Source organism: Castor canadensis, chromosome 13 (assembly GCF_047511655.1).
Source record: "Castor canadensis chromosome 13, mCasCan1.hap1v2, whole genome shotgun sequence".
Taxonomy (NCBI): Eukaryota; Metazoa; Chordata; class Mammalia; order Rodentia; family Castoridae; genus Castor; species Castor canadensis.
The window spans coordinates 63,279,343-63,351,431 of record NC_133398.1 but is presented as its reverse complement, the minus strand read 5'-3'; the positions used below and the strand labels follow the sequence as shown (position 1 = coordinate 63,351,431).

Below are 72,089 nucleotides of genomic sequence, written 5' to 3'. Positions count from 1 at the left end.
ATTTTGTGGGAGAGAGAGAAACTAATTACAATGACCCAAAGAAGATTCTAATCCTGATATATTAGCCAGGGGAGCTTGGCAAGGAAAATAGAAGCAATTCTGTGTATTCCAAGTATAACGAGTTTTTTTTTTAACTATGAAGAGTTTTAATAAAAGAAATTAGCTTATCAATTATTGGAATGCACAGAGGAATAAAGGTTAGAGAATGCCAGAGGAAACCAACCCTAAAGTAAAAAACTTCTTAGCATCTCACTGGATATCTTCAGATATCTGGGAAATTTATATTAACTAGCTAGTGTTGGTAAGGAAAATAGGTGGCTTTCAGAAATTAGCTAGAAATCAGCTAAAATCTCATATCCTTGCATGGAGACTATGGGCCTCCTTTTCTAATGCCTTCTAATTGATGTACAAGGCTTTGGTGGCTAACTCTAACCTAGAACAATAGGGAAGGGGAATTCTGGGGAATGTAGATTGCAGTTTCTCCATTGCTATACAAAGTTGAGTTAAAAGGAGCTGGTAAGGCCATATTGCCAAGTGATTATTCAGACCATCCCCCATTGGGCCTCAGGAAAGTTAAACATCTTCACAAACTAAAGAAGTCATCAATTAGATCATAATTACCTGGGTCGAAAGTTAAAGTAGCATTCCTTTCTTTAGCCAGTTATAGAGCAGAAATAGGTAAAACTCATTCAAATAAATACTACATTGTCAGAATTAAGCAATTAATGTAGGCAGTAAGAAGCTTCTCTTTTTGGTACTTTATGTAGCTTGTGGCAGTCCTCAATCTTTCTATATTTCTGAATTGCACTAAAACATTAATTAAATGAATGCAGCAATCAATCCTGGCAGGTTTTCCCCTTGGAATAAAGTAAAACTTAATTTATTTCTACTTAATTACCTCATTTCAGCTTTGTCATGTTTATTAATGATGAATATCTGTTCCTTTTTAAATGGCATTGATCACCCATTTCCACCAATGCTGAGGAGATTTGACATGACAAATGTCCAGAGCTGGAAGTTAAGGGTTATTTTTCGACTTGATACAGTATAATCAATTTTTTAGGCAATCTATAGTGTATATGCACCAAACAAGCTAACAATACTGTACAAGAACATTTTTTCCGTTTTCCAGCATATTTTTCTGAGCCTTAAAGTTCAACTTCACTTTCACAAACTTGGAAAACTAATGCGATTACATTCACTGTGCGATGTTACCCTCCCCTTTCCCCCTGTAAGTCTTGCTTTCATACAATGAATGTCACCAAGACTAATTGATCCATTTTCAGTTTAGGAGAAATCACCCCAATTGTTGTTTCTAGCCATCTTTTTAACAATGTTAAATGGCTGGAAACAGGTGAGGTGAAAGACATTTACTACTTGCTGCGAGTGAGTGGTGTAAACAGTATTGATTTGCTATGAAGGGTTTACAGTAGAAAAACATTCAGCACATTACTCCAAGTGTAAATACCTATTTGATTTATTTTTGGCTTATTTCCAAACATTTCTAACATAATTTTACTCATGTTTGGCTTCCCCCCCCCCTTTACATGTTTTGCCATAAGCAACACCCAGATCTAGTCTACGATGTAGTTTAGATTTCATTTTTAAAGGCTAAGCTGATAACTAGAAAAAATGAAAAGGAAAGCCTAGTGGACACATGCCTAAATTTAGAATTAAATCATAAGAAGTTAGAAGACTCAGTTCTTCAAACCTAATGCCAAGAACTAAGGTCAAGGTAGACCTCCTCCTCAGATTCTAACCACTCCCCTCCACTCCATGTAAGACAAAAGTCTCCTCAAAATTATCTGAAAGTCCTCCGAGAAAGAGCACAGAGGTCATCTGGATGAAAAAGTTAATTGTCTTTGCTTGATAGAAGCTGTAAGTAGTCAAAAGAAAAAACTGTGGTGCGACTCACTCAGGATGTGAGTGTGAATAAAGACTGACCAAACAGAAAAGATGGTCAAGTTGGTAAACTGGGAAGGTATGATATGGAGGAAGAATAGTTTTTTTCTGTTTTATCAAATCATTGGTAACTAAGGTAGAATCCAGGTGCCATGTTCCCATTAGGTAAGGAAAAACAATTATAGGCACTAACATTTTAAAGAGAAAACCTTCATAACAGCATTAAATGAATTTAGGAAATTAAGACTACATTTCTAAATTTTCAAGTTATGTGAAGGGAAATTTATTTTGCATAACCCATAAAGGATGTAGAGTAAATATTTCATTTCAATATCCCTTATTAGAAATAACCTGTTTATTTATATATAACCTTTAGTTCAGTTTGAAATTCAACATAAATGACAATATTTTATTTTTACTTATAATTTGCTTTTTTTTTTCAAACATAGGATGCCTTGGAGATTTTCCCTGATAGCACATGCATCATTCTTCTAAATGATTAGATAGTGTTCAGAATGTCCTTGAAAAATTAATTTCAAGTTTCCTTTTCAATTAGTTCGAGGCTATTTTCAACATATTTTTGTCAATAAAAACAATGATTAACATTGCAGAACATAGTTTTTTGTTCTCATGTGAAAATATTTCTATGTGAGAGAGTCTTAGAAGTGGAACACATGAGCAATTGTTTTAGTAATTTTAATTTTGGGCAAAGGTACTGAATTCCCACAAATGGGTTTAAAATTTTGTGCTATATGGAAATATATCAGAGTGTTGTTGTCACCATTCTCACCAACACAGAGCTATCATTAACAAAAATGTTTGTCCATCTGAGAGAGAAAGAACATGGTTGTCATTTAAGTTTGTATTTCCCTCATTAGTAGTGAGATTTGATTTTTATGTACACTATTAGTCCCTGCATATCTTTTACTGAGATTTTTCTGGCTATGTACCCAGAATAATTTTTATCTGTTTTGATGGATGCATTTTTCTAAATAAAAATTATGTTCTGTAGATAATTTTGTTTAGCAAATAAATAATTCCATATTTATCTAGTGATTTGACATGCTACTTTTATCAAGTACTGTTTCTGACTTTTCATTTATAAATCATTCAGCTGTCTATATACTAATTACTGCAAATATTTAACTTTTTAATGTTAATTTTGTATCCAGATAAATGGATTCTCATTATTTTTTAGTTAATTCTCATAGATTTCCTGTGTAGAAATTCACAGGATAGTTTCTTTCTTTGTAATACTTATTCTTTAATTATTTTTCTTATATTGCATTGATGGAAGCTTTCAAGGCTATTGTAAATAGAGATAATAGTGACTACTTCATATTTTTTTCTCACCTTCTCTTTAAATAGTTCCAATATTTGCTCACTCAGAAGAATGTTGGTTAGTTTCTGGTAGATGACACTTAGGTCAAAGATTCTTCTTTTTATTCTTAGAGGAATGTTGTTTGCTTAGTATCTGAAACGCATGTTGGTTATTATTTGATGATTTTTAACATTTGTTGAAATAATCACCTTTTAAAAGGTTAATGTTGTAATTTATATGGAAAAAATCTTTCCAATCATAAAACATCTTTATAACTTTTTGAAAACTTGTGACTTTGTCATAACTTACTCTTTTATTACAGTATTCTTAACTTGCATATATTTATTTAGAATTTTGAATCTGTGCTCCTAATTGAGAGTAACTTATAGTTTGTATATGCATGTATGCCTGCAAATGCTTTTTAAATTTTTTATATTAGGGCTACACTAACATCACAGAATTATTAGTAAAAATACCAATTTTCATGTGTCTTGAAGTAATATTGTGCACATTGATTGGGAAAGGCCATCACTTTGTGTCTTATTAACAATATAAATTCCTTAGCATTTTCTGGATGATTCTAATTCAGTAAATCTGAGGAAAACAAAACACAAGAATACACATTTAAACAAAGTTTCTAAAGGTGTTTATTATTTGGTAATTTTGAAAAATGTTATTTTGGAAGTATTTAAACAATGTGAATGTATTTCTTGAAGCTTGGGTACTGTTGATCTATAATTTGGGCTAGATTTTGAATTTGAATTGCTAGTTTGAATAACTTTATTTATATCCACTCTCCCAAACTCCAGGAATATAATGGTTCTAAAAAAAAGATTTAAAGTCGCAACCTAGAAGGACACAATGAAAGGGAAATAAGAAGACATAGAAGCACATTTTTGTATCCATAAAGCAGGATAACTGCATTGATAACTGACTTAGTCCAAGGAAAATTAAGTCCTAAGGCAGAAATAGGAAAGCAGAGAACCTAATTATAGCCTAGAAACCTTCAGTAATAGGCAGGCTTTGGTTATGGGATTGGGAGAAAGAGAAAAATGCTATTAAGAAAGAAAGACCAATCAAAAGTCTGTGTAAAAAGTAATTAAATTCTCAGGTCTCTTCACTAATTTTGAGTAACCAAATAACTAGTCTTCCCATTCATGAAAAAGATGGGATTTTATTCCCCAGAACTAGAAAACAGAGATCTTTGCACAAGAAGACTCAGCAAAGTTGAGAATAGGAGTGTTATTTAAAAAAAAAAAAACAGGAGATTCATAAATATTTACAAAATGAATACTGAAAAAAAAAATAAAACTAATAAGCTATTTTGCCCACTTGATTCCCAGTGACTCTCCAGGATATCCAGTGGAAATACCAGTTTTGGAGATCTGACTGGATGAAAAGAAAGGACACAGAATATAAGCCTCAAAAATTACCTTCTTACAAAATGATACCACCAAGTCACTTCATAGTAAGGCCATAGTAAGTCAAAGACTTTTACATGCAAAAATGTTTTTAGTGCCCTACTGTTAAGTCTGAGTAGAAAGCCAGCAATCACCAATAGCAGTAAGTCTTCTAATGTGAAAAAAAAGCCCAAATAAGAAAAAAAATCAACTAAATGAGAAACTATGTGAGGAGAACAAAAGGTACAACAGAAATAAAATATATAAATCAAATAATCATTATTATATTTAAAATAATAGAAGATAACACAAACATTTTTAAAAAACTGGTTGTAATAAAAAGGTCTTATGAGAAATATGAAAAGGACTCTTGGAAATTAAAAATACAATAAAGAAATGAAAATCTCAGAGAGGGATTCCAAGGTGGTGGCTAGAGGGAGGAAGCAGAAAGTGAGCCTCCTATAGTGAAATCTTGGAGAGATGCTGGGGACACACTTTGCAGGCATAATCACTGAGAAGAGGCATAACTTTGACCCCTCCACACCTCCAACTGGCGCAGAGAATCTCCACTTCACGTTAAATGGAGAAACCAGGAGGGCCCCCGGGCTGCCAGTCGCCGGCGCCCAGACAGCTTGGGAATACATGGACCAGGTGAACTTTGTGGTACTGTGGTACTCCCACAGAGAAGCCTGGGACAGAGCAGCATAGTCCCCTGGACAGACTGACCTCCACCCGGGGAAAAAAGAAACTGAGTAATAAGCAATAAGAATGATAAAGACACCTGGGAAAGAGGGTGGAGCGCCCTGAGCACTGAAGATTGGGGGAAGGGAATCCTTCCCGGGACTGTAAATAAACAAGCCAGGCAGGCCAGAGAGCATCTGGTGGGAGCGGGGTGTGCACCCAGCAACCAGGAGCAGGGAAGCTTGTGAGAGTGGCAGAGGGAGAAAAACTCCACAGGAGAGGGGGGGAAGACCCACCTCCCACATGAACTGTAAATAAACATGCAGGCCTGAGAACATGGGTGCAGTGTGACCTTTCCCAGTGCTTGGAAAAGGGAAAGCTTGTAGCAGAGGCTCACACACAGGAGAAATCTGAGCAAACAAAGCCTGCAGGGCCAGGTGAGTGCTAAGCTCACCCCTGAGATCTGCATAAATAATGCCTCCAGCAACAGCAGGCTGACAGCAGCAGGCAGGCAAGCCACAGTTGCAGATACCATTCTCAGAACTGTCTCCAGACTCTTTTTCTTTCTTTGTCTCCCTACCTTTGATGAGAGAACAACTGATTTACACCTGCAAGCTGAAAAACTTACTAAACTGTGTTGCATTTGAACTTGGGACACTTGGTGAGGTTTTTTTTGTGCGTGTGTGTGTAGTTTTGTTCTACTTTATGCGTCCCCTTTGATGAGACAACAACAGAACAACATCTGAGGCACCATCTCCAGGATTGGAGACTGAGACGGACACCAAATTATTAAGACTGAAACTTCATTGCATTTGAAATTGGAGGTTTTTTGGTTTTTTTTTTTTTTTTTAATTTTCTATTTAGACACCCAAATTATTATTTTTTCTTTTTCTTTTATTATTCATATGTGCATACAAGGCTTGGTTCATTTCTCCCCCCTGCCCCCACCCCCTCCCTTACCACCCACTCCACCCCCTCACTCTCCCCCCACCCCCTCAATACCCAGAAGAAGCTATTTTGCCCTTATTTCTAATTTTGTTGTAGAGAGAGTATAAGCAATAACAGGAAGAAACAAGGGTTTTTGCTGCTTGAGATAAGGATAGCTATACAGGGCATTGACTCACATTGATTTCCTGTGCGTGGGTGTTACCTTCTAGGTTAATTTTTTTTGATCTAACTGGACACCCAAATTATTAAGACTGAAACTTCATTGCATTTGAACTTGGAGGTTTTTTGGTTTTTTGGTTTTTTTAAATTTTCTATTTTTTCATTTTATTTTAATACATTTTTATATATAGATTTTACATTCATTTACTTATTTTTTATTTTTTTTCTTATCTTTTTTTTATTTTTGATTTTCAATCCTCTCTCTGTCTCTTTAATGTCTGTTCAGCTTACTGTCCAATAAGTACACTAAAGTTCCCTGTTTATACCTTTGAAACCTTCTTGTCTGATACCTTGTTCTGTTTTCTCCCTCCAGTCTGTGTATTTGTTTTTCCCATTTCTTTAACTTCTTGCTTTCCATCTCTTCTCACCCTTCCATTCTAAATATTACCATTGTTATTATTACAAGCTAGAAAATACTTAATTGCACACAGTACAGGGATAGTAACAACACCAAAGACAATGACGGGAAGACAGAAAAAACAAGGAAACCAGTTTCCCCACAGCAATAAATTAGTACAGGAACCAGAGGGGAATGAAGAGAACAGAAACTCAGATCCAGACTCCAACAAAATGAAGATAAACTATGCCAAAGGACCCAATGAAGCCCACAAGAATAATTTAAAAGAAGACATACTACAGGTACTCAATGAGAATTTTATAGAGAAGATACTGGATAGGGTCAACCAAAATGTACAGGAGACACTCAAGAAATTCCAAGACAACAAAAATAAAGAATTTGAAAAAGCAAAAGAAGAAATAAAGGAAACCATAGAAGCACTGTATAAACACCAAAGTGAAAGAGAGAACATGATGAATAAACAGATAAATGAACTCAGGACAAAAGTAGACAATATTAAAGAGGAACCCACCCAGGATGTGGAAAACCTCAGAAAAAAGAATGAAACAGAACTGCAAAACAAAACGGAAGGCCTATCCAGCAGAATAGAACAAACAGAAGACAGAATCTCAGAACTTGAAGATGAAATGGTAATTAAAGGAAAAACCGAAGAACTATTAATTAAACAACACAAGACCTGTGAAAAGAAAATGGAAGAATTCACCGACTCCAATAAAAGACCAAACTTCAGAATCATGGGCATCGAAGAAGGAGAAGAGGTGCAAGAGAAAGGGATGCGTAATATATTTAACAAAATAATAATGGAAAATTTTCCAAATCTAGAGAAAGATATTCCCATACAGATGCAAGAGGCCTCCAGGACACCAAACAGACCAGATCAAAATAGAACTACCCCATAACATATCATCATTAAAACAACAAGTTCAGAAACTAGGGAAAGAATATTGAAGGCTGTAAGAGAAAAAAACAAGTAACATACAAAGGTAAACCCATCAATCACAGCAGACTTCTCAACAGAAACATTGAAAGCAAGAAGATCGTAGGGTGAGATCTTCCGGACATGGAATGAAAATAACTTCAACCTCAGAATACTCTACCCAGCAAAACTATCATTCAAAATAGATGGAGCAATAAAAGTCTTCCATGACAAGCAGAAACTAAAACAATATGTGACCACAAAGCCACCACTACAAAGGATTCTTCAAGGGATTCTGCACACAGAAAGTGAAACCCAACTTAACCATGAAAAGACAGGCAGCACCAAACCACAGGAAAAGAAAAAGCAAGACAGTAGAGAGTAACATCAAGTTAGGTACACACAATCAAACCTTCAAACAACTAAGACAACTAAATGACAGGAATCACCACATACCTATCAGTACTAACGCTTAATGTTCACGGACTTAACTCACCCATCAAAAGGCACGGCTTGACAAAATGGATTAAAAAGGAAGATCCAACAATTTGTTGCTTATAGGAGACCCATCTCACTGAGAGAAATAAGCATAGGCTAAGAATGAAAGGCTGGAAGAAGATTTACCAAGCCAATGGCCCCCGAAAACAGGCAGGAGTAGCAATACTTACCTCTGACAAAGTAGACTTCAAACCTACATTGATCAAACGAGATAAAGAAGGACATTCCATACTAATAAAAGGGGAAATAGACCAAAAAGAAATAATAATCATCAATCTGTACGCACCCAATGTCAACACACCCAATTTCATCTGACATACCCTGAAAGACCTAAAAGCATATATAAACACAAACACAGTGGTTGTGGGAGACTTTAACACCCTATTATCATCAATAGATAGGTCATCCAAACAAAAAATCAATAAAGAAATCCAAGATCTAAATATGCAATAGATCAAATGGACCTAGCTGATGACTACAGAACATTTCATCCAACTTCTACACAATATACATTCTTCTCAGCAGCCCATGGAACCTTCTCAAAAATAGATCATATCCTAGGGCACAAAGCAAGTCTCAGCAAATATAAGAAAATAGAAATTATACCGGGCATACTATCTGATCACAATGCAATAAAGGTAGAACTCAACAACAAAAGTAAAGACAAAAAATATGCAAACAGCTGGAAACTAAATAACTCATTACTGAATGAAGAATGGAGCATTGATGAAATAAAAGAGGAAATTAAAAAGTTCCTGGAAGTCAATGAAAATGAAAACACAACCTACCGGAACCTATGGGACACAGCTAAGGCAGTCCTAAGAGGAAAGTTTATAGCCATGAGTGCATATATTAAAAAGACTGAAAGATTCCAAATCAATGACCTAATGATACATCTCAAACTCCTAGAAAAACAAGAACAAGCAAATCCCAAAACAAATAGAAGGACAGAAATCATAAAAATAAGAGCTGAAATCAATGAAATAGAAACCAAAAAAACCATACAAAGAATTAATGAAACAAAAAGTTGGTTCTTTGAAAAAATAAACAAGATCGATAGAGCCCTGTCAAATCTGACTAAAATGAGGAGAGAAAAAACCCAAATTAGTAGAATCAGGAATGCAAAAGGGGAGATAACAACAAACACCATGGAAGTTCAGAAAATCATCAGAGACTACTTTGAGAACCTATATTCAAATAAATTTGAAAATCTTAAAGAAATATACAGATTTCTAGATACATATGACCATCCAAAACTGAACCAAGAGGAAATTAATCACCTGAATAGATCTATAACACAAAATGAAATTGAAGCAGCAATCAAGAGTCTCCCCAAAAAGAAAAGTCCAGGACTGATGGATTCTCTGCTGAATTCTATCAGACCTTTAAAGAAGAACTGATACCAACCCTCCTTAAACTGTTCCATGAAATAGAAAGGGAAGGAAAACTGCCAAACGCATTTTATGAAGCCAGTATTACACTTATCCCAAAACTAGGCAAAGACACCTCCAAAAAGAAGAACTATAGGCCAATCTCCTTAATGAACATTGATGCAAAAATCCTCAACAAAATAATGGCAAACCGAATTCAGCAACACATCAAAAATATTATTCACCACAACCAAGTAGGCTTCATCCCAGGGATGCAGGGTTGGTTCAACATACAAAAATCAATACACGTAATACACCACATTAACAGAAGCAAAGACAAAAACCACTTGATCATCTCAATAGATGCAGAAAAAGCCTTTGATAAGATCCAACATCATTCATGATAAAAGCTCTAAGAAAACTAGGAATAGAAGGAAAGTTCCTCAACATTATAAAAGCTATATATGACAAACCTACAGCCAGCATTATACTTAATGGAGAAAAACTGAAACCATTCCCCCTAAAATCAGGAACCAGACAAGGATGCCCACTATCTCCACTCCTATTCAACATAGTACTGGAATTCCTAGCCAGAGCTATTAGGCAAGAAGAAGGAATAAAAGGAATACAAATAGGTAAAGAAACTGTCCAAATATCCCTATTTGCAGATGACATGATCCTATACCTTAAAGACCCAAAAAACTCTACTCAGAAGCTTCTAGACATCATCAATAGCTATAGCAAGGTAGAAGGATATAAAATCAACATAGAAAAATCATTAGCATTTCTATATACTAACAATGAGCAAACTGAAAAAGAATGTATGAAAACAATTCCATTTACAATAGCCTCAAAAAAAAAATCAAATACCTAGGTGTAAACCTAACAAAAGATGTGAAAGACCTCTACAAGGAAAACTATACACTTCTGAAGAAAGAGATTGAGGAAGACTATAGAAAGTGGAGAGATGTCCCATGCTCATGGATTGATAGAATCAACATAGTAAAAATGTCGATACTCCCTAAAGTAATCTACATGTTTAATGCAATTCCCATCAAAATTCCAATGACATTCATTAAAGAGATTGAAAAATCTACCGTGAAATTTATGTGGAAACACAGGAAGCCACGAATAGCCAAGGCAATACTCAGTCAAAAGAACAATGGAGGAGGTATCACAATATCTGACTTCAAACTATATTACAAAGCAGTAACAATAAAAACAGCATGGTACTGGCACAAAAACAGACATGAAGATCAGTGGAACAGAATAGAGGACCCAGATTTGAAGCCACACAACACAACTATAACCAACTTGTGTTTGACAAAGGAGCTAAAAATATATGATGGAGAAATAGCAGCCTCTTCAACAAAAACTTCTGGGAAAACTGACTAGCAGTCTGCAAAAAACTGAAACTAGATCCATGTATATCACCCTATACCAAGATTAACTCAAAATGGATCAAGGATCTTAATATCAGACCCCAAAAACTAAAGTTGATACAGGAAAGAGTAGGAAATACTCTGGAGTTAGTAGGTATAGGTAAGAACTTTCTCAATGAAACCCCAGCAGCACAGCAACTAAGAGATAGCATAGATAAATGGGACCTCATAAAACTAAAAAGCTTCTGTTCATCAAAAGAAATGGTCTCTAAACTGAAGAGAACACTCACAGAGTGGGAGAAAATATTTGCCAGCTATACATCAGACAAAGGACTGATAACCAGAATATATAGGGAACTTAAAAAACTATATTCTCCCAAAACTAATGAGCCAATAAAGAAATGGGCAAGTGAACTAAACAGAACTTTCTCAAAAGAAGAAATTCAAATGGCCAAAAAACACATGAAAAAATGCTCACCATCTCTAGCAATAAAGGAAATGCAAATTAAAACCACACTGAGATTCCATCTCACCCCTGTTAGAATAGCCATCATGAGCAACACCACCAACAAGAGGTGTTGGCAAGGATGCGGGGAAAAAGGAACCCTCTTACACTGTTGGTGGGAATGTAGACTAGTACAACCACTCTGGAAAAAAATTTAGAGGCTACTTAAAAAGCTAAACATCGATCTACCATTTGATCCAGTAATACCACTCTTGGGGATATACCCAAAAGACTGTGACACAGGTTACTCCAGAGGCACCTGCACACCCATGTTTATTGCAGCACTATTCACAATAGCCAAGTTATGGAAACAGCCAAGATGCCCCACTACTGACGAATGGATTAAGAAAATGTGGTATCTATACACAATGGAATTTTATGCAGCCATGAAGAAGAATGAAATGTTCTCATTTGCTCGTAAATGGATGGAATTGGAGAACGTCATTCTGAATGAGGTTAGCCTGGCCCAAAAGACCAAAAATCGTATGTTCTCCCTCATATGTGGACATTAGATCAAGGGCAAACACAACAAGGGGATTGGACTTTGAGCACATGATAAAAGCTTTAGCACACAAGGGAGGGGAGAGGATAGGTAAGACACCTAAAAAATTAGCTAGCATTTGTTGCCCTTAACGCAGAGAAACTAAAGCAGATATCTTAAAAGCAACTGAGGCCAATAGGAAAAGGGGAACAGGTACTAGAGAAAAGGTTAGATCAAAAAGAATTAACATAGAAGGTAACACACACGCACAGGAAATTAATGTGAGTCAATGCCCTGTATAGCTATCCTCATCTCAACCAGGAAAAACCCTTGTTCCTTCCTATTATTGCTTATACTCTCTCTACAACAAAATTAGAAATAAGGGGAAAATAGTTTCTGCTGGGTATTGAGGGGGTGGGGGGGAGAGGGAGGGGGCAGAGTGGGTGGTAAGGGAGGGGGTGGGGGCAGGGGGGAGAAATGACCCAAGCCTTGTATACACATATGAATAAAAAAAAAATCTGAATGCAAAAAAAAAAAAAACCACGAAAATCTCAATAGAAGAATCAAAATTAAATTAAGAAAATCTCCTAGAACCCAGAATCTAAAAGCGAGAGAGCAACAGATGAAAAATTAGGAAAACTGTCTAGGGTATCCAATTTACATATTAAAAAATTATAGGAAAAAATAACAGAGAAGTAGAAATAATTCAAGAAAAGTGAATTAAGTACATGAGTAATTTGGAAACTAATTGAAATGGCAAGTAAAGATCTCTCACAAGGGATGAGTATATATTCATATCAAGTTTCAACATCATGAACTTTGATAGCATGAAGATAAACATAATGTTCTACAAGTTGAGAGAAAAGATGAAGGAGAAGGAGAAAGAAAAAGAGAAATAGGGAAAGAAAGAAAAGTGCAGAAGGAGGGGAGGAGGGAAGAAGAGGGGGGTGAGAGGAGTAAGAGGGCAGTGAGGAAGAGAGTAGAGAATTAGGTGGTCAGTAAATACTTGATGTAAATAGAGGAAATTAGGCAAACTGATACGAAATTACTGGTGGGATATATATGAGAAAAATTATTGTATTTATTGTTTCTAAACTGATAAAGTATTTCTGGAAAGAGATGAATTAACATATAATAAAAATCAGAGAAAAAGATGCTCTTCAAATTATTAATATCATGCTTGAAAATATTGTTCAAAGAACTACTTCAAGAATACATTGGTTGTATGGAGATATTTTTAGTCACTTCTACATTCTTGCCAAAAAATAGAAACATTCCAAATGCCCAGACATATGGGAAAAGCTAGGCATAATGCAGTGAAATATTAAAACAAGGTATATTTCAACAAGGAACAATAAAAATTAGCAATGTAACAAGAGAAATGTACTGAAAACTATAATAAATTCTTATAGAAACTGGAAAAGACAAATGGCAAATTCATGAATGGTGATATTTTGACATAATTTGTAAATAATTGATTTATAGTAATATTGTAGGTTTAGATAATTCACACTTATTTCTTCTTGATATATTACTCAACTAATTTTATTTTTGTTCAGTAATGCATACATTTTTCTCTTAAAAACTAAAGATTTTTTATTATAGAATAGTTTTGGGGAAATAACATAGAAAGCATAAAGTTAAAAGTATAAAGATATTACCATTACCATTATTTTAATGTGCTAGCTTTCAAACATTTTTCATTTTAATTCTTAATTTTTTGGTAGTACTAGGATTTGAACTTAAGGCCTTGCACTAGCTAGGCAGGTGCTCTATTATCTGAACCATGCCTGCACCCTTCTTGCTTTAGGATTTTTCGAATAGGTCTTACATTTATGCCCTGGTGGACCTGGATCACAATCCTCCTATTTACATTTTCCATGTAGCTGGGATGACATGGGTGTGCCACCAGCTTTTTAGTGGTTGAAATAGGGGTCTTGTGAAGTTTTCACTTGGGCTTGTCTTAAACCATGATCCTCCCGATCTCTGCTTCCCAAGAAGCTAAGATTACAGGTATGAGCCATTGTGTATGGCTTCAAACTGTCTTTAAAAACTGCTTCTTGTGGACTTTGAAGTACAATATTCTTGGTTTGAAGTTAATGTAACTTATTCTGGAACCTAGGATCTCCTAGCTAGGGCTGGTGAAGTTTCAGTGACAAATATCCACAATGTGTTAAACAGACAGTGAAACACCATAGCACAGGGCACAGTTCATGACCCGGACCTGGCTCAACATATGTGGGCTGCTGCTATTATTGTCATTTAAGGTTATAGCAGATATACAGTTTCACTTTGTGCCTTATTTATACTTACATGCTTTAACATGAGTATTTTCCCATATTATTATGAAGTTGAGCAAAGTTTAAAGTATCTTGACAGGAAAATATGGTATAATTGGAGAATGTTTAAGTCCACTTCTGAAACCTGGTTCAATATTAATTTTAATTAATTTTAATATGGAGTGGCTCTCTGAAGTGTTGAGAGCATCAACCTTAGGCTGGACAGCACAGACATAAAGACTTTGTAATTGAAAGCATCATAGATCTTCAGTAGTCCAACTTCACTCTCATTGAGAAATCCCTGCTATGGCGTTAGTGACAAATGATCACTTGGGCCAAGTTTGACTGCTTTCAGAGACAGGGACCTCAAAGAGGTCACTGTTTTTGCTGAAAGATCTGTGCCTTTTTCTGCCTTTCCAAAAGACCAGAGCTATGTGTGACTCCAATGTAAACCGACAATAAAAGAGACGAATTAGCATAACTGACTGTTTCAGTTATGAAGATTAAATAGCCTTTTATTGCAGATGTTTGCCAAGGAAAAAGCTCCCCAGTGAAAGACTCTAAGCAGTTAAGATAGATTTGATGAGGGTTTTAATTGCTGTTATGCAACTGGTAATGGAAAGGTTTTATTAAATGTCATGCAAGAGTCAATCAATAGTTTAGAAGGGAAAAGCTTCTCTTTAATACAGACCTCAGGCTTTTTCTAACAGTATTTTATCAGCAGGGGCAGTTTCATCAGCAACCACAAATATTTATCAAGAACTCAGTATGCATGTGGCAATATCATAAATGTGTTGGGGACTGTTGGGGATTAGCAAAAGTAAGCCCATGCTGTGGAGGATCTAATGATTTCAAGCAAATAGTAGCTGCAGTGGAAACCAAAATAAAGATAGATATATGCATCTATCCACACATGCATCTGCATTCAACTTAAAAACAATTCAATACACAACATCGGGGATCAGACCAAGAGACACATTAATATTGAAGATGCACAAAAACATTGTTTTATAAAATGATTTGTTTGGCTTTGTTTGATTTTCTTTTTAGTAGCACAATGGGAAAAAGTATTTACTTACAATGCAGAACAATTAGGTTCTAATCTACCACTGTTTTCCCGAACTGGGGCATTTCATTAACCTCCCTGGGTCTGGATGTTCATCTGTAAAATGGAGCTTTGAATAAAAGTCTAAGGAGTTTTGATAGCTCTAAGATTCATAGAAATCATGAAGGAGTAAGTAACCACAGTACATGCATATAGAAATTCATCTTAAAAAATTATTTTACACAATTTTTAAGGCTCTATTCATTGCATAAAGTACATGCATACTAACAGAGGAATTAGATTTCCACAAAATGCATGTATTTTAAAACTAGAGTAGGAGCTTGCTCAGCAAATTGTAATTGGTATTGTCCAGATCTCCAAACCTACAAAATTATCTAAAACAATTTTTATCAAATTCAGCCTACTGTCAAGCTTGTCACTCCCTATTGGGGTCATACTCCCCTAGTTGCTCAATGAGCTATGCTGATAAGTAAAGGCAGTTTGCTTTGTAAAAAAAAGAAAGGAAAAAAAAAAGAGCTGATCCTTCCTCAAATGGGTGTTAGCAGAGCATGTATCATTCTGTGATGTTCTGTAGTTTTGTGATCAATCAAGACTGAATCAGCAACTTGTTTTCTGAAAAGTACTGGCTGAGATTGGAGGAAATTATTAATTTAGACTTGAAGATCAGCATTAAGTCCCCAAACATCTTTTAGCTGTGTGACATTGGGAAAGTTGTCTACCTCTCTAAATCTGGTCAGTTTGAAAGACACGATTCTCAACATTATTGAAAATGAGATCATAAACAGATTGCTATATTGCAAGCATACGCTGATGCAGTCAGTATTTTTATGATTCTAGACAGGCACTTCAGACATGTTCCAGATTCAAAGGATCTTATTGACCTCCTACTCCGTGTTAGACATTGTACTAGGTTATTTCACTAGGAACCTCATTTTTAAACAAGGGTTCAATTGAATTTTGCATCCAGAATGAAGAGTGAATGTCACTGCATTTTTAACCCATTGTCTCTAGCCCCAAGATCACATGAGCACCTCAAGGCAACCTACCAGCAGCTATGTTTATGCAGGTGACAGGCAGTGTTAGAGACACTTCAGTGAAAAGAACATCAGGACCAACAAGAATCACACCAGATACATGAAAACCTACTGTGTGCTTCTGCACCAATCATTTTTTGGATTGAACTCAGGGCCACATGCTTGCTAAGAAAGCGCTTTACCACTTGAGCCACACCCCCAGCCTTTTTGCTTTTATTTCATTTTTCAAATAAGGTTTTAAGCTAATTTTTCCCAAGGCAGCTGCAAACTTCTATCCTATCTCTCTCTCCTGAATAGCTCAGATTACAGGCATGCACCACCACACATCCAGCTTGCACCAATCATTTAACAAATGTAGTTTCCTTCCCCCTTCAAAATGTAGGAAGTGACAATTTTTTTTCTGAAAGATGAAATGTAAATTAAAAGAATCATATTATTGATATGCCTACTATGTGTCAGGAAATTTATTAAAAACAAGGCCATTTATATGTAGTTCATTTTTCTCCCTCAGCAATTCTGAAAGGTAGTTTTCATTAACTCCTCTCTGGACAGTTAAGGAAATATGGATATGGTTATGAGGCTGGCACTAATGAGATTTAAATATAAATCTCTATTTATAACCACAAACCCAAAATTATTCCCAGGAATGTTTTCAGGTTCCCAGTGGAATAACTTTTCATTCATCTATGGAATCTCTATAATTTTGGGTCTATTTTTCAAATAGATAAGGAGCTATGTTGCACTTCTAAGGGCCTCAGGAAGGTTCACGTTTTGAGTGTACTACTGCTTGAAAGTGCATATTTAGAATTTGGCTTAAAGCTAGCTCCTTTTGTTAAAAAAAAAAAGTTCCCCAAGAACGGCCAAAAATCTGTTAGCAACTCAGAATGTGTGGTAGATTAGATAATTGCTCCTCAATTCCTCATGCATTCCCTGCATCAGAATCAGACATCCATGCTCTTTGCCATGTGACCTTGCAGTTCTACCTATTAAAAGTGAAGTTTCTTTCTTTGATCCTTCATGTCAATTTTGATGATGAAGTCAAAGTCAAGTGTACCTCTTCCAGGCTGAGATCATAAAAGGCACTGACGATTCTTACTGGTCCTGGCATGTTCTTTCTACTCACCATGAGGAGAACATGCTTGGTCGTCTACCAGTCCAAAGTGAATGAGAGAAATGTGGAGTAGACTTCAATTCAAGCTTCGGCCTAATGCCGAGCTGCCCAGTCCAACCTGGTCCAGATCAGTTGATCCACAGATCTAGAATAAATGATTTTTAAATTGAAGCTGCAGAGTTTAGAGGCATAAAAAAGAAGTGGCATGGAGAGAGTTAATTAGTATTGCATGTATGAATTGATGAGTGCTTTTTTAAAGGAAAGTTTTGATAGGTAAGAGAATGAAGAGCTTGTGATGTTGGACATATTCTGTGAAAGTATGGAAGAAGTCAGAGAATATGATTAAGTATGGGAAAAGTAGAAGACACAAGACATGAAAATATGCAAATCAAATTTTTGGAGACTGGGGTTAAGAGAGCAAGTACTTATTGTGTGACTTGGTGTCTTGAGACCCTGAATGTAAAATGATGAGTCTTGTTGGTCTGGGAACAACTGAGAGTGCTACAGACATTGATTATACAGGCAAACCTGTTCATGCAAACTCTGAAACTGGTAACTCACCATTCCACTTCCGAGATGCCAAAAAAAAAAAAAATCAAATAGGCCATAGAAACGCTGCATCCAATCTCTTGCTCTGTAGCTAAATTGTGGTGCTGCTAGGTAAAGCAAGACATCTCAAGATTGTTTGCTATGAGTTTTGTGTTTAAAGGGAAGGTGCCAAAAGCAGGGAAAATAGTTTCATTTTGTCTTTTTTTTTTCCTTCTGAAATGACTTAATTTCTGTAGTGCTCTAATAAGCATGCTTTGCTTGATGGGCTGATGGTCGGCTGTATTATGTGTGTTTGTTTCTCTACTGCTCTTCAGAGCCACAATAGCACTTCAGATAATGGCTGCTGCTTAATTGCCATTACACAGATGTTATTTGGTCAGATGCCACTCATTTCTCTGGCTCCTAAACATCTGAACTCCTCAGCAGCACATATTGTCATTCAGGTGGGAAGAATCAGGATTTCTGAAGCTCATCTCCTTTTCTAAAACACATGTCTTAAAACAACCATAAGTACTTACTTTCCTGGAGAAGAGGGCAGGGATCAAATGAAGAAAAGCCTAAAATTCCACAGGCAGATGACTGGCTAAATTGACTAGCCTATATTCATAAAAGGAAGTATCCAGCCATCATAAAATATGATGATATGGATCAATATTTACTTATTTAAATTTATACATACAATCTGATTAGTGAAAAAAGCCCATTAATATGTAGTATGAGTCTTTTAATTATACAACTCTGGGTATGTGGGGGGGCGGGTAGTACAGAATCTAAGTTAATACATTTCCTAAGCTGATAGCTTCAAGTGCCAGGATTTTATTAATAGTCACAGCTAAATGATAAGATTAAGTATAGGAGATATTTAAATCTGTATCTTTATAATTTTCCCTATTTTGTTTTTGTTACAACTTTTTATAATAAAAAATGAACTTATTCTGAAAAAATAAATGAAAAACATATCTTTAACTTTGTATGAATTTTGTATGTATTTCACCTATTCAGAAAAATGTAAACCTTCTTACCTTCCTTTGTCTGTGACCATAGTAAAGATGTCTTTATAAATGGACTAGAATGAATAGTAGAGTTTCTGAGAGGTCTCTGGACACCTGACAACTATGCATGATAGTCACTGTACAATATGCTTTATGAAGTTAAATTCAAATGTTTCTTACCTAAAATCATTCAACAAATATATTTCTCAATATCTAGAGCAAAACACTGCTCTTTTCACTGGTGTTGAAGAGGGAAGAATGTAGCTTTCTAACATTTCTTCCTAAGCTTTATCATTGATGCTCCTCATAGCATGAGGTGAACCAAGTCAAAGTATGATCACTTTTCAAATGAATGAGTGGAGATTGAGATAGGTGATATGATTCATGCCCATCTACATGGCTCCATCTTTCTTCTCAGTCATATCCTCCACCCTCAGTCCAGTGTTCTTGACACTCCATGCTGCATTGAAGCATTGGAAATCATTTAAAAATAAACTATGGCTGCCTAATAAACTCAGCTTTTCTACTTAAGGGATATTATGTATAATAACTGAGGCCAGTACCTGGAATAGGATTAGTTCTTCAGCTTAGTTATGTTGGCCAAAACTGGCTGGTTATTTAAACCATATAAGTTAGTTTATAAGGTGTCTTGTCAGCAGACTGAGAGTGTGTAGGGGAAGAGGCAGAAAGTTATGATACCAGGGTGTTATATCTGAGCTGTAATCTAGCAGCCACTGGCAACATGGGGATGCTGAATTGACAATATTGACTGATTTCCTCATGCCAGTTTACCCAAGATATTAGTATAGTGTTCCAACTGATCCCTTTCTCCTATTTAGCAATTTATTTAGGAAATAACAAGTGAGCCAATTCTGGTGAGACATGAGGGAAACTCTTCTGGGATCATTTTAATAAATGTGTCTTTCAACTAAAAAGTAAAAATAAAGAAGACTGTGCTCCTTTCTTCTTCTCAATGGCTCTATGATGACAGATAAAGCCTGGACATGCTACAGTTGCCTTCTGACCAAGGGGAACCAGCCTCAGGTCAAAACTCATGGGAAGAACTTGGGTCTGTGTCACATGGGTGTGATGACTGAATCAAAAACATTCAACTGTGAACTATAGATTTTCTGCTATAGAAGATAATTCATTTCCTCATAGATGAAGTCCATTACACTTAAGGTTTTCTGATACTTGCTACCAGCAGCTTTCAAACTGATATGGGTTCCCAGAAGACAAAAGTAGAGTCATGAGAGGTGAAAGTAGGAAAATTCTGATAATAAAAATTCTTACTTCAGTCTTTCCCAGAAATAGTCCTTCCTAGGAATATATTGCAACATTGCATAGAGTAGATCAGAACTTCTCAAACATTAATGTAGACCCTTGTGGGAAGCTTGTTAAAATTCACATTTTTATTCTGTAGCTAGGTCCCAAGTGACACTGACATCACTGGCCCAGAACAAACTCTGAGTAACAGCAAGAGTATAGAGAGCAAAAATAGGATGTTGAAACCATGTGTATTGATTTAAGCTCCAAGAACCTTCTCATCACATGATAGTAATTATTCATAAATAATAAATCACTATTTAAAAGCTATTGATGACAATAATGGTGCCATTGATAATGCTGCCAATGAAAATGGTTAGTACATGTCCATATAGGTAATACGGATGGTGAGGTGATTAAGAGGATGGACTTTAGAGTTAGCTACATAGGCCCAAATCAGTCTATACTTCCTAGTAGCTGCATGGCCTGAGACAAATTATTTAACATCTTTCTCTTTCAGTTTCCTCTTGTGCATTATGGATGTGCTAATGTTACCAACCTTATAGAGTTATTCTTGGAATGAAGTTAATATACACTCAGGTACATACTTAGAAAAGTCTGCTCAAATAGTAAATGTTCAAATAGTAGCAGCAGTAATAGCAGTAGCTGTCATGCAGTTATTGTGCCTTCCTTTGTTTATCATTCTTCTGTTGTGGCCAATTTCCTCTCTGCACTGAAACTTTTCTGAGACTTATTCTCTACTTCTCCTAAAATTAAGCCTGTTTTTGTCCATATACCCCATTCTACACAATGATCCCCAAAAGCCAATAGCACAACCCAAGCATCTTACGGCTAACAGCTTAAATTCACATATAAAAAATTTAGAAGATACTCAAACACTGTTTCTCTGGGATTCCACTGTAATGTTACAACCCAACCCAGGACTACAGAAAGGAAGAGAATAATATGTACCCAGAACTCTGCACGATTCTGTACACAGGAAGAAAAATTCTTCCACTTGGATTTTTCCTGTCATCTTTTTTTCTTATCTTCTCCTGGTTGTTTTCTTCCTCTCTGACCTTCACCAAGGTCCCTCCATTTTTATGTCCATCCTCCTAAAAGCTATAGACAGCACAAAAGTGAATTTATATTTGTCTGGTTCAGTGTCTAGAAGGGTTTGGCTGTTTCAGCATCTAATCAACAACCCTTCTCTTTCTCAGCCATTGCCTGCTTTTATCTTTGACTACTTCAATTTCCAGATTAGTAAGCAAAGTTGAGCCCTAAATTCTAAATTGCTCAACTCTATGGACTTTCAGTTTCTGAAATCTATGTTTCCATTCCACTTTAGCTACTCAAAGTTAAATAAAATCATCACTCAACATTTACTCTACTTCATGATTGACTTGCCAGAACTTGTAGACTCAAAAACAACTACCTTCTTTGTCACTTTGCCCTATCACATCTCTTGAGGTTTCTCCTGCTACCCCCATGCATCAGCTTCCTTCTGACTTTACTGGATCCTCTAATGAACACTAACTCAGCTTCCTTGATGCTATTATTTGAATCACTTTAGAACTTCTTACTCCTTTGATCTTCAATCATGTTCCTCTGTCAAGCCACAACCCCTGGGTCACAACCATAATTCTGTCTCTTTATTTCTGAGTCTTGCGCTTAACTGGAGAAATGTAAATCACAGCCAAACCAAAATACTCATTAGAATCAGTACCAAATGATCACTTGTCAACTCCCTATCACATTCCCCCATAGCAGCTTTTTCAAATGTTTTCCCATATTTTTCAGGCCTCTGATACCATTTCTTTTTAGGGTAATGTTCTTAAATGCTAATGTACAACAAACACATCTCCTGGAAAACTTGTTAAAATGAAATTTCACCAAATGATCCTGATGCTGCTGGTTTAGAAACCATACTTTTGAGTAGGAAAGTCTTAGATTTCATTCATTTTTGCTTTCTCTGCAACTTTGTCAAAGAAATAATACTTTGGTTTTCCATCTTTAATCTCTTCTTCTTCATTATTTCCTTTCTCTAGATGAAAAGGCATCCTCAGGTCTACTAGCTACAACATTTTATAAACTCCATTACTCCCTGTAACAGCATTTCTAGCATTTCTAAAAATGTGGTCCATGGAGCAGTAATCACTCAAGGTAGAGTATTCCATGGAAAAGAATTCCATGGCCAAATACATTTGGAAATGCTATGTTAAACATATTTCAAAAGATTCTTAATGACAGTATTTCCTATATATATTTGCCAAGGCACCAACTCTGGAATTACTTTCCTAAGTACTATTTTAGAAATATCAATTCAATTGGGCCTTCCTTTCAAGGTCTAACTTCTGCAAACTGCTGTTTTTATGGGTTGTCTCAAATCTATCACCATCTGTTGAGTCAGTAAGCTCTTTAATTTTAGCTTTTGCCCATGATCTAACAAAAATTTCTCCTTGAAATAAAATTAGGTATTGAACATATTCCTCATTACTAGACAATTTTTAAGTTATACACTGTTAAGAAAGCAAAATTACCCATAATCTCATTGCCCAGAAACGACCAAGGTTAACATTGCTTTGCTCATCCTTCTAGCCTTCTGTCTGTACCCACAGATGCATATACAGACTTATACACCATATACTTACATGTAGTGTATGTATGTGTCTATATATATATGTACACATATGCATGTGTATATAAATACATTGTATATGAACAATATATGTTCTATAACAAAGTGAACAATTATTCTCTTGATGTCACAATTTCCTGGTGGGAGACAATAACTCTTAGTTTTGAAAACTACTATAGTAAATGCTTACAGTAGAATCTGAGTTCCTGAGGTAGGAAATCTAAAGCTTGAAAACAGGGAAATTTCCTTGAGATTCTGGGAAGAGACTAGGTGATGAGAAGGGAGAGAAAGGAGGATTCATGGATTGTAGAAAACGCTGTGGTATGTGGTGTTATTCCCTTTTGAGCCAGCAAACATTTAGGAATGTTTTGAGCTGCCTCGCTTTGTGAGAAGTGGTGGAGAAACTGAGTTTTTGTGTTGATTCTCATAGTAGAACATCTGGGTAGGAAATAAAGATATAACAGTACAAAGTGAGAAGAATATGAAAACAAATCCCCCAAGTAATATACTTTTTATCTTGGGAGATATCTGAATATTCAATTTCTATGGAAATTGGAAGCAAAGAATTCTTTTATCCTTGAAAATGATGGAAGCAGCCAACCCTGACATAGGGAAGTTAAGGTACATATTTGGATGATACATATTGCTTATTACATATCCTTTTGAAAAAAAAAACAACAAACATTGCAACTTGCTTTGTGTTCTGAAAAATCAGATTTTCAATTTTATTGGATGGACCAACCATTGGTTTTTAGTAACACAGTCTTAATGCTGAAGTACAAATTTTTAAAACTGTTCTTAATAAACTTGAAAACTCTGACCATGTCATATCAGCATTAAGTTTAGTTTTTGGGTCTGACATCCTTCTTATGTTAGTCTTGGGCCATGTTGTAATACTTCAGCCCTATAGTTTAGCTGCTTCTACCATACTCTGTTTTGTTAGTCTTATCTCCTATCTATCCCTTCCTCCCTTTCTTCCCATAATCTAGAGATCATAAAAGCATATGCAGCACAATCTCTTGGTACTCTCAAGCACTTGACAATAGCAAAATCTTTCAATCCTCTTGTGTTCATGTTTCTAGAATGGCCTTCTTCCCAGTATCCAACTCAACCATTACTTGCTCAAAGAAACCCTTTCTTCAATTTTTCCTGGCAGAATGAATGGTTTCATTTTTCCTATTTCCCAGCCCTTGGCTTATATCTCTATTTCAAGTTATCATGCTACCTTTTAATTATTTATTCATGTCCACCTTTCTGGTCCACATGTTGGGGAGATGTTTCAGTGTTGTAAACTATAAACACATTACTTATAATCACTTCTAACCATAGTATCAAAGCTAATGTGATGATTATAATATGCTAATATGTGTGGAAATATTACTCTGCCCCAACTATTACACCTGCACAAATGTGCACATTTTCCCTTGATTTCTTCTAAGCTAATGCATACATATCTTTCTAAGGTCTACTACACCATTCATTTTCTTCTCATGAGATTTCTAGCATGATACATCTCAACATTCATATAAACTAGCTGTATATTTTGATTAAAGGCAAGTCCTAATGTAATAGATATAGGGTATGGGTCCAAATATTCTGTATTTTTAACATGCTCCCATGCCAACACTGATCACCTGAAGGCTCTGAAAAACATGTTTTCATTGCCATGAATTAAATGAGTGTTAGGGTGTGCAGGATATTCATGCATGAAAGATTTATGCCTTAGATGAAGTTTGGATTTTAAATTTAACCACACTTCCATACTTTGAAAGTATTATAGGAAGGTACCATTGTGGGAAAAGAGCATGATTTCTCTCAATAAGTTTCAGATGATTTTAGGTTGAGACTTTAGTATTTGTGTTGATGGATAACTATTTGATTGAGTACCAGATTATTGAGTCCATGTATTTGAAAAGGTCATGGTGTATAAAAAAATAAATATTTTTGAAAAAATAGGAAAACAAATGAATAAATATCTTTAAACACTCTGAGAGGCGTGTGGGAGTTAATACTACTGAGGAAAACCTCTCTTAAGCTTTCATCTCATGCCCATTCTTGGGCATAGAATCAGAGTGGAGTGGCAAATAGAAGTCACACTGGGTTAATTGTCATATTCCTCTATTTCTTTTCCTATTTTTGACTGAGGGAAAATAGTTAAATACACATAGATTATACGTATGTAGTGCCAGTGTTCTCATATTAATGCCAAACACATGCAAAATTTTTAGGTGTTCCTGACATCTGTAGATTGAAATCAGGAGTTCAGGATTTCTCATCCAGACAGCCTGTAAGTCAAGGCCTTAAAAGCAGTGGAGTGGAATATGGAAAGCCTGTCATAGAATATTGAATAATGTAATAAACGTATTTCTTCTGAAATTCGCAAACCTGTCATTTTCATATCCCAGTGAGAAGTTGATATAACAAAGTCCTTTATTCCTTTTTATGGACTATTTCTGAATAAAAGAACTATCTAGCTTTTCAATCTTTATTGTCATTTGATTCTTTGTCCCTCCTTAGGGAGGTAGTTAATCACGAGCATTATGCAACTCTGCAATATTCATTTGAGTCTTACAAATAGCATTGAAGTGGAAAGATTTTACATCACTTTGGTAGAGCCCAGTGACTGTTTCAGTTCATGTGATTAAAGATTGGGTAATAATCAATTTTTCTAGAATCTGTTTTCACACTTGTTCTGTGCTTTACCTATTGCCTGCAACACTCTCCACAAATAAACAGAAGTTTTGAAAAAAGAAGCTATTTCTAAAGTAAAATGTATGATTAGCTTCCCTTACCTCCCAGTCTCAGAATCAAACAACCTGTTCTTGATGTCTCTGGGCAGACTAGCCCTGCCTTTGCTTAACATTGTCCTGGGAGATGTCTGAAAATATTAAGATATGAAAACATGCTGGAACTATAATAAACAACTCATTAATGTGCCTTTTAAGGTGGACAGATTCTTGGTAGGCAGCCTTAATTGTTGCGTTTGCTTTTAGGTGTTCTAATGCACTCGGCTGAATTATGCACCACACTGCTTCTGAATGACACAGCCATTTCTGACTCCATTAATATGGAAGATTTCAGCCAAATGCTCTTAAACGATAGCTTCTCTTTATTTGTAATTTCAGACTCTATTGATTTCCTTCTGTTCCCTTCATTATGATTTCAATTGATTACCTTGGCAACTGCAATAACAATGATTGCACTTGACACTGTCTGAGACTCTTGAGATGGTATTTGAATAGGAATGGTATAATTTGGAGGAAAGTGCCAGCAAGAACCTGTCATTAACAGTACACTTACACTTTACTTTTATTGACTTTCCTCTCTTTTGAGTAGGCCCTTGTCACAGAGTTGGCTGTTAACAGGGCTACAGTAGTAGTTCAGATTTCTGCAGCATTTCAGATGGTAAAAGATTCTTATTATTAAAGAGAATGGAGTGGGCCTGCATATATATACACACACACATACACACATCAGACAGTGTTTGTGTAAGTGTGTGTATATACATACCATTACTGTTTTGTTAACATTGTAAGCTCTGTGATTTGCCATTCAGGTCAACTCACCAGCTGGGGTAGGCATTTGGTAGTAGTTGAATTCTAAGGGCATTGGTGTTCGGATCAAAGACTCCAGCCAAGATTTGATAATGAATTCTGTACTATGGCTTTATTAGGCTTTTTAGAAAGAAGGAAACAAACAAACTTGCTTTATGTCATTGTCATGCCACAGAATTTAAAATTCAAAGGCTCAACTATGGATTGCAAGCTGTGAATTTTATGCAGGTTCTTAGGTCACCACTTGAGCTCAGCTGTCCCTTCCTAAAGGACTGTTTTGTGTATGAGATTTTCAGAGAATATTGGCTGTGCAACACAAGGGCTTCTGTGGTCACATTTTCCTAAAATTTTTTCTTCCAGTATTGTTTTAAGTATCCACCCATTTGTCCTTTTGATAATAGCACAAGTCCTCTGGGACAGGAGGAAGTATTTTCCACCTTCCAGGGGTTCACAGGAATTTAGGAATGTTATGTTTCAGCAATTTTTGGCTGGGAGGCCTTTGTTCTGTTCATTCTTTGGAAAAAATGTAACACTCTGATTCCCACCAAAATGTTTGACTTATTAATATGAGGTTTACCTGTGATGGGAAGAATCATGAGTTAGAATTCCTTAAATTCCATAAACAAGGTGTTTAGGCTCATATCTGTGTGGACTTTCTGAGCTTCTGCTATTCGTTTTATGTACCTAGACCTCAGTTTACTGGAGATTAGGTTGGATCATGACTAAGGTCCTGCCTGTTTTTATAATGAGGGGCAGTAATGGGGTTTGAACTCAGGACCTCACACTTGCTACTTGAGTCACTCTACCAAACCCCTGTAACTAGTTTTTTAAGAAATATTTGAAAAAGTAACTTGGTATACTAGTTTGTTATGTATAAATACCAATGAACTTAAATAAGGGAGGAAGTACCTGGCATAAAATATGCTGAGTGTTTGCAAAATCTGCAAATTCAAAAACAAGCAAACACATACTTCTTGAATTCAGGCTATTTCCTTTTTCTCTTCAAAGTCATTCATCCTTGCCCTTGCCTGTGTAGTTCCATTGCTTTTGTTGAGTTGAAAGTTAATTAGATTTGATCAATTATTTTCTGTTTGTTTGGAGGATACAGGTTTCTAGTTCCATTCTCAGGATAATCAATTTTTAATTTGATATCTGTTCAATTTTGCCCCAATATGACGTGGAAATGTGTACATGAGGATTGAGCAGGGGAAGCCCAAGGCATTGTCAACTCCACATCAGAGAATGATAAAATAAGTTTCTTAGGATCATTCAACTACTATGCAAGTAACTGACACAGTCCTCAGGAGATATTTTAAATGTAAGCTAGTTGGTAATGAAATGTGTTGGTTCTACATTGAATCTTCTATTATGGAATGTAAGCCATGAGAGGAGAGGGAGAGGTAAAGGTCAGTCTTCAAAGGAAGAGGAAAAAGGAGAGAAGGCAAACTCAGAAAGAAGACCGTCTGGCCCTGTTTTGAGTTTTGCTTTCTGAAGAGTCTCTTTTTATAGAACTCTACATTCACATTTAATTTTGACATGGCCCATTATCCTCACTGCAGAAGTGAAATCAGCATCTTTTGGATGAAAAGTCTCCATGTTTGCCATATTTAAGAACGCCAATCATTCACCAGCCTCAATATTCAGAGGCTTGCCTTGTCAGTGGGTAATAATGCTTCTGGAGGTCACCAAAGGGTTTGAAGCAAACAATGGACACATAGGCAAGGTGTAATTGCAATCACAGCAGCCAGATGTGAAAGGAGCTTCCGCTCACTTTTTAACAAGTCCTACCTGTATCTCATTATCACATAACACAACTCCCTACAGGTGGATTAAGAGTGACCTGGTAACCACTTTATGCTGAAAAAACTGATAGAGGATTAGGAGAACAGAAAGGAAATCTGGGCCTAGGTTTCTTGACTCTCCACAGCTGTTGCAATTGCTTCCTTTCTAAACTGAAAGACCAATTATTTATTTATTTATTATTTTGTTGGGGGTGGTACTGTAATTTGAAATCGGGGCCTCATGCTTGGTACACAGGTACTCTACCATGATCCTCCTGATCTCTGTCTCCTGAGTAGCTAGGATTATAGGTGTGAATCACTAGAACCCCACTGAAAGACCAATTTTAAAATGAGAGACTTGGAAAAGAGTAGCCACTGATGATGCCAGCAAAGACTTGTATAATGTTATCGGTTTCACAAAGACTTTTAATATACTGGTCCCATTATATTCTTACAAGAACTCCAACACATAAATATTAATATTTCTTTACTTCAATGGGTGGGGAAGCATACAGTGGTTTTTAGAGTTTATAAAAATAGTAAGAGGCAAAAGTTAGGTATTGACAGCACATATTATATCAAGTTAGAATATTCTTGCCACTATAATTTAGTTTCCTCCTGGAAAACTGAGCATTGTATTTAGAAAAACTATATCCAGAGATTGTACCAGTGCAGATTGGGATGTGTTTGTGAAGGAGTTGAGGTGACTTTGGCCTTGATTAAGCACTGGGTTTTGAAACTTAGAGATTGTGGTGCACTACAGCAGAAACTTTTCTTGGTACCATTTATGAGACCTTGTAATAAATCTTGGGATCTTTCTCCTACTATCAGTGCCTCCCTGCTCACGTAGCATACTCCCCAATGTTCTAGTCTGGGAGACTAGCACAGAACTTGGAATGAGCACATTCTCCTTGTGTTGGTGCTTCTTTGTAATGGTTGTTCACTTCCTCATTCCATTGCCAGGGAATATGTCCTTCTTTCATGAGGGCATTTGAAGGAGATGCTTTTTTGTTTAGTGATTTTCTGCACCAGCAGTTTCCTCATTTAGAGATTGAAATGGATATACTTCACCTTGGGAAGTGATGTTCTAGAATTTGTTCCTTTCTGTGAGCAGCCAGGTGGCAGGGGCACTGCAGACATGGGATGAAAGAGGACACAGCTCTGCAGAGGAAAAAAAGGTCTGTGGGAAAAATGTTGGGTCTAAGAGTTGATTCTGGCCATCACTTCCAAGAAATGAAAGCATTTAACAACTTTGTTTGCCAGGACTGTGGTAAAGTAACCCTATAGAATGTATAGAGTCAGCAATGTGGTTTCTACTAGGGATTTTTAAAATATACTTGTCAGTGGGAATTTTTAATGTTTATGAAAGTGTTACTGGGGTGAAACTTAGTTGGATAGGTTAATCTAGAGACCATGTTGGAGACGTTAGTGAAGGGATTTACCCCAAAGGGAGATAATAAGATGCAGAGAAGCACAAACAACTGAAATGAAATTCACCACAACACAGGAATCCTTGCAATGGGTGGCAGTCATCAGGCACAACGGTGTATATACAATATAATCTCTTCCAAGTATATTGTATATTAAGAGATTCTTGGGGTTAAAAAAAGATAGTTTAGACACAGATAGTTCTGAATTCAAATCCCCACTTGGCAACTGACAGTACATGGCCTCAGAAAGGGTCATTAAACCTTTATGAGCCATAGTATCTTCATCCGTGAAACAGAAATAACAATAATAGTAGCAGCAATAATTTGTCAGCATATAACTCACTTGGTAAATGGCACTTATGAGTGCCACTATCAGTAGACTCTAAAAAATCTCTACATTGGTTATATTAGCATTGTTTTTTGTTAATTTTTGTTATTTGTTTATTCTTCAGGTCACTTGTTAAACATACATTTTTTAAAAATTGTCAGTTTGCTTTAGATATGCTCTAACAGGCCTGGTAGTAGAGAAAGAATGGAGAGATGGCTCCCTTCCTTAGGAATACTAGTGGAGAATCTCAAAACATGACAGAATTTGTAGTTACTTGGTTGGAAGGATATTGTTTACACTTCAATTGATTGCCATTGGCTCAATGACACTGAGGTTAATGGATCTACAGACATCAGACTATCATCATAGTTATTATTTGTTCTATGGTATTAGGTACTTCTTCATATACATCTTTTTGTTTTAGTTGTTTTAGAAAGAAGACTGGACCAAGAATCAACACTGACCTTACATGAGCTCATTCCATCTTATATAATTTCTTTTCAAATTGAAATTTGCCCCTAGATCTATCTAAGACCAATCATATTCTTCATTAATTATATGCAAACTCATAGATTTATAGTCACTGACAGTGGGGTTAATGATTATATCAATATATAATATATATATACATATATATTTCTTATCATTTACTGGCTTTGTTTTACCCACTGTAAACTTATAACTTATGAATTCTGCAATCAATACTCCATTATGATCTAATATACTGATAAATAGTACCACTCTTAGACCAGTGCAAGAAGGATCCCTGATCTGCTGTGTCCCTTCTTCAATCATGACCCTTTTGGACAAAAAATTTATGGGACTAACAGACACACCCAAAAGGAGCCAGGGCTCATAGTCAAAGGATGGCCACAGGGTGACTATCTATGATAATTACAGAAGCAATTCAAAATTATGAGTGAGGGTGATATAAGCAAGTACAATTGAAGCTCTTCACTGTAAAGGAAATGTGATAGTAAAGGAAATGTGGTAAAGGAAAGGAGTATGTGCTTCTTGCCTGCTGTCTTGGTGCCACCATGCACTTTCATGGTTTTCTGAGAATTCTGAATATGGATTTTGTCTTCCTAGGATGACTGAAGATGTAACTGTGCCACCTTGGTTTGCGGCCTTTAAACAGATATATGGTATGTGAGTCTTCATTTATACTCCTTCCTCAGGCTGCATGAATTTTAGGGGTAGGCTTATAAATGAGGAAGTCAAGGCACGATGAAGATAAATGGCTTGCACAACATCACAAAGCAGGAAAACAGTAGAACTGTAGTTTGAACAGAGGCACTGTGATTGAGTCTGCATTTTCTCATTGTGATGGCATTGCAGCAGTTGAGTTTAAGGAATATTCAGATAGGATATGACCTCTTACCCTCACACCACATCACCTTCAAAAAAAGAGGTCTTCTTATGCTGCCTAAAATTTCTAAGCTTTTGAAGGGGCACAGTATGCTAGTACAAGCAGCCATTGCTGTAGTTTGTTCAAGAAGATCCACAATTTTCAGGGCCAATGGGGAAATTAGGGGCAGTCAGAATGGCAGACCCCAAATCAACAGGATAGAAATACTTTTCAACCACTAGAGAAATCAGAATCCTGGATAAAATTTGGTTAAGGGAAAATAAGGACTCCACTACAAAAGCCAACAGTGGCAAAAAGGCACTGATATGGCATAATGAACTTGGGTTTGGAATCATAAGTTTGCATCTATTTACTTGCTGAGAGTCTTTGCCAAGTTATTTAACCTCACTAGACCATTGCTTCCTTGTTTTTGAAAACAGAAAAGACAGAAATCCCATGTAAAACTGTTAGTACAGTACTTTACACATTGAAAGCATCCCATTAATGGAGATCAGAACCACTTATAAATAAAATAACAAATAATAAAAAGTAAATAATAATAATGATGGTCAAAGTTAATATTTATATAGCATTCACTGAATTCCAGACACTCTGCACTTTCTGTTAAGTAATTTATGAGGAAGTTCTTTGTTACCATTTTCCTTTCACAAATGAAACAAGGCACCTGAAGGTTAAATAAATTGCCAAACTCTCTAGCACGATAAAGGGATCAGCAAACTTTCTTTGTAAAAGACCAGATAGGGAGTATTTCAGGCCAGATGGTCTCTGTCATAGCAAGTCTACTTGCCCCTTGTATTGATTTACAATACATAAACAAATAAACATAGCTGTGTTCCAATAAAGGTTTATTTAAGAATACCGATATTGACATTTCATTTATTCTTATTTTTACTTTTTCCTAAACCACTAGCTTGTGGGCCATATAAAAATAGGCACTCTGGTATTGTACAGGATTTGGGAAGGCCTTAGTTTTTTGTTTTTGATATTAAAAGTGGACTTCTTCCTGGTCTGCAGGGGTCCTACTAGGTACAGAAACTGACCTATGAGGGAAATGAGAAGGAAACATATGTCAGGAGGAGAATAACCCATTTCTGAGAAAGGAACTCCTGAAAGAGTAATGGAGCCTAAGGAGAGAGGCATCCCAAAACAACCACCATTCAAAAAGAATATGGTGGGGAAGTGACAAAATCATCTGGGAGCCCATTTAAAACTATTTCTAGTTTTGTGATATAGTAAGCTTTGTCAGCTAAGGTAAACAATAGAACTTAGCCTAACCTTGTTTTGCAGGGGCTGAGGAAGGAGAAAGGAGGGACAGTAGATAGTTTTTAGGCCTGAGTGAGCAGTCCATCAACAGAACTGACAAGTAGAAAAGTTTGTGCATCTGTCTCTTGTATTTATTGATGCACTATCAAACGTAAATATTCTAATCACCATCAAAGAGACATTTGTGAAGTTCCCTGCTTCAGGCCTTAGGTGTTATAATGGGTTCACATACTATACATAGAGATTTTCTGTAACGAGCTCACAATTTCAAGAATTTTTCCAAATATCAGTTTAATACCAATATTGAGATGTTGAATGTTGAAAATTCTGTTTGTGGGTTTTGTGACTGTTTAAAATTAAGACCTAGGCTGGGCACCAGTGGCTCATACCTGTAATCCTAGCTACTCAGGGGGCAGAGATCAGGAGGGTCATGGTCCAAAGCCAGCCCCAAGCAAATAATTCAAGAGACCCTATCTCGAAAAAAACCCATCACAAAAAGGGGCTGGTGGAGTGGCTCAAGGTGTAGGCCCTGAGTTTAAGCCCCAGTATCACACACACACACACACACACACACACACACACACACACACAAGACCTAGACTATATAAGACATTTGATTAATTCTATAAGCAGAACCAAGCCTGTTCCATCCAGTTAAGAATGGCTGAGCTGCTGGAACCAGCCCCGCCTACTCACCCTCGTCTTCCTTCTTCAACAACCTGCTGGTAGCTGATAATTTTAACCATCGTTCTATGAAAGCAGTCTTTTTTCTTTTTAGTGTGGAGGAATATAATGATAACAACAATGAAAAAAGAAAAAGGAAAGGGGCCTGTAGTAGCAAGACAGAAAGCATTTCATATCACCTCCATCTGCAGAGAAGTCTTCTTTAGCTCTGGTTGAACAGAGCTAAACTTTAGAGATTAACTTAAGACAGGAACCAGGCCTTTAGGTGTGAGTCTAACATTCACCCAGGATCATTTCTAATACCTTCTCCTTTACAAGTTACTTAGAGAAATCCCCATTGCTCAATTCAGAAAGAGAACATTACATTTCACATATTGCCCTAGAAGTCTTTCACAGAGAAAAATCAGTGCTTCTGGGGAAAACTATGCATTATCTAGCAAACCCTCTTTTGGGCTACATGATTCTGGTTCCAGAGCAGAGCAGCTGTGTTACAACCTGCTAGCTTTAGACAGCGGAGAGAAATGCAAAGTCATTCTTCACCAGAGACGAGTAAATTTTGTCCAGTGAATTTGCAACTGAGTCTGGCCACCTTGAGCAGTAGCTACTTTCACCCCCATTTACAGATTCCTTTCTGTCCTTAATTTACAACTCCATCTGTCTCTTGGATTTTCCTTTGAACTCATTGTAATATCTGGCCAGTTCCTTCATTAAAAGAGTGAAAAAAACAAAACATTTTGCAAATGTTCTGTTTTAGCTATGTGAGAGGATTTTATGTCATTTTCAAAATTACCTTTAAACCCTTCCTTTTGGTTCATAGTTTAGGGGTTCACTTTTGGTAAGTACCTCTCTCATCGGTTTCACCTGCCAGCTACAGATAATAGAGTGTGTTTGCCTTTCTTATTTCTACAGCTAATCTCGTCCTAATACTCATATTAAATTTCAAGTTACCATGCTTCAGAGCTCTGAGGAGTGGAGAATAACAGCATCTTTCTGGATTGAGGAAGTATTTTTAAATAGCCCAAAGGCACAATGTTCTGCATAACAGCATAAAAGCAGTGATTACAGCATTCCCACACCTTTCCTTCTCTATTACCTCCAATCTAACAAGCTCTGCAGAACCAAGGTTGGTTCTTCCTTGAAATAAAATTTTCTCCTTTTACATTCTTCTTCCTATTCCTCTTTAAAAAAAAAAACAAAAAACAGCAGATTAAAAAAAACACACCATTAACAGGTTTTTACAGAATAATATAATTGGCCAAAGAAACAAAGTTTTAAAAAGTGAAAACTGTACAATTCTATGAGAACATTAATGCAAAATGTTCTTTCTGCTTGACTGGCTAGAATGGAGCCTGATGAAGAAAGAGCATAACTCTATTACTAGATGATGGTTGCTTGGTATACTTGGTATAATGCACTTTCTCTTGAAATAGGTTTAAGAAACTAATAGAATTCATTGATTATAATTAGGGTTGATGGGATTGGCAGATGAGGTTGGCTCAATGAGTTAGGCAGATTCTGCCTGATGCTTCTAGTTGAATCCTGTGTTGCGTCTAGTTGAATCTTGGGTTGAGTGACTCACCCCATAGCGTGGGAGTCCTAAAAGCCACTCCTTATGAATATTATATGGATTATATTGTTCAGTTGTACTATGAAATAAGCATTTATTAAGCATTATATGACCATCAGTGCTTAACAAAGCTGGCAGGAACACAGTATATATATATGTATATGATATTGCCTGGCCTCACAGGCTTATAATCTTGTTGGAGAGAAAACAAACCAACAATTGACTATTCACCTATGATACTGATTTTAAGTACAACAGTCATGCATAGAATATTAATGAGGAATTGCTTTATAGAAGACATGAAATTTGAGCTAGATTTTTCATGATTTGAATGCTGTATATTCCAGGTAAATGATACAAGGCAAGCAAAGGCAGGAAAGTGGGACTAACATGGCATATATAGAATTTAGGGAAATTAGGTCTAATCAGTATGAAGAATGCAGTGTATGGAAAAGTAGGAAGTTTAGGTTGTAGAGTGAGAAAATGGAGATTTCAGAAGACCTGTAGAAAATGGAAAGAAGAGTATAGAAGCCAATCAAGGTTATTTCCAATCTGGGTGTGGAGAATAATAATGAAAGTAGTGATTTACTCAAGATGGGTTGAAAGAGAAAGTCTGTGAAGATAATATAAATTTGGCAATGTCTAGGATCCTCCATTGGAGGTAGCATTACTAGGATAAAAAGGATGGAAAAGTCAATACATATTTTAAATGAACTACCAATAAGACTTTAATTTAATAGAATAAACATTTACTGCATATATTTATGTACAAGGTATTATGCCAAGAACTGCAGTAAAATGTGATAAACTAGGCAGTCCTGTGTTTCATGAATGTAAAGTCTGGAATTGGAGCTGCAAACATAAACCAGTAAATGCAGTACTGAACAAGAGGGTATTTTGTGCTTCTTAAAAAAGTCTGAAAGCTATGCAGGAAAGAAAGGTATTTATTTTATCAAAGGTAATTACACAGGCTTTTGAGGACGCTGCACGACTATGAAAAATGAAGATTGGAAAAAGGTAGAAACATCATGAATATAAGATTGGTTTGTGGTGTGGCGAAAGATTATTTCTTGGTAAAAACAATACAATATATGCCAGAGGTATAAAATTAGGGGAGGTTAAAATCTTAAGTAGAAAACTCAAACTTTACCTAGAAGGAAATAAGGAGTTATAAAGGTTTTTGAGCAGATAAATTAGTTGATCAGATCTATGCATGATAATAATAACACTGCTCCGATATTGAAGGTAGATTGTGAGAAGGAACTGGAGGAGCGACTAGTGTTGATAAGGTCAACTTGGAGTAAGGTCATCTGGGAGGTGTGAAAATAGTCAAAAGTGAGGAAACAGTTTAAGAATCCCTCAGAAATAAGATTTGACAAACCTGATTATTCAACATACAAGGGGGATACATGCACACCCATTTTTACCACAGCCTTATTCATAATAGCCAAGCAGTAGGATCATCCTAGGTGCCCAACAACCAATAAACTTATAAAGAAAAGGTGGTTCATATACACAATGGAGTATTACTCCAATATAAAGAAGAAAGATGGATGGAACTGGAGATCGTCATATTGGGTGAAATAAACCAAGCTCAAAAAGCTAAATATGGCTTGTTTTTGCTCACACACAGAATCTAGGTCTGAAAAGATAAAAGTAATAATAATGGGACTTGAGTACAAAAGGGACATAGTTGAGGGGTATTCAGTGGGAGGTGGAGGGGAAATAGAGAGGGCATAAGGGAAAGAGGATCAAAGTGTGTTATTTATATATGTATGGAGACAGTATTATTTTTATTTTATTATAAATTTTTATTAGGAAATATTCATTATACAGAAGGGATTCATAGTGACAATTCCGATTAGACTTATATTTTACATTGCCTCATCATCTCTTCCCCTCAGCCCCCTCATCCCACTTAAGGCAATTGCAAGAGGTATTTTAGTTCTGTTTCACATAGATATTTGAAGTCCATCAACCATATACCGTCACATTAATCTTAGATGCTGAGCCTTTTGAGTTCTGTTTAGGAAGTTGTTCTCCATACCTATTTGTTGCAGTGTATTTCTTCTGCTTCTTGGAGTTGTTTCAGGGTTTCAGGCCTTATATCAAGGTCTTTGATCCACTTTGAGTTAATTTTGGTACAAGATGAAAGACAGGGACCTAATTTCATTCTTCTACATGTGGATATCCAGTTTTCCCTGCAGCATTTGTTGAAGAGGCTGTCTTTTCTCCATTGTGTGTTTTGGACTCTTTTGTTGAAGATCAGTAGGCTATAGATGCATGGGTTTATGTCTAGATCTTCTATTCTGATCCATTGGTCTTCCTGTGTGTTTTTGTGCCAATACCATGCTGTTTTTATTGTTTTGGCTTTGTAGTATAATTTGAACTCGGGCATTGTGTTAGCCTCCAGCATTAGACTTTTTGCTCAGAATTGCTTTGGCTGTTCAAGGTCTTTTGTGTTTCCATGTATATTTACTGATTGATTTTTCTATGTCTGTGCAGAATGTCATTGGAATTTTGATAGGAATTGCATTGAACATGTAGATTGCTTTTGGTAGTATGGCCATTTTCACAATGTTGATTCTACTGATCCATAAGCATGGAAGTTCTTTCCATCTTCTAATGTCTTCTTTAATGTTTCTCTTCAGTGGTTTATTTGTAAGTATTGTTTTTAAAAGGGAAGAAGAGGATTAAGGGAATATAATAGAGGGGGTGAACTTACTCACAATACACTATATACATATATGGAATTTTCACATGAAACTCCCTTGCACTGTTAATAAATTATTTAAAAAATAAATTAGGTAAAAGCTTGATTATTAATTAAGCATAAAGTTGAGTTGCAAGAAGATGCTATCCATATATAAACTAGGATTTCTTATATGTAAAGCGAGTAGGTGATAACATCCTGGACTGAAATAGAGACCATGGCACTAACGCAGATTTAGGAAGGATGAAAATGAATTCTGTTGTGGATATATTCAGTTTGGGGTATTGACAGGCCACCATTATGGAAATGTCTAAAAGGCAAAATATTTATCTGGAACCTAGAGGATAAGTCAAGGCTATAGATGAGTTTTGTTCACAGAAGGGTGATGATATTGAATCTTGGTATTAAGTGAGATTACTCCATTTTGAGACTATAGAGGACATGGGCCAAGGATTGGACCCTAATAGTCAAAAAAGAAGAGAAACAATTGAAGGAGGCAGAGAAAGAATTAAGAAGAAAACCAGAGGTAATGTATTATTAAAGCCAGAATTTGAGAGTTCTCCTGGATAATGAGGTTAGTTGGATGTATATATGAGTTTAGGGTCATGCCTGAGAAATGTCATTGAATTTAGTATTAAGGAAGGTCTGCAGTGATATCAGGGAAGTGAATCTTATGTAAATTTATGGAGATGTACTAGCGACAAAAGAATGAGAAACAAGGGAGGATAGTCATTGAGGGCACAGCTACTTCTTCAAGGCTTTAGAATTGAAAAGGAGAAAGAGACCATGTGTCTTCAAATGGCAACAGCATTAGTAAGAACTCAGAACAACTTAATATGGACATGGAAAGAAATCAATGGGAAAAAATTGGAGATATAGATGAAATGTGAGGATAATCAATGTTATGGTTTGGTTGGTTCCAGATGTGGTGGCACTATTGAGGGGTAGTTGAACCCCTTCAGTGGATTACTTCATTCATGAGTTCAGAGCTTAATGGTGAATAGGAGGCAGTGTCTAGTTGGAAGAAGTAGGTCACTTGGGGCATGACTTGGACAGGTATATCTTGTTTATGACCCCTCCCTGCCACTATTTCCTCTTTTCTGTCTTTTCTCTTTTTCTCTTCTCTCCTCTCTCTCTCTCTCTCTCTGCTGCCGTGAGTTAAGCAACCTCTCTGCCACATTCTCCTTTTACCATAATGTTCTGTCTCACCACAGGCCTGTAACAATAACTGAAACCTCTGAAACCATGAGCCAAAATAAAATTTCCCTTCGATGTTTATCGCAGATGTGTTGGCACTGCAATAAAAAGCTGAAGGAGAAAGAGAAGAATACAATTAAGACATTAAGTTAAGAGATGAAAATACTTTTATTTTCCCTCTCTGATATTGTTAGTCTTAGATCATTAATTTTTAATAAGATTATGAGACTTGGATAAAGTTATATAAATTGTGTATAGGAAGTCAAGCGTTAGTGGCTCAGGCTCAGTCACATGCCATCTATAACCCACAGTTTGAATCTACTCAATCCAGTTTTGTGTTTTCTGCATTTGTCACATTACTTCAGACTTGATTCTTCTCTCTCAAATAACAGTGTGTTGGACAGTTTATTGGCTTTCAAACTTATTTTAATATTTGGGAGCCACCTCTGATATACCCTTAAAGTCTATGGTCTTCAAGTTGCCCAGTAATTCTTTTTTCCCCTCTTTGCTCAGCAAAAATTTCTATGAACACACCCTGGGCCCAGTTTGCCCTGAAGAAACAGCAGAACCTGGTCAATGCTAAAGTGAGCATGGAGATCCCAAAAATTACTAAATGACTCTTGGGCAAAAATTCTCTGAACTCTGAAATATTGGAAATATTGGAGTTCTTTGGAGAAAGATGTATTATTAAAAGAGGAAACATTTATTTTCAGTTCTGTTGAGATTGATGCAACCACAGAACATCCAAGTACAGATGTTCTTCAAGCAGTTGGGAATATGACATTGATCCCAGATAATAAACCTCCAGTTTCTTCTGTTATAATATTCACCCTTAAAATAAATGTATGCATATATTCATAATACATATATGACTTAGGGTGGTCTTTCTTTCTCTTAATATATACATGTGTATGTATTTAGATAGGTATATATCAAATATTATATTCAGATTATCTTTAGTCCTATTCACATCTTTTGCAATACCTTGTATTAATGTCTATGTGTCTCTTTCATATATAACCAAATTAGTATGAACTTCCAAAAGTTATACATCATGTATTTGTATAATCATCTCCATTTAATTTTTTCTGGTGATAGTGATGTGTTGTTTCCAGAACAATTTTGTGTAAGCTCAATCTTACTCTATTTGGTTTATTTATTTTGTTTGGTGCTGTGGACTAAGCCTAGGGCTTTGTGCATACCAGGATAGCAATCTACCATTAAGCTATGTCTTCAGTCCCACTCTCCTCAGTTTAAATAAACAAGTTCTCAAATAAGCCACAACTTCCTGTTGAAAGCTCTGATTGACATGTGCAGTCCAGATCCAGTCTCCAGAAGCTAGTCCAAGGGAAAGCAGAGACCCTTACAGATTGTGAGAAGCTCTTACATTACCTTGTAAGACCCAACTTTTCCATCTCTGGAGAACCCCATTTTAAAATAGCCAAAGTAATAAAACATCCTTGGACTTTCTTTACTGCCTTTATTTCCACTTATCATGGTAAGTGTAAGTCATTAGGAAGATTCACTCCACTAAAGGACTGTGGAGAATGACTGAAATGGAGCAAAATCATAGGGTGAACTGAAGGTTTTCTATCTATAGGAGTGTTGAATTAGCACATCTAAAGAGGTCTGTAGAAATGAGCAGATTTGACACCCTCTTTTAAGGAAGGCCTCCAGGAAATCCTCCTGACATGGGGAGCTGCAGATTTGGCCTACATTTCCCTCATAAGGAGTTATGAGTCTCCTTAAGAGACTGAATGTAATAATGATGACAAAATATGATTTCTAACTATGCTGGATTCAGCAATACAACCAAAATTCTTCCCATAATACTGACTGCTATAAGCCATTGAGTCCCCCCACCCCCCCCCCAAAAAAAAACCTTTTTTAAGCTTCTCTAGATAAATATTCTCTGTAGGCCAAGTATTATTTTTTCAACAGTAGCTAAGATCTTAGATTCTAAAATAAAGCTGCTGTTAGATGGCCTGTATTTAACACCTATTTTATCTCTGGTTATCTATTTGAGCTCGGGCAGGTTGTTTAATCTACAAAACTTTCTTCTACTTCCCCCTCCACATTCACTAACTTCCTATTCTATCCTATTATCAATTCCAAGAGGCAAACTAGTACAGATAGAAGGCCTATCTACTTTGTCACACAAAATGAGATAGTTGGAAATACAAGAGAGGGGGGGAATCTATTAATATTTAAGCCAGAGAAAAGGGTAGAAATGAGTACTATTTCAGGAAAATCTGTAAATATTGTCACCCATTAAGTGCACTACGTCAGTTTTCTCATTTGTCACCTGGTTTCTAAAGAGCTGGCAAGAGATTGGGAGGGGAAGAGATTCATACCATGGTATTGATTTCCTTACTTCCTCTTTCTAATATAGTTTAAGACTAGCTAGGAGTAGCAACCACTGGTTACAAGAACTGTACAGTGCATTTCTCCATGCAGCTTTCTCTAGCTTTCAGTCATTGCTTCTTTCCTTCCATCTTTCAGGCCTAGGTTAGTTGTGTCTTCTGTTAGCAGCCCCAGAGCACTTCACTATCCCTTGTGCCCCCTACACTACGTCCACAACTTTAGCAATACTTCCTTTATTAAGCCCTTTTTCAGATGAGTCCCATAGGAGTGTGCTATTTGTTTATCACCAGGATCGTGACTGATACAAATTTATATAGCAATTGTATCTGCCTCCTAGAGTTATTGATTGAAACAATAACACAAAGCAATCAATAAAGAGTAGCAATCACAAATTATAAATTGCACGTTGCAAAAAGGTTGAATATTCCATCTTATTTGATCCTCAGAATATGTATGAAAGGAAGGTACCATTATGCTCCTACTTACCAGTTAAGGAAATTGATGCTAATTGAGTTAGTTGACTTGTTCAAGATTATTGTTCCAGTTTGATCATTGTACAACATATATATATAAACATATCTATACTCATACATATATATACAGCATTGTACCCCACAAATACATAGAATTTATGTCAGTAAATTAAAATAATAACAGATTTAAACTTTGAACCCAGACCTCTTGATCCCAAAGCCATGTTCTTCTCTTAATGCAACACTTTGTAATAATATTTCTAACCAGGAACATGTCATTGGGTTTTTTTGATTAACCTTTTCTGATAAAATTATAATCTAAAAGCATCATCATTAATAATCAAACATATGGAATTGCTGTTCATTTGGAAATTTGTAAAAAACATGATTAATTTGGAGGTACAGAAGAGAGGGAAGATGGGAGCAAAGGGGAAGAGACACTATTGCATTGGTAAACTCTAAAGATCCCCTGCCCTGACTAGCCTTTTCCCCTAAATTTAAGGTCATGGTTACATTCATGCTGTGACTCTGAGTAGTCCACTTGCAATCTCCCAAATGCTTGCCAAGGGCTTCTGAGAATCCTTATAGGGTTGTCTTCAAACTAGTCTTAGTCAGTCACCAAAGACTTCTGCTCAGTTTGTTCTCCACCATTCTGGTTTCGTCTTCACATAACTATGTTAAAGGAAGCTTTAAAAATGTCTCATTCCCAACCATCAAGCCCATTATCATAGACTATGTCCAAGGAGATGAATAAGACAAGGACTCCATTTTTTGCACTCTTTTCCACCCTCTACTCAGCCTTTTCTTATTCCCAGTAGCCACCACTCTGCCATTTAGAAAGTACAATACTGAAATCCCCAAGCCTAAAACCCTAGATTATTCCCATTTGCTCCATATCTTGCCTCTCTTCTGTTGCCTGAAAATTAATCATTTTTTCAAATTTCCAAATGTATAGCAATTCCATATAATTGATGAATAAAGACAATGCTTTTAGATTATATCTGAAAAGATTAAGAAAAAAAACAATGATTTTTTTTTTTTAGTTAGAAACTTATTATAATGTGCGACATTCAGAGAAAATTATGACTGCACACTCTGGGCAATTCCTACATCTCAGCTCAAAAACCTCTAAATGCTGTTACAGTGGATGTTTTGTAAGATTTATAGTTTCAGGGTGAACAAAAAGCATCAACTCCTGAAAAAAAGAATCAATTCCAAGCAGGCCTTATTAGTAGAACAGTGTGCCAATTACTGTAGCAAAGGGTCCCTTATCTCTGTGGATGAAATTGACCATCTTTCCTCAAAGACTATATGGTCTTTATGAACTAAGCAAGGTAGGAATTAAAAAACTCTGTATTCCCACCACATTTCTTCTAATTATTGACTTGAAGTTTGGGTTTGGACAAGTTACTTAACTTCATTATGTCTTTGGTTCTTCATCTGGAAACAAAAAAGAACTAAAAATACTCTTCTCATAGAGGAGTTGCATAGGTTAACTAATTAATGATCTAGAAGTTCCATATAAATGCTAAGTAGTTTTACTATTCTTGCAGCAGGAGATTAGTGATGTGTGTTCAGTGGTGCTGCATGCATCCCTTTATTACTCAGTCCTCTCTGGGTGTCTATACCTGCTGCCAACCTCACCTGGACCACAGCCTCGTTCTCAGACTACCAGAGCAGTGTAAGGTTCTCACAGCCTCAGGAGCAATGTTGTGATGCTCAGTCTTTATGTCAGCTCTTCCTGACTTATCCACTGTCAGAAAGCAACCCATCTGAAAAGGACTACCACAGAAAACAGCATATTGAAATATCATTTGCATGTGTATATGTTTGTATTTATTAGCATAGAAAGAGGTGTCACTGTGATAATTCCACGTACAGACATATACAGAGTACTTTGAACAAGTTCACTCCTGCTACAAAGAATGGAAGGTTGCCTTAGATAGATAATCCTTTATGTAAATATTTGCACACTGATAATAAAACTAAAGTATACTTGGTAGTAGATCGATAGTATTGTTTTCAACATATCGTATTTCACATAATGACCAAATGTTGACATATTTTCTATTATTCATCATTTTTCACCATTTAAAAACTCTACATTTATTTCAATATATTCTATGTTGAATGTTTTAAAATTATTTAAAGTTAAGAATACATTTATAGATGAATACTTTCCTCATACTAAGTATTGTTGTTTCAGAAATCACATATTAATGATACATATGAAACCTACTGGGTGATTGTTCTTCATCTTATTCTCCTTTTTTTTTTTTGTCAGTACTGGGGTTTAAACACAGTGCCTTCACCTTGAGCCACTATTTTTTGGTGAAGGACATTTTTCAAGATAGGTTCTTGTGAATTATTTGCCCAGGCTGGCTTCACACTGTGACCCTCCTGCTCTCTGCCTTCTGAGTAGCTAGGATTATAGGCATCAGCCACCAGTGCCCAACACTCTCCTCTCTTCTTAGGTAAGATAATTTAATATTTTAAGTTTCTATTTATGCTTTCCCAGATCACACTATAATAAAAGCAGGCCTTCTTGAAGACAAACTTATGATTACAAATTCTCAGAGTGTTTATTTAACCCCCATCACCCAGGCCAAAATGGATTCCTAGTTGTCTTCCTTTCCCAGTGAGCACTTTTTTTTTTTTTTTACTTCACTGTTTAAGTAAAGCTGTAACCCTTCATGGATTCTGGTTCTATAATGAATTATTAATTTCAGCTCCCTATCATGTGTAGGCTAAAAGCCTGCCTTGTCTCCTGGGATAGTTAGGACCATTAAAACACAACCCCCATAGTTACTTACCCTCTTCAACCTGTGCTCCCTTTCTCCTCCCATAGGGAATCAGAAGCTTTATATTTAGTTTGTATTTCTGATGTCCAATTTCCTATTTACTTCTGACCTCTGGAAATTCCTTTCTTTTCTTGTGAGCTTAGACCTAAATTTAAAAGTATGTTTATTATTTTCATCTAGGGTTTTTAGTCTTCCATATTGTTAGAAATGTAAGTGTCCTTGTACATTTTTTCCAATTCAGTACTCTACTTTATGACTTGTAAAAGGAACAAATTTGTTTGCCAATCCATCTTTATTGCTCACTAAGCTGCATTCACTGGTCTATACATTTCTCAACTGTACCAAGCATTTTACCATTCAACTGTTCTTTCTACATAAAATGCTATTTCCCAAATTCTTATTAGAGCTTATGTTTCAGTTCAAATGTTTCCCCAACTGATCATTCTATCCAAAGTGGTTCACCAATGAGTTATCTCTAGTCACTTTCCGTCCCATCGTTTTTATCTTTACAATACATTTCTTATGTGAAATTATATTTTCAGTTTAACTTACTGAATTTCATTTCCACCTTTCTTAATGCAATCTCTTTAAGAGCAGGAATTTTGATGGTCTAATTTACTGTGGTATCATACATGCCTAGAACAGTAATTGGCACAGAGGAATCTTTTAATAAATACATATCATCTAAATTTATTACTCCAGTATATGAATGGAAAAAAAGACTGAATGCAAGGCTTAAGTGGTACAGTGTCTGCCTAGCAGATATATATATATATATATGTGTGTGTGTGTGTATATATATATATATAGTATACATACATACATGTACATATATACATACACATCATACACATACATATATACATACACATATATGTATATATATATTTACATATACATAAGGTACAAAAGATTTAACCTAGAAGATTTTATGTTTAATTCTGTAGTTTTTATCATCTTTCTGGAAGATGGAATTTTTAAACAATTCTAGACTACTAGATAACCAGCAACAAGGCAAGCAAATAAAACCATGTTGAATGAATCAATGAATGAGTAGGATTGGTACCAGCAGGTTAAAAAGAATTCTGGCATATAATATTCCAAAGTAGTCAATCTGCCTAATTCAAAATCCATCTTATGAAATCAATTTGAAACTATTCTAGATGATTAAGCATTGATAATCACAAAGAAGAAAAGTTTGGATTCTTCCCAGAAAATAAAGCTCTGAAGAGCAATGAAGTGAAAATTTAGTGAGTGAAAGAGAAAACATGTTAGATTTGTTTCTCCTTATCTAGAAGTCAAATATGAAAGAGAATAATAAGAACTTTAAGGGCAAAAGAAAATGTTAAGAATCATTGATTTACCCAGTTTGTCTATTCATGCAACAGAAATTTCAGAGCACTATTAACAAGCATCAGCTTTGAGAATATCAACATGATTGAGACATGAGTAGGCATCTATTTCATTCATGATGCTACATTTGAACTCACTTAACCACAGTGGTTCTCAGCCTTGACTTCACATTAGAACTCCTCAGGAACTTTCTGAAAATCTTCATACTGAAAACTAAAAACCAGACCTGTAAAATTAGAATTGGAATTGAGTTTCACTGAGCATTAATGATTTTTTTCCCCTAATATTCTCCCACATTTCCACCAACTTGCTGTCTACCCTGATCCCCATATTCTCCCCTTTCAAGCTTCTTAGGGGAGGAATTATACTTATTTCCCTGCACAATTGTATCCTCAGTATTTAACACAGAGCCTGAGAACGGGTATGCACTGAATAATAATTGATCAAATGAATGAATCTGCAAAGCTCTCCAAAATTAGTACATGGAAACTTTGGGAGGTGCTGATAAAAAATCTTTCTTTATCATTGGAGGGGGTTATCTCCTCACTTCTGATTTCCATATAAAGGTACTCTTCTTAAATATACCTACCCCTGGACTCTCTCTGTCCCATTTACTCACTCATATTCCAGAAGACAGATGGCTTTTATGATTGATACATTTGAGATGTATCAAGAGGCATAACTGGTTCAGCATTGATGTTCCTCCTCTTTGGAATGAAAGCTAGCAACATGAAAATGCACAGCCCTCTTTCCTCTTGCAGTTCAGTACAGGACATTTGCCTAAGTCTGAGGTCGGCATCCACACCACCAGTTGAACTCCAACATTAATAAGGATAATGCTTTGACCGTTACCTGCCACTCCTTTGCTGCTGTTCCCCAAAACTTCAGAATACAAGTAGAAAAAGAGGGTGGTGTTTATTAAAGACACTTTCAGAATCCCAAATATTTATAATAGAACTCAGAGAATGTGGTCTAAAACATTACATCCTTTGGTGCTCATGTTATGTGTTGGGCATCAAAGAGCAAACTCACTTCCACATGGTAGCCTTTGGAAAATTGAAGATGGCTTCCATGCTGTACCCCTTGAGTTTTATTTCTTTCTTTATACAGCTATATTATTCCAGATCTTCCAATAACATGTTTTGGAGTGTCTTTCAATATCTAATCTTCTTAAAAATCATTTCACTTCATGTCTATTCTTATACTCTGCTGCCCAACAATGAACCCTGTCATCTCCTTCAATAGACAAAAAGAGAAAGAGATATTTATTTTTAGTAGGCCTGACATATTTTTAACCAAAAAAGCTAAGTGTGTACATCTTCATGTTTTGTGTCTATGTTCATGTTTGTTTATTTTCCTAAATAAAATGAAAAGAATCAAGCCACTGTATCATCTATAACTGATTATTTAAATGAGTTTTCTCCATTATAGGTTGAGATCATATATAAATCATTCAATGGAATTAAAAAAAACAAAAACATAAGAAAATGGGTAAGACCAACATTTATTATGAGCACACTGATATCAGAAATATTTTCAGACTCTCAATACTTTTTAAAGTAAATTATAGAATATAGATAGATATTTAGCTATATTATAACCAATATCATAAATTCATATTCTTTAAAAATTAAATTTGCCTGATTAGAGATATAAACAGCTCTATCTATATAAGGTTAGTGAGAGCAAAAGAATGAAGTAATTCGATAATCTTCTACTTAGAAAGAATGGGAAGAAAACACAAAACGTAGGCAAATAGCAGCAAAAGATCATTTAAGCAGGGTGAGTTTTACTATTTACTTCACGAGCTCTTATTACTGTGAGCCCACAGTTTTGACAGCAGTACCTGATTAGAATGAGAAAATTAGCAATCACAAAGAGAAGGAGCTCACGCTGTACAATTTATTACATGAGTCATGGGGAAGGGCTTGAGGAAGAAATATAGTGAGGGTTCCATTAAATGCTGATGCAAACTATATATTCCTATTCACAATTGTCCTTTTCTATACCTAAAAGTAGTGGGATATGGCAAACAGAATTGCCTTGCTGAGATATAGAGCAATTTCCGAACCCTGAAATTCAACCTAGCCCAACAGAGTAACGAATTGTAGGCCCAGAGACAAGTGATGCTGAGTCCAGTCATGAAATTTCACACAGGAAAGTAATTGACATCTGTTCTTAAATGGCAACAAACCAAAAAGATAGAAGATTGATTCAAGAGCCTCTGCAAATGGTATAGCTGTTGCACTACAGGAGGACTTAAAGACATTCCCTCTTATAAATGTAGACATCAGGCTAGTAATCCATTCAGCAAGAAAACAAGCTAACAATCAGTTTATGCTACCGGAATTGTGTTTCCTAAACATAAAATGAAGGGGCTGAGATTGCAGCAGTGGCTCACATTGAAAGATTCAGAATCTGCTTTTGAATAAACATCTTTGAGTGCTGTGCGTCAGGACTTATGTGAGTCATTTGACATCTATTACCTTAGTTGCTAATCATCACAACTGTAATTCTGAAAATACCTCAAGTAAAAATAGTTTTTCCTAATGATACAGTTAGGAAACAAATATCATAATAAATATTAATATAAATAAAATATTATATGCAATAATGGAAATGAAACCCACGTTAAGCAAATATGTGGTAAAAGGTACTTTGAAATAATGATATAATTTTGGTTTGTTTAAAGCAGAAATTAAAGTACTAAATATTAATTTCCATTTCTCTTTCACATTCTCTTTATTTCTATTCCCATTTCCTCCTTGCCAACCCTTTCACCAAAAGTTATTTGTCCTTGGAAATAATTTTGAAGAATGAACTGTCAGTACCCTATAATTGATTAGTTTTTAAGAAAAGAATTATGAAATAGAATTAAATAGAGTCCCAATTTAACTCCACAGGTCTAAATAATAACTTTTAGGAATAAACAGATGTAGTACGGACTCATGAAGAACCAAAGAGCAAGCCTGAACACTATATGACAGATCTAAAGAACTCACTCATTCTGTCTACCTAAAACTTTGTACCCTTTGCTCAACATCTCTGTATTCTCAATTCCCAACTCCTCAACACTGGACAACCGCAAATCTACTCACTACTACATCTTTAACTATTTAGCCTCTGTATATAAGTGTTTGTTCTGTGTCTGGCTTATTACTCTCCATTTAATGTACTCCAGGTCATCCATGTTGTCACAAATGACAGGATTTCCTTCCTTTAAAGGATAAGTAATATTCCAGTTTGGTACATATACCATATTTACTTTATCCATTTATTTGTCAATGAAGACTTAGTTCAAGTCCATATCTTTACTAATGTGATAATGCTACAATGAACACATGAATACAGATATTTCTTTGGCATAATAGTTCCATTTCTTTCGATATATACCTAACAGTGGTATGACTGGGTCATATTATAGTGCTACTTTTAATTTTTTGAAGAAATTCTACACTGTTTTCCATGATGGCTTTACTAATTTACATGTCCACCAAGAGAATACAAGGTCTTCCTTTGCTCCACATCCTCACTGATACTTATTATTTTTCGTGATTTTAATAATACACAGCCTATGAAGTAGCTCACGTGGTAGAGTACCTGCCTAGCAAGTGTGAGGCCCTGAGTTCAAACCCCAGTACCAGCAAAAAAAAAAAAATACTAATAATAGCCAGCCTAACATGTTTGAGGTGACATTTCATTGGAATTTTAGTTTGTATTAGTTGATGTAATGTTGAGCATTTTGTCCCTCTACGTCTTAGTCATTTGTATATCTTCTTTTGAGAAATGTCTAGTCAGGCTTTTTGTCCATTTTTTATTAGGTTGTTTGTTTCCTTGTTATTGAGTTACTTATACATTTTGTATATTAATCCCTCGCATGAATAATTTAAACAACATTCTCCCATAGAATCTGCCTTTTTATAATATATATTCATCCACAAGTAATTGTGGGTATACTTATATATTTTTCCTAATACTTTTACCATTTAGTTTTTTTACTAGAGTTATAAATGATTTACATACTACCATTATTGTATTAGAGTTTTCTGTATTTGAATATATTCTTACCTTTAGGTCTTATATTTTATACATTTTCATGTTACCTAATTAGTAGCCTTTCATTTCGACTTGAGGAGCTCCCTTTAGTATTTCTTGTAAGACAGTTCTAGTGGTGATGAACTCCTTCAGCTTTTGTTAGTCTGGAAAATTTTCCCCCTCCTTTTAAATCCATTCACTTTTCCATTTCTCCTCATTTCATAAATCAGACGCGATTGAGAGACAACTTATCCTACATAGAGAAATTACAGATACATACCTCTGTAGCACAAGTGTGCAAAGCTATCTTTTCTACTGCTTGTTCTAAAGTGTCTAAAATTGAAAAAATTAAAAGCTCACATATACAATAGAATGTGATGTAGGGTTCCCTTCACATAGTCACACTACATTATCAAAATAAAAATATAAGTTGCAAAATAGAATACAAAATATGATCTCATTTTATAAATATGTGCGCTTACATGTGTAATTTTTATGACTAAAAGTAATCAAGAATGATATACTTCAAAATGTTTGCAGTAATTATGTCTGCATGGTGGACACATATATAACTTCAGTTTTATGAAGTGTTTGGTGTTTTAACGGTTTATGGCTTGTATTTATACTTTTTAAGACCCAAAGTTTGGGGACAGGGTATATAATGAAATGATTAGAACAAATCAGAGAAGGTAGCAGAGGTGGAACTTCAACACAAGCATGTTGATCTGAAGCCCTGGTATATTCTATTATAATATTAGTGTTTTCACTCTAGTACAACCTTAATAAAGGGTAAAAACAAGTATAACAGCAGGAAAAAGAAGGGATAGAAATAAGGAAACTAGTAACAGAAACCAAAACTGAATCAGTCATTTACATCTCTCTTTTTCTTGTTATTCCTAACAAAAGAAAAGTTACATCCAAATTAACTGATTCAATACGTGGTTCACTTGACAACTGTTACTTATGCACAGTCTAAAATTTTACAATGGATTGACAGAAAATGTGCACATGTGTGTGTGTGTATTGAACATATGAGAAGCACATATAGCTACAGTAGTAACCAGAAAATAAATATCACCTAACGGGTCCTTAAATAAATATTTTTCGCTCCTATCTCTAGAAGGAACCCTGAAATAAAATTTCTCACACACATTGTTTTTCCTTTGAAAGAATAAGTTATACATTGTTATCTAAGCTGAGTCTGTAATCCATCTTCAATAGACTCACCTGGGGACACTGAGTATTATACAAAACTTCCTTAAAATACATGCATATATCAATATATAAATACATACACACTTCCCTTAAAGTGATTCTTATACAGACTATTGGTCAACAAAGCAATATGCATACATATAATATCTGAAGATAGCCACAGCTGGGGAAAATTTATTAAAATATATCAAATACTTCTAATTCAGTTTTTTAAACAGAATTAAGTTTGTCTGTGCTCATATAATTGCATTAAAATGGTAACAAGTCATTCTTCTTTGTCTTTCTATACATATGCAAGAAAATAAAATATTCGATCTATAAAGTCTTTATTTTGTTTTTAGTCATCTTCAAATCCTTCTACAGTATACTTGCCCAGGTGTGTCAAGTCAGAATCCACTGAAAATGTTCAGTGAAGCACCATTTTCCTGCTGGCAAAATGTGCTTAGTTTCAACAATTTCAAAAGCTGAAGAGATTCTAGTTGATATCTTTTAGAAAGGACATGAAATTCTTAACTGGACATTCTAGTTGGTATATTTTAAAAGGGACACGAATTTCTTAACTGGACTATAGCAAGAAATGTATCTGTCTTCTAGTACATGGAATAATAACACTGAAAGCTATTGAAAATTATCTTAACTTAACCTATGTATGGTAAATCTAAAGTCATAACACAATGACTTAGTTTCCAAGTTATTACTTACCATCATTACAGCTGTGATATTAAAATTTATGACCAGACAAATAACACACAGCAGTTAATGTCTCTAAGCCATGAATGTCCAAAATGGGATGTGTAAGATATTTAGGAAGAATGTTAGAAAATAAAAATACTTTGCGTCTTCATTATTCAATTTCCATTTTTATGTTTTATAAAGTTAATGCGCATTTACATAAATCCATTAGATAACTATTGTATATTATACACAAATAAATTTAGTAAATAAATATAAATGTTTAGAGGGGGTTTGTTCAAGGTTTATAAATCATTGTTCTAAGGAGTAAGATGTGCACAGAAGAGGAAACAAATGTATGTAGTTTAACTATCCTGGTCTAGTAGGTTTTTAGTAGTAGAAAAATTATCTGGCAACTTAAACAATTAACCACCTGGAAAAAAAGCTGTGTCAATGCAAAACAGAGATTTTCTCAAAATAACTGAATGAAGGAAATGGCAAATTATAATGCTAATAGAAAATTTAAAATGCAGGCAGGGGAATCATTATGTTAACTGATTGGCCTATTTTTCTATTTAGAGCAGTTTAAAATCCCTTATCTAGAGGAAATGGAATCGTATAAAAAGGTTACAACATTTGTAAAAAGTAAGTTATATATACATGGGCAATTGTTTTACTTTGCTTCACTGATTGAGAAACCATTATAGATATTGAAGCAAATCATAAAACTCCAGGTTGATACTCATAGATAGTTTCATCCTATAATTGTGACTGAGTTTAATTGACCACATATACTTTTTTTGGTAGTACTGGGGTTTGAACTTAGTTAGGGCTTAGCACTTGCTAGGCAAGCATTCTACCACCCAAGGCACCCTTCCAGCCCTTTTTGTTCTGATTATTTTCAAGATAGAGTCTCGCTTTTTGCCCAGGCTGGTCTAGATCTCAATCTTATTTTAGGCTTCCCACTGTAGCTGGGATGATAGGCACATGCCACCATGCCCACCTATTGATGGAGATGGGGGTCTTGCAAACATTTTGCCTGGGATGGCTACAAGTTTTGATCCTCCCAATCCCAGCCTCCCAAATAGAAAATCAGAGGCATGGCCACCCATGCCAGGCCATGCTTTTTTTTTTTTTAAAGAGTAAACTTCCTCTCAAAAAGGCAAGTTTCATATTGTTGAGAAAAATGGACAAAGGAAAGGTATCCTGCAATAATAATCCAATTGGATGGAAACATCATCTGGTCATAGTAAGAGTCAAGAGAAGAAAGGGAAGGGATCAGGGATATTGTGGAAAAGATGTTGGGCACTGGGCAGCTAAGGTGTCCTTTCACCTTTAGTCAAACAATCCAGAAAACAGCAAATTGAAGAGAGGCAGCAAGTTTGCTTATGAAGTGTAAAGCCCTTCAGATAAAGAGTAATGAGGCAGGCCAGATAACTGGTTAAGGTCTTAATAAGGTAGAAATCCAAACAATGTATTAGATATGTGAATGTAACATATTAACATCAGAGATACAAACTAACAGCTTTTGGGAAACTTCAGTATAGCATGGATGCCCCAAACCCACGAGCTTTGGTAAAGTTGAAAATTCAAATTCTGTACTCACATGCTGGCAAGTATTTTCCCTTTAAGTCAATGTCTTGAGCTTTAACAACTGAAACCAAGTCATTTTAAAAATACAATAAAATCTGGAGCTATAAAGACTGTGGAAACTTACTTAACAGCATGAGCTAAAGATAACCAGGAATTTGCCACTGGGAACTATTTAATGCATTTGATGGAGCTGCAGCATATATGACCTAAGGTAATTGATGTACAGAATGAACAAGCTAATAAATACTAGTTATAGCATTTCTGTGATTTAAGGGGGATGGGAATGTTAAGTTGATGGATAAGTCTCACATGCTTTTCTTTTATGAGGTCTGCTAAGCCTAGTTGGCAATCATATTTCAAATCCATTCATAAGGTCCCCATAGAAGAATAAAAAAGAAGTGTCATATGTCTGGACAGTCACCAAAAAATAAAACAAAGCTTGTGTATACATGCTCAGCATCAAGAAATGTGCTAAACCATTTCTGTTGGTGAATCCATTCAGCATGGTTTTCCTATGTCTAGAAATTTAGATAGTTTCTAACCTGCAGCTTTAAGATAGCCTTTACTATAACATAGAAACTGATCAACATGGGACGTGCTGGTGGCAGGGAATAGGGAGCTGAAGTGAGAGTTACTAAGCTCTCTTGGTTTTTCTTATTTTGTTCTTTTGTTTGTATCTTGTAGTCTGTTTTTTGTCTTAGTTTTGTTTTGTTTTTAATGAAGATTTTGTAAATTTTAAACATGCTGGAACTCTACAACTAAGTGCAAAACACCACCATCAGATCACTACTGTATTAGCTATTTTTGCATTTGAACCACCCCAAAGTTCACTAACTTAAAGCAATAACTTCATTGTTTCTGGTGATGCTAGATGCTAACACAGTTGTGCTGCTTAGCAGGGGCAGCTTCTCAGCTCAACTGTGCTGGGCTTGCTCATCCTGCAGGCAGGGGTTGGGATTTCAGGATGCCCCTCACAGGGTAATTTAGCTTTATTCAACATGTCTGGTTTTGTTTTTAATCTGCCAGCAGGATGTCTCAGCTTGATCTCATGGTGGCAAGATGGTTCAGAAAGAAAGCTAGAATGGAAAGTTCAATGTCCCTGGAAGCCTGGATGGTGAGCTGACTCATCATCATTCTATCACATTTTGCTCATCAAAGCAAGTCACCAAACCAGTTTCCAGAAGGGATGTGGAAAAAACAACAACAACTATGAAAGTAACTACGAATTCTTTAATAAGTGATGTGAATATGGGGAAGGGTGAAAAGTTTAGGTCAGTTTTGCAATCTGCAAAAACCATGCCAACAAAACCAGAAGAAAACCAAAAAAACCCACAATAAAGACATGCAACCCCAATCTATATATTCTTACTTGTATTAAAATCTTTGTCAAAAAAACAAGAAGACCAGACAACAGCACTCTTGTTTCTAACATATCTAGGAACAGCAGGAAGCTGACAGTTAAAGGTAGATACCCTGGAAACTATTTGCTTGATTCAAACCCTGGTTCTAAGATTTAATATCTGTGTGATCTTGGGAAATATCTTATCTTCCAAAGTGTCAATAGATTCACCTATAAAATATCTTCATTATAGTGTTGATGGAAGTTTTAAGTAAGTATATAAAGCTTTTAGAACATAGCTTGGCATACAGTCATTGGGTAAGTTTGTGGTATTTTTTTTATTTTTAGCACTAGCAGGAAAATATTAACCAATATGCCAATTATAAGAATGTAGAAGCCCAGTGACTTTCCAGATAGACTTGCAAGTAATCAGGCTGAAAATCAGTAATTTGTGAAGTAAAATATGGTTCCAAGCACGTATGTCTTATGTAGCTTAGATTTTAACTATCTTTAAATTATTTTATTGAAATCTTGCTGAATGCTTTTAACTAGTAAATGAAAAAAGTATATAAATGCTCTGTACTTACTTCACTTTTTGAAAAAAAATAGAACTCTGAGTTCATTTTAGTGCATTTTAAAGAAAGGCTTTATCAAAGTGATCTATAATTATAACACTACTCTCCAGATAAGACCAGAGAGAAATATTCTAAATCAGTTTTTTTCATGGAATTAGAGAGAAATATTTCCATTTCTTCTTCCCCAAACTTCACTTTCAATCCTTTCACCCATTACCCAGTAAAGCCATAAAGGAATCAGATCAAAAGTTTTGCAGGCTCAAGCTCATGTATCATCAAACGAACATATTCTATCTGTGGGTGGAAAAAGGAGGCAAAGCCAGCCTTCTAACCATAGACCACAGCTAGGGAGAACGTATCAAGCACCTATCACTTGAAAGAAGGATGGCAGTGCTTCTGTGAGATGAGAATAAAGGAGAAATCTGGGGAAAGAAAGATGCCAAGTCACCAGAGAAACCAATTATGCTTCCAAGCAGTCAGAACATAAGCATATGTGTGGGTGCCCAGGGCTTAAAAGAAATCAGAGAGTGTTGAAAGAAAATCAGGCTTCAGATCTAAAGGAAATCATTTTCTTTGTATATCCTGCCTGCAGTTTTGATTCTTTTTTAATCTCAATAGAATTTGCATGAACCATTTCAATTCATTCTCCTGGCACAGATATAGCATATTTGCCAGCATGCTGACATTCTAGTGAAAGAAGTAGAATTTGGTATTTGCCTTTTGGTCTCTTTCAGTAAGATGGACCACACTCATAAAGCTTTGCATTTGAGCAAAGGGAGGAAGAACCCAATATTTATTGATCACTTGATATGTGACAAGAATCTGAGAAATGTCTTCCCCTGTCATCTGGCACTTAAATCTCACCACAACTCTATATAGTATTAGTCATATTTAATGGGTAAGAAGAAAAATTCAAAAAGTCATGTGACGCAGCCAAGACCACAGAACAAGGATTCCACTGGAGCCAAACCAGATCACGTGCTTGCCAATTTATAGGAAAAGATAGACAGCAAGCATGCCAGTGATTTCTCCCATCCCTATCACCTTTTATCTGCCTGTGTGATACTACCTAAAACCAGCTCTATTTCACCTCAAATGTACCCATCTCCATTCACACAGCACAAGTGTCTCAGACAGACTCAACAAAGTTTTCAACTTTGTTGAGTTACCAACTCTCTGTCTTTCTGTCTCTTTTTCTCTGTCTCTATCTTTCACACACACACACACACACACACACACACACACACACATACACACACACACCTACAATAAAATTCAGGAGTTGTAAGGAAAGGTGGTAGGGTGGTGGCTAAAAATGAAGATATACACATGACATAAACTTGAACATAAATGAAAGTTGGGTTGCATCTTCTGTGCTCATCATCCTATGTTTTTCAGAGACCCACTTTCAATTACTTTCAATTTAAAACTTTCAAGGTTTACTGCACCTTATTGCACTCCATAGGCAATGCCTATGAAAGGGAAGCATGATGACCACATGAGCCCTGTTATTCCTTCAATCTCAGAAGTAGACAGTGCACCAATTAGAGTATCGCCAACATATAAATACAAATGCTTTGTGGACTAAAATGAAGATCAGCCCATGTACTTTAAATTTCCTTTAAGGCACAAGTATCTTATACATTGAATTTGATGTTCTTCTGCCATTTAAGGAGGTTCAGGTAGCTTAAATTGGATTGTTGTATCTGCACGTCTAGAAGTGAAGCCTCTATGAGGGAATTAAGAAGTAAACAAGACTTTCCAGTCCTTGGCAATGAGTAGATTATGAGATGGGCAAGTGTGGGCTACAGGTGAATACAAATGTAACCTTGCATTCATTGTTAGGGACAAATATGTTATTTCTCCTCCAAGTTCTAGAAAGTCTGTATGTAGAATCTTTATGCACTGGGTGTGCTACTAGTTGTTTAATACAAATCATCTCACCAATCTTATGATTTCTGATTATAGGGTGGTTTTGAAAAGAAGATTCAATGCTATTTGCCTGTTTTTACCTCAAAAACTGACAGCAAAGCAAGTAGGATGTACTTGTGGTGACTGAGAAAAGCTCTGTGTCCATTTAGATACATGAAAGATCAGAGGCCCTGTGATCTTATCTCTTTGTAACTCTTTCTATACATGGAGAAAGATGAGAAACCACAGGCTACAAAAATACAGGTTATTCAGGGTGACACAGCTCCAGAATGACCAGGATTAAGGCTGAAGTCACATAAAATAGATATGGTTCAGGCTTTTGATTGTTTATTTCTCTGAGTAGGTATCAAATGATACCCACACTTATTGATCTAAAAGCTAAATGAAATTATCTACCAAAGTGAAGATTGGAAATCAGAGCCAATGTTCTTTAAAGACAGATACATTCAAGTGAATCTGTTTATAGAGAGTACATCAATTTCTTGTGAGACAAAGGCCTTGTCCAGTATTGCTTTCTGTTCTTTCTACTCCCTACCCACTTTGTTAACTTTCTCTCCCACTGTAGACAGATAGAGTTTGTTTGGCGACAAGCTAGAGAAAAGTCAGATGCACTGCCAAGGTGTACCAAGAAGACATTGCCACTGAGCTCATTTCACCAAGCAAACAGCAATGCAGCTCAAATAAATACCTCTGTGACTCTTTCAGGCTTCCTCAGTAATAGAAACTATCTTAAGCTAAACATTAGGGTTTTCCAATCAGTCAACATTTGACTCACATTAATAAAGACCTCTCCAGGTTCAATGCCATGTTTATTGATCAGGAAAAAAGAATCCACGTTTATTTAATGCCTGGTCTCTTTAGCTTGTGTTATTTCAAGAGGATTTCATCTTTATATTGCATAAACTCTTAGGAATGGTCTATCTGACAGAGTGTTAGTGTGAGGATATCAAATTGGCAAACTCAGAGAACAAACAGAGTAATCAGAGTAAAGTTGCAAATATTCTTTCAGCTTATGGCTCCCCAAGCTGCCAGGTAACCCTGGTGTCACTGTGGAGAAATGAATACACAAGCAAGTTAGTTGGCCTACAGTTTGAAGGAATTTTGTTATTTGGGAAGAAGAAATTCTTAGGGCTCACTTAGCACCAAGTCATTCTTATCTTCCTCTCTACCCTTTGTGTATAAAAGGGTGCTATTAAAGTATTTGCTGTAACACATGCTCCAATATTTCCTTTCCATTTTTCTAAATTCTAACAATCCTTTAAGGTTAAGATTCTATTTTACCTTCTCTGTGAAGATCTGTTTCAGCACTCCAGCCCACAGCAACTGTATCCTCTTCTAAACTCCAGTGGCTTTGGGAGGAAATATGTATCAGTTATAAAGCCATGGCATAGGCCTCAGTTCAACTGTAGTCCATACTCACTATGTGGTGTTGGGAAAGTCACTGTTCACTTCTGATTCTTGATTTTCACATTTATACCTCACAAATGAAATGATTATGAAGATTAAATTTAAAATGTTTAGGTAGGAAGAACCAAGATAGTGACTAGGGTAGGGAATCAGAAATCCTAAGCTCTGTGACACCAGAAACCTCCATGAGATATCAGGGATACACTTGGGTAATTCTGATTCCTTATAGCTAGAATAATAACTGCCATCACATTAGGTACAGATAAAATTCAAAGACTGACCCTCAAATCAACCCATAATTGCACCTAACAGCTACAAAAATCCCATACAGCATAGCCAGCAAGGCATGTCTGGCCCTGGGAAAAAAAGCCCCCCAGCCATTTCTCCTTTTTTCTTTCTTCCTTTTTTTCCTCCCAATAAGTGGAAAACAGAGCAGTAATCAGAATCAAACTCTGCGACATCCTGGACCCCTAGCTTGTGAAAGCCTCCTTATGCTGCCCTGCACTGAAAAATGCAGCATTTCTCCCTGTCAACCTGCTCCAAAGCTGCCTCCATGAAACTGCAGAATGCACAGGTGAGCATCATGCACCATGCACAATTCCCCTACCTACTCCCCTGGGAAAATAATCCAGTGAAGACCCTGGGCAGACTGAAACCCCCCCGCTCCAGCAAAACTGAAAAACATAAACAATGAATTGTAATGTGACACTAACAGCAGAGGTGGGGGTAGAACGCTGAAGTTTGGGTCCTTGCCCAAACTCTTAGCACTAAACCATGGGAAAAGCATCACAGGCTGGAGGTGGGGGGATGGCAAGCCAGCCTCCCAGAGGAGCCACAAGCACCCAGCAGAGATCAGAAGAGGCATAAAGGCTGACAGCGGAAGTGGGACAAGAAGCCAACTTCCCAAAGCAGAGTAGGTGGTGGATCTCAGAGCTGATCTCTGGGACAGAGGGCAACATTCAAAACTGAGTTATCCAAGCTTGGGGGAGGAACTGACCAAACAGAGCTGAAGCTTAAGGGCAACACAGCTGCTGCCTAGTGAAAAACACAGCTCTGACCACCCTGTACAAGTTGGCAGTCTTACCTCACCTCACAATTCCAACTAATCTTGTGGACAGAAAGACCACATACTACCCACAAACCAGTCACTTGGTGAGACCACATCAGAGTTTCTGCTTGTACACCAATGCTAGGATTGGAAACCTAAAGAATAACTTCAGAACTCTTACCAAAAGACTGAACTTTTTGTGGTTCCTGAACCTGGTGTTTTTTGTTGTGTTTCTTTCTTTTCTTTTTTCTTTTCCTGTATTGTTAACTTCACCATCATTGTTCTCTTACCCCTATTCTTTCCCTCTTCATTTTCCCCCCTTCTCCTGTGTTACAATCCATTGTTCTCCCTCCCAACTACTTTTCCTGCCCCTTCTCATCCACTCTTTCCCCTGTCTTCTATCCTCCCCCACCCTATCACCACACTACTCCTCTCTCCTACACACTTACCACCTGCTGACTAGTCTACTGTATAGACACAATCTCAGCCCCCTACAATCCCTGACACAAGCACCCTCCACTACAACAGAAATACACAAAAACACACAGAAAAGCCACAAACCCCAGCAGCTCCCATACCTCTTTGCCCACCCACCCACCCCTTGCCCCTCATTTAGTGCCACTTTATCAATTCTCCAAAATCTATAATTAGCCTAATATCCATTACCCACCCCAACTCCCACTGTTTATAGATATTATCAACGAGGGGTTTTCTGGCAAGATAGCATTTGATGTCCTCAATGCAAAGGAACTAATGTAGAAACTTTAAAGCAACAGAGGCCAATAGGAGGCGGGGACCAGGAATACAAAAAAGGTTAGTTCGAGAAGAAGTAATTTAGAATGGAACACATATGCACAAGAAAGCAATGCAAGTAAACTCCCTATCCTTATCTCAACTAGCAAAAACCCTTGGTCCTTCCTATTTATTGCTTATACTCTTCAACAAAATTAGAGACAAGGGCAAAATAGTTTCTGCCTGGTAGAGAGGGGCTGGGGGGAGAGGAAAGGGGGTGGTAGGTAAGGCAAGGGAGGAGAAATGACCCAAACATTGTGTGCAGATATGAATAAAATAAATTTAAAAAGAAAAAACAAGGGTTTTCTGTATAACAAGTAAACAATTTGTCTGGCATTGAACCTGTGAACTTGTTATTGCTAAATTACACCTCCAGGCCAGGGACAGAAAGAGCACATCAACCTAGCTAACAACTAAGTCAGACACAACACAAAAATTAAATCAGGAAAAGAAAACAGGCAATCAAAACCACCAACCAGCCTATCAAGAACATAGTTGCACAGCACCAAGTGGAGTGCTGAGAAGAAGAAGAAAGGATGGAAACCACTCTCCTCAAAAAAAAAAAAATAATAATAATAATAATTCAATACAGGATTTAGTGGGAAATGAAGAAAATGGATGTCCAGTTCCTGATGTCAACAAAATAATGATAGATGTCACTAAGGGGCCCAGTGAAACCCACACAAAAACCCTCAAAGAAGAAATCTTGGAAGCTTTCACTGAGAAATTCATAGAAAAGATACTAGATATGGTTAACCAGAATGTACAAGGATGTACTCAAGAAATTTCAAGATACCAAAAATAAAGAACATGAGAAGACACAGAAATAAATAAATGAACTCAGAGTGGACTTCAACAAACACCAAAGTGAAACAAAGGACACTATAAAAAGAGAGAAATATTAATTAAAGATGCAACACAAAATATAAAAGAGGAATTGAACAAAGATATGGAAAACCTCAGAAAAAAGAATCACAGAAATCTTGGAAATAAAAAATCCCTTTAGTCAAACAGATAACACAGTGGAAGGCCACTCTTAGAACAAGTGGAAGACAGAATCTCAGAGCGCTAAGATAAAATCAAAACTTAAAAAAAAAAAACCAGTAGAAATATTAGTCAAACAACTCAGGAACTGTAAAAGGAATATGCAAGAATTCAGCAACTCCATCAAAAGACCAAACCTGAGAATCATGGACCTTGTAGAAGGAAAAGAGGTGCAAGACAAAGGGATATGTAACATATTCAATAAAATGCTAACAGAAAATTTCCCAAATATTGACAAAGTTTTGCCCATTCAGGTACAGGAAGACTCCAGGACACCAAACAGAAAACCAAAATAGAACACCCCCACCCCCAGCATGTTATCATTAAAACAACAAGTACAGAGAGCAAAGAAAGAATATTGAAGACTGTAGAAAAAACCCAAATAATATATAAAGGTAAACCCACCAAAATAACAGCAGATTTCTCAATGGAAACCTTAATAGCAAGAAGGGCATAGAGTGAGGTATTTCAGGCACTGAATGAAAATAACTTCAGCCCCAGGATACACTACCCAGTAAAACTATCATTCAACACTGACAGGACAATAAAAATTTCCAACAATAAACAGAAACTAAAATAATATATGACCACCAAGCCATCACTACAGAAGATTCTCCAAGGAATTCTGCACACAGAAGATGAAAGCAAACAAAACCACAAGAAGATGGGAAGTTTCAAACCACAGGAGAAGAAAAGACAAGTAATCGGATAGTAGCATTGATTTGGCTACACACAATCAAATCCTTAAACAACAAAAACAACTAAATGGAAGGAATCATATACCTATCATTATTAACACTGAATGTCAATAGATTCAATATCCCCATCAAAGACACTGTTTGGCAAACTGGAATAAAAAGAAAGATCCACCAATCTGTTGCCTTACAAGACACCCATCTTACTGATAGAAATAAACATTGGCTTAGGGTGAAAGACTCAAAGATTTACCAAGCCAATGGCCCCAGAAAACAAGCAGGAGTAACAATACTTACATCAGACAAAGTAGACTTCAATCTCACATTGGTGAAACGAGATAAAGAAGGACACTTCGTACTAATAAAATGAGAAATACACCAAAAGGAAATAACAATTATCAACCTATATGCACCCATTTTCATCAAACATATACTAAAGAACTTAAAAGCACATATAGACTCCAAAACTGTGGTAGTGGGAGACTTTAATACCCTCTATCACCAAACAAAAAAAATCAAAAAAGAAATCCTAGAACATAAATCAAATGGACCTAACTGACGTCTACAGAATACATCATCCAACAACAACACAATATGCATTCTTCTCAGCAGTCCATGGAACTTTCTCCAAAGTAGATCATATATTAGGGCACAAAGCATCCCTCAGCAAATATAAAAAAAACAGAAATACCCTCTGCATTGTATCTGATCACAATGCATTAAAACTAGAACTCAACAACAAAAACAACAGCAGAAAATACATAAATAATTGGAGACTGATTAATACATTGCTCAATGATCAGTAGGTCATAGAAGAAATGAAAGGAATTCAAAAGGTTCCTGGAAGCTAATGAAATGAAAACACAACCTACTAGAACCTATGGGACACAGCAAAGGCAGTCCTAAGAGGAAAGTTGATAGCCATGAGTGCATATATTAAAAAGACAGAAAGATCTCAAATAAACGACTTAATGCTACATCTAAAACTCCTAGGAAAACAAGAATGAGCAAAACCCAAAACAAGCAGGAGGAGAGAAATAATAAAAATAAGGGCCAAAATTAATGAAATGGAGACCAAAAAACCATATAAAGAATCAAGGAAAGAAAAAGCTGGTTATTTGAAAAAGTAAGATTGACAAGCCCCTGGCAAATCTTACTAAAATCAACAGGGAAAAGATACAAGTTAGTAAAATCAGAAACAAAAAAGGGGAGATACAACAAATACCAAGGAAATCCGGGGAATCATCAGAGACTACTTTGAGAAACTATATTCCAATAAATTGGAAAATCTTGTAGAAATGGACAAATTTCTAGATTTCTACCTATGACTATCCAAAACTGAACCAAGAGGCTAGTAACCACCTAAACAGATCCATAACACATAATGAAACTGAAGTAGCAATAAAGAGTCTCCCTAAAAGAAAGGTCCAGGGCCTGATGGATTCTCAACTGAATTCCAACATACCTTCAAAGAAGAACTAATACCAACACTCCTTAAACTTTTCCACAAAATAGAAAAGGAAGGAATACTGCCTAACTCATTCTATGAAGCCAGCATTATACTCAACCCAAAACTGGACAAGTACACATCCAAAAAAGGAGAACTACAGTCCAATTTCCTTAATGAACATCAATGAAAAAATCCCCAATAAAAAAAATGACAAACTGAATCCAACAACATTTCAGAAAGATCATTCACCATGACCAAGTCAGCTTCATCCCAGCGATGTAGCAATGGTTCAACATATGCAAATCAATAAATGTAATACAGGGTTTAAAAAGAAGTGAGGACAAAAACCACATGATCATCTCATAAATGCAGAAAAAAACTTTGATAAGATTCAACACCACTTCTTGATAAAAGCTCTAAGAAAACTAGGAATAGAAGCAATGTACCTCAACATTGTAAAAGCTATATATGACAAACCTACAGCCAACATCATACTTAATGGGAAAAAACTGAAACCATTTCCCCTAAAGTCAGCAACAAAACAAGGATGCCCACTCTCCCCACTTCTATTCAACATAGTCTGGAATTCCTAGGCAGAGAAATTAGGCAAGAAGAAGAAATAAAAGGAATACAAACAAGTAAAGAAACTGTCAAAGTATCCCTATTTGCAGATGACATGATCCTATACCTCAAAGACCCAAAAAAGTCCACCCAAAAACTCCTAGACATAATAAAGAGCTTCAGCAATGTAGAAGGATACAAAATCAACTTACAAAAATCAGTAGCCTTTCTATACACAACAATGAGCAAATTGAGAAAGAATATAGGAAAACAATTCATTTATAATAGTCTCAAAAAGAATTAAATATCTAGGAGTAAACTTAACAAAGGACATAAATGACCTTTTCATGGAGAACTACAAACCACTGAAGAAAGAGATGGAGGAAGACTACAGAAAATGGAAAGATCTCCCATGCTCATGGATTGGTAGAATCAATGCAGTAAAAATGGCTATACTACCAAAAGCAATCTATATGTTCAATTCAATTCCCATCAACATCCCAATGACTTTCATCACAGAGATTAAAAAATCTACCCTAAAGTTCATTTGGAAACACAAGAGACCGTGAATAGCCAAAACAATACTCAGCAAAAAGAGCAATGCTGGAGGTATCACAATACCCAACTTCAAACTGTATTACAAAGCAATAGCAGTAAAAACATCATGGTACTGGCACAAAAACAGACATGAAGACCAGTGGACAGAATAGAAGACCTGGATTTGAATCCACATAGCTATGCCCACCTAATTTTTGACAAAGGTGCCAAAAGCATACGATGGAGAATAGATAGCCTCTTCAACAAATGTTGCTGGGAAAAGTGGTTATCTGCCTGCTGAAAACTGAAACTAGATCCCTGCCTGTCACCCTGTACTAGTATGAACTCAAACTGGATTAAGGACCTGAATATCAGACCTAATACCTCACAGTTAATACACAAAAGAGCAGGGAATATTCTGGAAGCAGAAGGTATAGGCAATGACTTCGTTAGAACTCCAGCAGCCCAGCAACTAAGAGAAAGGATGGACAAATAGGACTACATGAAATTTAAAAGCTCTGCATAGCAAAAGAAATGGTCTCTAAACTGAAGAGACCAACCACAGAGTGGGAGAAAATATTTGCTAGCTATACATCAGACAAAGGACTGATAACCAGAATATATAGGGAACTCAAAAAACTAAACTCCCCCAAAATCAATGAACCAATAAAGAAATGGGTAACTGGACTAAATAGAACGTTCTCAAAAGAAGAAATTCAAATGGCCAAAAAACACATGAAAAAATGCTCACTATCCCTGGCCATAAAGGGAATGCAAACCAAAACCACACTAAGATTCCACCTCACTCCTGTTAGAACAGCTATGATGAAGACCACCAACAACAATAAATGTTGGCGAGGATGTGGGGAAAAAGGAACCCTTACACACTGCTGGTGGGAATGCAAGCTAGTAAAACCACTTTGGAAAACAACATGGAGGCTTCTTAAAAAACTAAACAAAGATCTGCCATATGATCCAGCAATCCCACTAGTAGGGATATACCTGAAGGAATGTGACTCAGATTGCTACAAAGGCACCTGCACACCTTTGGTTATTGCAGCACTATTCACAATAGCCAAACTATGGGAACAGCACAGATACCCCACTACAGATGAATGGATTAAGAAAATGTGGTATTTATAAACAATGGAATTTTCCTCAGCCACAAGGAAGAATGAAATTTTTTCATTCACAAGTAAATGGATGGAACTAGGTATCATAATCTTAAGTGTTGTTAGCCAGGCTCAGAGGGCCAAAAATCGCATGTTCTCCATCATATGTGGATTATAGATCTAAAACAAATGCAGTAATATTATTGGACATGGATTACACACTAAGGGAAGAATGGGCACAGGAGGAATAGGGAAAGGGAAGGAAACCTAAAACTTGAATGTGGTTGATGTGCTCCCTGTAGAGGAGCAAATAGTGTAATCTTAAACTTGTAGAGGCCACTGTGGCAAGGGGACCATGAAGTAGCAAAGAGTTCTGGCAGAGATGAACCAATGTGGGTTGCAATACACAAGTGCATGGAAGCAACGCTACGTGTCTCTCTGTATAGCTATCTTTACTTTAAAGTAGCAAAAATGCTATGTGTTTCTTATTATCTCTTATGTTTTTCTCTTCAACAAAATCAGAGAACAAGAGGCTCTGCCCAGAAGCAGGGTGTGGGGAGGAGGTGGCCCAAATAATGTATACACATGTAAGTAAATATAAAAATGATAGAATAAAAGAAAGAAAAAAAAGGGACTTTGTCATGACATACTAAAAAAATAAGTTAAAAAATGTTTAGGTAAGACCTGACCCACAAAGTCTCAAGCAATTTATCATATCCTCTCTTATTCTTTAATATATGTCTAATGTTATTTATCCTAAGGAGATTCTGAACCCTGATGGGATCATGTGTCTTATTTACTTGTGTTTATACCTTATCACACCTACTTTAGTGCTTTGCAAATCTTAGCTGCCCAGAAAGCATAGACTGATAGTTTGATGTTTTAATCAATGTAAATGGCTTGAGTAGAAAGAACAGAGCTGTATTCTTGAGAAAGATGCAGTCTGTAAACATATGCATTTTCTGCTTAGTTGATACAGCCATGGCATGACAGACAGTGGAGAATGGCTTTTGCCAGAATTCTGGTAGAAATGAAAAGGTTTATAAAGTGAAAAGAGACAAATACCATAGATGAAAGGATTTAGAATGCTTTGAAGAAGCAATTTTATATGCAGATTTTCTGGTTCATTCAACACATCAGTGATGGCTAGACAATTTCTCACAGATGCTGGGAATATAAATCTGGGAATCCTGGGATTTTTAAGGAGAGGGGAGATGAGCAGTTTTCCTCAACTATAAGTGATGAGTGCCAGAGCCCAGAGGAGAGAAAGAGAGCTCTGTTGGTGTGAAGTATTGCCACGGTGATTGAATGAGGAGCAAGTTACAAGGAATGAGGCACTTGACCCTATAACCAGAAGCTAAGATAGGATCCCTTTGTCATGTCTGAGAATATGACTAGCAAAATTAGTCATGGGGTTATTTGGCCAAGCATCCTAGGTTAGGCACAGACTGTTACTTAACTGATCAGGTGAGACACGACTCTCCCCACATTTAAGCATTATAATTCACTCAGTCTCATTTTCAAATTCTTTCATTTCTCTATCTCACCCTGTATACTTATATGGAGTTAATACCTGGGTTGCTTCCAGAGAAATCCCTGGATTAGCTACATCATAGTCACTTGTTCCAGACTCAATGCCTGTGTGTATCTACTAAAAGTCAAGTATTAAATGAAATAATAAGCTTACCTAGATAAAGCAAATAATTGCTGATCATAGGAAATGAGCAGGTGTTCTGAGCAAGCAAAAAAGAGCCAATGACAAGTAAAATGCAATGATAGAACCCTGGGTTCAAACCCCCAGTACCACAAAAATAAAAAATGCAATGATAAAAGTTAAGCATTCAGCTTGTTGTTAGGAGAAATGTTTAATTTACACAGCCACAGGGAGAGGAGGTCAGACAAGACTCCTCAAACAAATCCCTTTGAGTTGAGTTTTGTAAGATGAGGAGATGTTGGCTAAGAGGAAGGCAAAAGGAAAGAACATTCTCCAGGGATTGCTATGTAGGCAGGAGGGTGTGAGGTATGCTCCACTCTAAACTTCATTAGAAATAACTATAGTTCAGAGCAATACAGGGCAAAAGGAGCTGAAAAGAGATACAGGAGCCAGGTGGCTTTGTATGCTGTGCTATGGGGAATGAACTTGGTGCTTATCTCAGAAGGAGAATAAACAAAGCGTGATTTGACATGAAGATCAAAGTCTGAAAAGAAGCTGCATGGAGAAAATGGGAGAGAAGGGAATCTGGGAAGAAAAAAATGAATAAAATTTTGTTTGATCTTGTTCGTATTGTGGTGGTTGGAAAGGTCTGGATGAAACTACCACGTAGAAAATTGGATATAAGTTAGGAGCCAAACTGGGAAGTTATCAGTAATTACAAAACACAGAATTGGATTATATCACTCAAAGGGAGTATATAGGGTGAGATCCCAAATCTGGGATCCCCAAATCTGGGATGACCATTTAAAGAGTTCTTGATAGGCACATAGAAACAATGGCCTAAGAAATGTTTATGGAAGCCAAGGGAGGGAGAATTCTCCAAGAGAAGGAAGTGATCCACAGTAACAAAGGAAACTTAGCTGACAATTAACTTTCAGCTTGGCATTTGAATCTCATCATAATTCTCTAGTAAAATACCCACTTCCTAATTTGATGTTGATTGTGGCCTTGTCCCACCCTAATTATAATTTCAGATCTTCTGTGACTCAATAAAGAGGCAGAATTGCCAGAATCGAAGCAGACACAAGTTCAATTGTAACTCCTGCCTCATATAAGAGAGTCACCAACAAAGAACTGGCAGAGGCAGTAATTAGAGACAGGGTCCAATGGGAAATAGTCTACAGCTTAGTGTGTATCCTGAATTGGCTCAGCTCCTCTTCCTTCTATAGGAAAGAAATATTCACGGCATTTTTTGTCAACCACAAAAAGAGCAGACCCCTCACCTCACCACCAAACTGCCTAACAGCTGCTCACAAATTTTTGTGTCATTTATACTGTGCCCATTCCAGGAAGGTCTATTTCCAGTGGCCAGGGAATGACATGCTAATAATGTCTCAAAATAGTCAGTTCCTCTAGAATGACTTCCATCTTTGTGTGACAAACCAGGAAAAAACTCTTGAGATTATTCTGGAGAAATATAAAATGTTAAGTTCTAAAGTATAAAAACAGTAAAAACAATTTCTATAGTGGAAACTCATTAATTTCATATACAAAAAGAAATATGAACATACTTCCATAATTGTCCTTGGAGACAACTGAAAGTATGTCTCCAAGGACAACTATGGTATTTCAGTTCTCTATTGTTGGATAATAAACCATTTTACAATATAATAGATTAAAGTAATAATGAATTAATACTTTTCATGATTATATGGGTTGGTTTGATAATTTTTATGTTGACTTCACTTGTACTCATGTGACTGAATTCAGCTGCTGAGGTAGTTAAAACGGAAGGACCACGATAGCCTCAATCACATGTCTGGCAGTTTATGCTGGCTATGGCTGGGATGCCTTGATTCTCCTCTACATTGTCCATCATCCCCCAGTGGAATAGACCATCTTCCTTACACAGTCATCTTAGGGCAGTAGTCCAGAAATGAGAAAATAGAAGCTGCAAAGCTGGTTAAGGCTGCTCCTTAAAAGCCAAAAAGAATTTCCTCCACTGCATTGTTTTCTTTTTTTTTTTTTTAGTTTTATTATTCATATGTGAATACAAGGCTTGGTTCATTTCTCCCCCCTGCCCCCACCCCCTCCCTTACCACCCACTCTGCCCCCTCCCTTTCCGCCCCACCCCCTCAATAGCCAGCAGAAACTATTTTGCCCTTATTTCTAATTTTGTTGTAGAGAGAGTATAAGCAATAATAGGAAGGAACAAGGGTTTTTGCTGGTTGAGATAAGGATAGCTATACAGGGCATTGACTCACATTGATTTCCTGTGTGTGTGTGTTACCTTCTAGGTTAATTCTTTTTGATCTAACCTTTTCTCTAGTTCCTGGTCCCCTTTTCCTATTGGCCTCAGTCACTGCATTGTTTTCAAAGCAAGTCACAGACCATCTTAGATTCAAGGGACAGAAAATAGATTCCATTCTTTGGTGGGAAAAACTGCTTGTTTTTCTTTACTGCTGTGTATAGTATAGTATTTCTTTATATAAGTGTTACCTTATGAAGAGGTTGCATAGTGTAAATATTAAAAGCAGGTTTATGATATCAGATACTCAAATCCTGGCTCTTCTCAGTTCTACCAACAGGTCTACTACTGCCTACCTCAGTGAGTTAATATTATATAGTACCTGTCCTATAAGGTATTAAAAGAGTAACTAGTATACCAAAGGTACTCAATAATTACTACCATCTTTGTTTATTAGTATTATTTATATATTTTAACTCCACACTGTGATATAAATATTTTTCTATGTTATTACAGGTTCTTTCCATAAATAAATTTTTTTTATCTTGCGTTTTAGATAAATTTTTATTTTTAAAATTTTTAATTGCATAAATTAGTTGTACAAAAAGATTTTATTGTGATATTTACATATACACATATAATGTACTTTGATCAAATTCACCCCATCAAAATTGCTCTTTTTGAGCCCCCTCCTTTTTACAATTGTCCCCATTTTACAATAAATAATCATATTATTTATTTTTTTGTCTAGATTCCTCATATCCATAAATAAATTTCTACCCAGAAGTTCCTTATGTAGCTGTATCATAATTTTGTAAAGTATCTGCTCTATAGTCTATTTAGCTTAATTCATATTAGTAGCTATTATATATTAAATTTGATAATTATTTTTTGGGGAAAAGCTTTGTAATTTTTCTCTGTACTTGCATCTGTGTGAATTTGTATTTTTTTTTATTATTTCCATGTGATAGAGTCACAGGATTGGATTTCTGGTAATGGATGTTTGAGGCCCCTGATACGTATTGCCAAGTCCTTCCCAGAACAGCACACCATTTAGAGCCTTACCAGTGATGCATGAGAGGGCTTGCTTCACTCTGAGCTTACATGTGACATCATGTCCATTAGAACACATGAGAAATCTGACCTCTCTTGTTTTCTCATCCCACGGAATGCATATTAAAGCTGAGTGAAAAAGCAGCCCAAGGTGCCATTCAAAAGACTGGGGAAAATATGTGGGGGATAAAAGCAAACATGTTTGGTGAAAATAAAAAGTATAATATTCAAATTTTTTAAATGTTGCCCTCTGTCTTCTCACAATAAACTAAAAGATACACACTTAAAATAATAGTTAAAATTACTTTAAGTAATTTTATTTGGTGGCTGGCTTGATTTCTTTACAGTATGTCTAAATAATGGAAAAACAGAGAGCAAACATCTGAATTTCCACAGCAGTCAAAATGTCCAGTTAAGACCCTCTGCAGAACAAAACAGGATAATAGGTAGATTTGACAGTGACAGAGGATTTTCACTCCCATCATTATGTGGATGGCTCCAATACAATGACAATGAGTTCTTATCTTCCAGTCACATTTTAATGGAACAAATTTGCTGTACTCATGAACATAAATAGGCACTTGGCAGTGCAGGTTGTTTTAATGGACACATCACTGTAAGCTAAACCTTCTCCATCTGTTCTGCTCTCTAATTATCAATGAATACAGTACATAATTCACAATTACATCATAAAAATAAGGTCTACATTATATCAACTAGTGTCAGAGATTTTTGATCTACACTATTCTATTTGGCATCTGTTGCAGTATTAAAATGTGTTCCCTTCCAACAAACATACCACTTTCTCAATTAGAAAAATCTTAAACAATTAGTTTTGCAAGAAAAAGGAAATTCTCTATCATATCATTTTGTTTTATAATAATGTCTTATTATTCAGTATCACTTACCTTCCACTCTAATCAGTTTTAAATTGGGCCTTCATGACTCTTATCAGACAGACTAGAAATTAAATAAAAAAGTCACAAAAAGCCAAATCTTTCACATGCTCATGCTACAGTGATAAATGAATTTGTCAGCTCATTTTAGGAAGATCAATGATATAGCATAAATTATATATATGCATACTATGCACATATACAGTGTCTCATCTTGGGGTCTTGGATTGGTCTGGAGTCCTATTAGAAGGAAATCCCTAAGAGGAGACTAAAGGGAGAGGTGAAAAAGATGAGAAGATGCTTGTTAGGTCGTCCCATTCACTTGTGCCTTGACAACCCCTCTCCCACTTGGGAAGCAGAGATGAGTGATGTGTGGAACTTCCTAAGAACACATCCCTGGCCTTCATGCAGCCTGGCTCTGGGATACATACTCAGCTG

The 72,089-nt window shown here is 36.1% G+C and overlaps 1 long non-coding RNA gene across 1 annotated transcript; it reads left to right on the top strand.

The window, feature by feature from the left end:
• Positions 1-29,330: 29,330 nt before the first annotated feature.
• Positions 29,331-54,651, top strand: LOC141415652 (uncharacterized). The gene is made up of 3 exons (XR_012440636.1): positions 29,331-29,429; positions 31,099-31,154; positions 54,335-54,651. It is a non-coding gene; the product is annotated as an uncharacterized lncRNA (long non-coding RNA).
• The last annotated feature ends 17,438 nt before the right edge of the window (positions 54,652-72,089 follow it).